The sequence below is a fragment of the Euphorbia lathyris genome, chromosome 4 (genome assembly GCF_963576675.1).
Source record: "Euphorbia lathyris chromosome 4, ddEupLath1.1, whole genome shotgun sequence".
NCBI classification, from domain to species: domain Eukaryota; kingdom Viridiplantae; phylum Streptophyta; class Magnoliopsida; order Malpighiales; family Euphorbiaceae; genus Euphorbia; species Euphorbia lathyris.
This window is the reverse complement of record NC_088913.1, coordinates 9,190,652-9,262,740: the sequence shown is the minus strand read 5'-3', so window position 1 is coordinate 9,262,740 and position 72,089 is coordinate 9,190,652. Positions and strand designations below refer to the sequence as shown.

The window sequence follows — 72,089 nt, the reverse complement described above, 5'->3', positions numbered from 1 at the left end:
CAATAAAAGAAACAATTTTAATGTCTAATGTATCATTCCGAATAAAAGAAACCACTTTGCAAATAGTGTAACATTTCCTCATCATTCTCTATTGCAAATACTAAGTTCCTACTTCCTCTATTTTCACTGTTTTCTCCTTTTTGGCATTCAGTTCGTGAAACAACATAATTTTCATCTTAAGTCAGAATATCAAGCACCATGTTCAAATATCCATAAGAAAAAGTTTATTTAATCATATGAGTCATTGTGCTATGTATGATATCCATCAAACCCAGTAGCATGTAACAGAGCTGATTGAGTATTGACAAGCTTAATTGATGTAAGAGAAAAAAAATTGTGAGATTCCGGATTATGAGAATACGAGGTTATTACTATGGTCAAGTTTACCAACTAATGCCTTTACATGTAGGTTAGAAGACTCAAATGACCACAACATGCAAGACTTGTAAAAGTTACCGATGTCAACATCACAACGAGTTATATAAATGTAAAAAGAACATTACAAATTCCACATTAAAAGCCAACAAATTAGTATTAAAGTAATTATGGACATACCTATTTCAACTAAAAAAGGGATCATGGTTTGAATTTGATGATTTATGTACTGACACTTGATAAAATGAAGTCATATTATCTCTAATGCTAGCATCACAAACCTATGAAAAGAAAGATAAAATAAATAAATAATAATAATAATAATAATAATAGAACATATATCATTATCATATGGGATACACATATATCACTACCTAATAATATGTTTCTTGAGTATTAGGCATCCCTTTTCTAGGAAATTTTTGAGATAGAAAAGCATCCACATCAGTCAATTTGTGGAAGACTATCTCATATCTAGCAACCAAATCTTCATATTTTTCACATACTACAATATGTCTATCAGCCAAATCGTCATATTTATTACATACTTCCTCATGCTTAGTGGATAAATCACTAAGCTTAGACGTGATGTCATTTGACTTCACTTTAAGTGATTCGACATTATGTAATTGACTTGATGAATTCTATCTTGATCTGAAATCATAAGACGTAGATCCAAAATAACTTTTTGGAGTTGGCCTCAATCCTAAACCCCTAAATAGCAATTATGTTCCTTGCTAAAAACATATTCAGATACCTGCTCATTTATTTCACTTATAGATGCACTCAGATACCTCTTACAATAGTTACTGAGTATACAGAGTACCTTTCTCTATTCTTCTACTCAACACTATTTCTACCACTGAGTGATATAACCGAGCAACTCAGTATCTCCTTCTATTCTCCAGAATTGATAAAGTTTTTGTTTTAAATACAAAGAACACTTTAGATGCTTAACAATCTAGACTTTTACACAAGATATGAATAAGTGTAAGATTTCTCTTTGTTTTTCTTTTGAGACAGAAACTTCAAGTAGCTCAGCGTTTCGACTTGGTTGAAGATCTGAATCGAATGAAGTATTTGAGAGGCGTATTTATAGTGACATTTATAGTTGCCAGGTACTTCTGGTCGGTAGGCGTCAGATTGTCCCTCTACTTATGGCAAATTCTTCCACACAGCTTCCTGTGTCTTCTGAAACTTTTCCAAAGTGGAACAACTTTGTCTCGAAGTTACTCAGGTCAACTGCTGACCTGTCTTCTATCCGTTGGACTCAGCAGCTTCCGCATGAAACAACTGAGAATGTCTTCTCGATTCTTCTTGTTGATGGGCCACGTTTCTTCCTGTTGGGCCGCATGGCTTGAATCTGTTGACTTGGGCTTTGACCTTCTCTTGTGGGCTTTTGAACCTTGATCTTTTAATTTCTTTAAGCTCTTATAGATTTTAATTACTCAACATTTGAACAAACAAATTAGTATTAAATAAATCAAAACATTTAAATTTAATGTGTTGGAATATTTTATCATGAGAATTTAGATCTAAATTAAATAATTTTGTCAAATCAAAATTATTGTTGCAAGGTGTTTCAACAGGTTGAATGGGGAAAAGAGGTGCCAGAATTTTGTCACCCTCTTAATTACTGTTTATGTCCTTACTTCTTTGCCATCTTGCCATGTAACCCTATTTCTTAAATGCCACTTAGCCGCTTGTCCCCTCCTTACCCTTATCCTTTATTTGTGTTTGTTAAACCTCGTTATTTGTAAAGATGAACAACTTTTTATGAAATCAAAATATTTAATCCTCCAATGGAGCAAGATTTTACCTTTCTTCGGATTAACTCCTTGAAATATAGCTTTAGAAGAAATTCTTTCGTTGATTTACGATTAAAATCAACAAGTTCATGATTAATTTGTATCAATCATAGCATTATAATCTTAAGTAAAATATATTAAAAGATAAAAGTTGGTGAAACACCAATGCACAGGGCGGATCCTATGCCTAGGCCAGGAGTTCCCTGGCCTACGGTCCAAAGCTGGAGGGAGTCCCAAATTTTTTAATATGTGTGTATTTATATATGAGTAAAAAATAATTAAAGTTATGACTTGCTCAACTATAAACCTTGTATTATCTAATATTACAACCGCATACCTCTGATTGACATGTGGAATATATTTTATGTATTTAAGTTATTTTTTTGCAATCGAGTGATCAATTGATTACCTTTTACACAAGTTCAAGAGACTAACTGAACATTTTATGCAAGTTCAGTGGGATATCGAGACACTTTGAAAATTGAGGGGACCAATCAAACTTTTTGTACAAGTTCAAGGGACAAATGATGTATTAAGCCTAGATTTAATAACATATCGTATTTTCTCTTGCCATTCTTTTTCTTCCAGCATTGCAAATATTTTGCTCAGTATGTTTTTCTATTACTCCTTTTTATGTGTTGGTTTTCAAGATAAATTTTATATTCAATTAATTCAGATGGTATTATTAAAAGTTACAAATCGAAAGTCATTTTTAAGAATCTTTTATTTTTCATCTCAATTTTTCAATCTCTAGACATATATATAATCTAATCTACTTTGAGCTCATATATGCTTTCCTTTCTGTATACTCAACTTCAAATCTACTTTCTTTTAGACTCATAGATGAAATTGCAATGACATACTCAAAACAACCCCTCACAGTTAGTGGAGAACTAGAGCCAGATATTTGAGTGTCAACGAGCAAAAATTTAGTAAGAAGCCCAAATGGTATTTGGGATAAAAAAATCAGGAATAACGACATTAGGGACGGAATTTTATTTGTAGCAGCAAATCCATATATAGTAATGGGAACAGAACAACAGAAAGTAGCATTTTACATTGAAAAAAATAATAACAGATATTTTACCTACTATTAGCAGACTGATATACAAGGATTTCTTAAGAGTTTAATATTTTTAAAATAATATTTAAAGTTTATTTGATTTAACCATTCAGTACCAAAATTAAAAATGAAAATGTTCACCTACAAAGCATTTAAACATTCTACCTAAGCAGCATAAAGTACTAATTCAAAAAATGACATGAATAAAAAGTATAATATTAATAACTCAATTCAAATAAAGCCCAAGAGTTTAACAATGCTAATTAAAATGATTAAACCATAAAACATAATCATCATCCAAATAGTCATTAAAACATAATCATCATCCAAATAGTCATTAAAACATTAACATCATTACCAAATGTCAACAAAATCAACTTCAATTTAGTTTATAAAAGCAAGTAACTAATGAACCACAAAACCTCTAAGATCTTCAATATCTACTTAGGGGGTAGCAACTCAATAATCACATTTTTAGAACATCTTGGCAACCTCATGAATCCTCGTTCAAATGCTGCCATCTTAGAAGTTGTTACATGATCTTTGAATTCCACCACCATCTTTTCCAACACTCTTGCATTCTTGAGTAGAAATTTTACAAAGGTTAAAACAACCTCCTCCGGACAGCCAATGATCATAATAGTCTTATGCAATGATAAACAATCAAAGTCCATCTTATTGGAATTCCAATAGTTTTCTCCAAAATCAGTCTGCTTGAGGAAATTATAATATTTCTAGAGATAAAACAAAAAAAAATATTGTTAGGATAAGGTACTTATTTTATGGAAAACTAGTGAAATTAAAATGTTAAAACATTTTCTATTGTGTTCCTTTTGATTTATAAACATAAAACTGAGAAAACTCATGAAATATCAACCATTTAATTCACAATAATTCTTGAATTAAATTTGACAACTAGAATTAAAAGGTTTAAAAAATTACCTGATCATAGTGCGGCACATTAATAACTAATTTCTCAAGCACATGTGAATTACGAAGTACACATGCAATTCCAAATTTAGGGTTGGTGGTATTAGAATAATACAAAATCAAGCATTTGATGTCTAACACCGGTAAAAACAGATCTCCCATGGAAACAAATTTTGAGAGAACCTGCAAACATAACATAGAAAAGAAAATTCACTAAAAAATATTAGACATATTTCTATTAAAGTCAGGATGAAATGTTTTTTTATTCTTTATAAGTTACCTTGATAAAGCATCTCCCAAGTGTTAGCTCTTTGATATGTTGAAGCTGTTGAAGAATGTCTTTAATCCAACTTTTTTGACTTTCTTGATCTGAAATATCATCCTCCTCCCACTCCCCCAGACCATAAAACTCGGGACCGTAAAAATCAATAGTAGCACAAAGTAAAGATGACAGATTCAGTAATTTAACAGTTCCAACTCGTCCCAAATCATTAAGAATAATCAGTTTTTCAAGATTTGGACATGAAATTTCCATATCAGTTAAGTGTCCTAAAGCCAATCTTTTCAAAGATTCGGAAGCAATAACCAGCCCTGAAATCCCATCACAGTTAAGATCAAATGATTCGAGTAACAAACTACAAGATACAACATTTTTAATCGCTTGAGTAACCAGCTTTGAATAACATATCGGCACAACATTAAGATTCAAAGATAATTCCTCGAGGTTTGGACATGAAATTTCAAAAGCTGAAATAAAACGGTCACTATAAGCAAATCCCATAGCAGCATTATGATGGCAGAGAAATCTTTTCAAAGATTTGGAAACAATAATCAGCTTATCAAATTGAGAAAGACTGGCAATCAATTCTAACGATTTGAGCAACGGACTACCAGAAAGAATATGTTCCATCGCTTGATCAGGCAACTTACAATCATACATACCCAATTCCGTGAGGCATTCCCAATTTACCCTTCCATTAGGCATTAAAGTACAATTTTGGATTGTCAATTTAACAAGTGAAGCATTGTCGAAAAGGAATTCCGGCAACGTGTACACGTGTTGGCTTAAAGTCAAGCTTAAGTCCTCCACATGTTTTCTTGTTGCAAAACGGATTTTTGCAGTAATCCGAGGATCCTTGTCATCGCTACAAGGATGATCAAGGTGGAATTTTTTGATCTTGGAGCAGTCGTGGAGATTTAAGATATTGTCAATGATATTATGGGAGTTTTCACATGATATACCTGTGTAATTGAATATCAGAACCGGAACACGAGTCCATTGGTTCTGCCACCGTTTTGATAGAATTCCAGTCTGAATAGCTTCTCTTGTTGACGGCAAAAAGGAGAGCATATGGTGAATGAGACAATCCGGCAAATCACTGATTCGGTCTTGTTGCTCCTCCTCCACCTTTACACTTTTGCTTCCCATTTCCTCACTCGGAAGATGTAAGTAAACCTAGGCTGCTGAGGACGAAGATGGAATATATATAAGGCCTAATACACAAATAACACCCTGAACTTGTTCAAATGTTGCAACTGTCCCCTCCAACTTTCAATTGTAACAACTTACCCCTCAAACTTGTCCAATTGTAAAACATAACCCCTCAAACTTGTTCAATTGTAAAACAGAACCTCAAATTACTGATACGGACTGCAATTGAAGAAACACGTGGAATGTGATAATCAGATCTTTAGACCCAAAAAAATCAAACCAAATCCTCAATTCTTCAACTTCTTCTTCTTCTTTTTGTTATTGCTATTCGTTTTTTAGTGATTTCTTGATTCAAAGTTTTGGGATATTATGTGGGTGAAAATGTGTTTATGTGGAGAAATAGCTCCATTGAAGATTTCATAGCGTGATACGAATTCGGGGAAACATTTTTACGGTTGCTTCAAGTACGGGGTAAAAAAAATCCCAATTTGGGGTTATGTTTTACAATTGGACAAGTTTGAGGGGTTATATTTTACAATCGGACAAGTTTGAGCGGTAAGTTGTTATAATTGAAAGTTGAGGGGGCAGTTGCAACATTTGAACAAGTTCAGGGGGTTATTTGTGTATTAGGCTTATATATAATATAATATAGTGTAGGCGTCTCCTTGAATCCCCTGAAATATGGGTGCATGTGGTCGGTTAATCAGTCCATTAAGGTTAATTCGATCGGTTAATCATTTAATCAGTTTTTAGTCCATTAAATTCGGTTAACCACTAATCGGTTAACCAATTATTTTGGTCGGTTAAGCTTTTATTTTGGATCCTAAAGATTAGTAAATAAAAATAAAAATAATAAAAAAAAATCTAATTTTTATTGTGAGTGAGACGGCGGGTCAATGACGGGTTGATTTAACTGTGGAGAGGGACATGTGCATATATTATGTCCGTGTAATTTTACACAATACACTAATTATTTAACCCTTATGGTTTTACATAATACACTAATTAGTCCCAAACTTGTTAAACATAATTATATGATCTCTCAGTTTTGATTCTATTAAATTGTTTAGTCCCTATATAAAATCTCTGTCTACAAATATGTTAAAGAGCAATTAAACGGATAAAAATAGATTTCTAAAAGATAAAAATAGATTTCTAAATTGTTTAGTCCCTATATAAAACTTATAGCTACAAAGTTGTGGAAAACAAGTAAAAAAATCTTGTTTTTGTTTCTATATCAAAAAAGAAAAAAGAAAAAGAAAGCCGCATAAACTGAAATTAAAGAGACAGTAGCAAATAAACTGAGAGTTATTTACATATTTTCATTTCATTTAGTGTTAATATTTGATTGAAAGACTAAACCACTAAAAGTTAAAAAATTTAGAGACCTAATAATTAAATAGTGGACGGTTAATGAGTTATGTAAAAATATAGGGACTAAATAATTGTTTAACCATATAAATAAATGTATATTTTTATATTTTTAAATATTTAATTGATATTAAGTTTTTCGGTTAACCATAGTTTTTGGAATAAAGAAACTGTAACTGTAACCATTAACCACTATTTTTAAAATTAAAAATCATATACTAGTCTATCAGTTTCAGTTAACCTTATTTTCGGTTTGGTTTTTCGGTTTTCTGGATTTTTATGCGCACCCTTAGTTTGAGAGGTTTTGACTAGTCAACCTCTAATAATCGTGTTTGATGAAAAAATGTTTGAAAGAGTTTATTAGGTTCAAAAAAACTAATTTTAAAAAAGGCCTAATGCTCCTCCAGTCCCCTTAACTTGTCCAAATTGGTCATTTTATCCTTTCAACTCATCAAATGTTTTATTACCCCCTAACTCCATCAAAATGGTATTTCTCACCCCCTTAACTTGTCCAAATTTTCCATTTTACCCCTCCCCAACTCATTGAATGTCACCCCCTTAACTCCATAAAAGTGGTATTTCTCACCCTTTATAATCTTATTTACCCCTTTAACTCCATAAAAGTGGTATTTCTCACCCATTATGATCCTGTTTACCCCCTTAACTCTATAAAAGTGGTATTTCTTACCTCTTTATAGTGCAAAATTAATGGTACTTATTCAAATGAGTTTGAAAATATATTTTTTTAATATCAACTTTTTATTTTGTTTTAGTTTGATAACTATATTGATCATTCATGTGTGTATTGCAATAATTAGATAATCAAAATTTAACTAACAAAAAAAAGTTCAAAAGAGAAAGAATTAATAAAATATATAAATAACAAGAACATTAATATAAATAAGTTAAAGACATTATATGTAGGGATAAGGTATCAAAATAGGCCTATGGTTTGGGGAAGTATCAATTTAGGTTCCATGTACAAAATAGCATCAATATAGGTTTAACGTTTTAAAAAAGATTTCAATTCAGGCATCGATAACAGATTGTAAGGGGTGAAAAATACCACTTTTATGGAGTTAAGGGGGTCAATAGAACATTCTATGAGTTGGAGGGGTAAATGGAGAAGTTGATGGAGTGAAAAATACCACTTTTACGGAGTTAAAGAGGTAAATAGAACATTCGATGAGTTGAGGGGTAAAATGACCAATTTGGACAAGTTAAGGGGGGTTGGATGAGCATTAGGCCTTAAAAAACTTGTTTTATTAGCTTTTGAATTAGTTTGTTGCTCCATCTTTTTCAAAAGTATTTTTACCCATAATTAGTATCTTTTAAGCCCAAATAAAATATAACCATAAAATATAAATGTCCTTATTTATCTTACACAAACAATTATTAGTAATCGGCTAAATTTTACTAAACAAAATTACATAATCCACTAATCAAATTAGTTAATCATGTCAGTTAAAAAAAAACAATCATCAAAGTCCATTATACATTAAGTCCAACATCCATCGTATTTTTTGAAGTCATTAAGTTTCATCATATGGTGACCCCATTCAACACCATATATTTTTAATCATGGTAAGATAGAGGCTATACTTACTTTACTTTGTTTTTTTAATAAAGTAAGTCTTATTTTGTGTGTTTTTATCATTGGTTCAACTTCATTTGAAATGTTTTTAATCCTAAAAAATGGTTTTACATCAAACATCATGCACCTATACACCTCAAACTTTTGGTTTGTCCATTTCCTCAGCTTGTATATATAAGTTGTTGTTGTTGTTTGCTTTTTAGGCATAAGTGAATATATAAGAGATCATATTTCTCAACATTGCAACTATTTTGCCCTTCAATATGTTTTCTATTACTACTTTTTATGTGTTGGTTTGGAAGTTAAATTTTGGGGTGTTTTGTTATATTTTTCATGCTCATTTTTGCATTTTCACTTCAAAATAAAGAGTTTTATGCATTTGGTTAGTTACCATGTTTGCCTTTTACACCTGAAAAGTAACTTTTTATAATTTGTATAATACATTTTTTATTTTATAATTTATTTATTGATTAATTTAAAACATGTCCATATTAGGCATTTTAAATACTAACAGCAACAGTTTAGTATAATTTTACCAAACACTAATAATTAAATAGCTAATAATAAATAGCCAACAACAACAACAAATAGCTTACTACAACTGAAAACAACTAACATCAATATCAACATCTATTAGCTAACAGTTGAATCAAACATGCCCTTAATGCACCCATATATGAATTGATTTACGGAAGAGCCTAATACACTCATATATGAAAGATCAAGGGCGCAATGTGTCTAAAAAAAGATCGAAGGCTTAATGCACCAAACAATGAAAGATCATGGGCTCAATGTGTTTAAATGAAAGATCGATGGCTTAATGCACCAAATAATCAAAAATCAGGGACCTCGTGATACTTTTTGCCAACAAAAAAACAATCATCAAAGTCCATCCTACATTAGGTCCAACATCCATGGTATGTTTTAAGTCATTAAGTTTCATCATATGGTGATCCCATTCAACACCATATATTTTTAATGATGGTGAACTTCATTTGAAATGTTTTTAATCCTAAAATGGTATTTTACATCAAACATCATGCACCTCTACACCTCAAATTTTTGGTTTGTCCTTTTCCTCATCTTGTATATATAAGTTGTTGTTGTTTGCTTTTTAGGCATAAGTGAATATATAATAGCTCATATTTCTCAACGTTGCAAGTATTTTGTCCTTCAATATGTTTTCTATTAGGAAACTGCTAAATGACTAGAGAAATTGGGGATATAATGGATAAAATCAATTAAAATATCATAATTGTTCTTTGTAGAATCAGATTTTCTTTTATTTATTTTTAGTTATTGGAATTTGAAATTTAAAATATATTTAATGTTTTATTGAAGATAATGTTGAATTAATCATGTTTCCCATCATCTTCCTATCGTACATTGAATATAGGAATTTTGTTGGACTCTATTTATTGTACGGATTCATCTAAGTGAATTTGAAAAGAAAAATGTATTAGTATTTTTAAATTCTTGGGATTAGTAATAATTACTCTCTCCCTTCCATAATATCTGTCTTTCTAGAGAATTTTTTTTCTTCCATAATGTTTGACGTTTTGATTCAATCAATGTACATTAATGAATGCATTTAATACAAAGGTAATAAAGTCTTTTAGTTAACATTAATTACAATTTTTAATTCTTATGTCTTAACCTTAAAAGACAAATATTATGGAACAAAATGAGTAGTTAACAACATATAATTGATGAGATGATAAGATTAGGAGATCAAATTTACATAAAATTATAAATGTAAGCTAATAAAAGGACTAAAGAGTAATAATATTATTTTAAATTTATTTGGTTCAATTTGACAGTTCACACTGATAGAAGGACTCAAGATTCAAATTATTATAAAAATATATAAAATAAATTGATGAGAACATAAGATTAGGAGTAGGCCAAAGGATGGGGTGGTGAAGTTGAATACGGATGGCTCCTGCCTCAACAATGGAAGAGTCGTGGCTGGAGGTGTTCTTAGAGACGCGGAGGCGCCTGGATGTCTGGGTTCACCCAAAACCTAGGGTTGGGCTCGTCCTTTTCGATGGAGCTTTAGGGTATTCTCTCTGGTGTGTCAAGCTTGCCAGAAGTCTGGGTATTAAGAGGCTTTCTGTGGAGTCTGATAATAAAGAGGCCATTAATATGATTTCTGATAATCATGCTATTTGTCTTAATAGCCAAAACCTTATCAAAGCTATTAAAAGGCTTGGCTCTTCCTTTGAGTTCTTAGAGTTTAGCCATATCTTCAGAGAAAAGAACCGGATTACGGATCGCTGGGCATGAGGGGATGTTAGGTGTTACCACCCTTTCTGATCCTCCTATCTTTCTTTCTTCTCTTCTTTTAGAAGATAAGATTGAGGTTAGCTTTCCTAGGCTGATCCCAGGCTAGTTTGTTCTTTGTTTTGTTCTTTCTTTTCCTGTTTCTACCAAAAAAAAGAACATAAGATTAGGAGATAAAATTTACATAAAATTATAAATGTAAATTAATGAAAGGACTAAAGAGTAATAATGTCATTTTAAATTTTATTTGGTCTATTTTGACAATTCACACTAATAGAATGACTCAAAAGCAATTTATTCAATTGTACATGACTTACATTTATATTATCGAGTAACATTCAAGTTAGGGGTGCAAACAAGCCTGCCTAGTTCGCAAAATGTTCGAGTTCGGCTCGGCCAAAGCTCGATCAAAGTTCAAATCGATTAGGCTCAGTTCGAGATCGGCTCGAGCTTTAAGAAGCACGAGTTGAGCTTCCTTGGGTTCGGCTCGAAAGCTCCTGAATAGGCTCAAGAGTTTTTTTTATTAATATTATTAATTTTTATTTTTTAATTTAAATACATTTTAATTTTGTAATTTTTAATTAGTTTTTCTAATTAGTAATTTTGAACCACGCATAAATATTTTGTCCAAAACTCAATTTGAAGCTATATGGTTGTAGACTACATATTAAATTAAAGGGTTAAGGTGCAAAAATACCCCTAATGTTTTGGGTCAGGAGCAATTTTACCCATAACGCCTAAAATGGTGCAATTTTACCCCTAACGCTGGAAGCAAAGAGCAATTTTACCCCTAACGTTGATAAATTGGGTCAATTCCAGACACTATTATAAAACACAGATATTTTTGTTCATTATTCTGCACCAATTTCTTAACAATTCGTTCTGAAAAAACCGATTTCATGTTTTTTATAATTTAATAACAGAATTTGAGATTAATATTTATAAATTCGATGAATTTTTTAATTTTTTTTTTCTAATTCGTACAAAAAGAAAATTTATTATTTTTTTTTTTCACATACCAACGAATGTTTGTGATTTGTTACTAATAAAATGACACACGTATGAAGTGTAGATGACAAGATTCATGACCGAGAAGACAGTTTAATGAATTAGTTCTCAAATTTGACCCAATTTATTAACGTTAGGGGTAAAATTGCTCATGGCTTCCAATGTTAGGGGTAAAATTGCACCATTTTAGACATTAGGGGTAAAATTGCTCCTGGCCCAAAACGTTAGGGGTATTTTTGCACCTTAACCCTAAATTAAAATTTGTTAGATTCTATATTTTTTTAATCTTATTACTTTGTTTAAATTTATTGTACATTGTATATTTTATTTGTTTGTTGGAGTTTAAATTTGGTATTCCTTGAAAGCTGATTTTAGATAATAAAATGTTAATAAAGTATAATTAAGTATATTTAAAACTTAAAAAAAAATAAAAAAAACGAACCCCCTGACGACCTTCGAGCTCAAACCGAACCTATATCGAGCTCGAGCCGAACCTATACCGAGCTCGAGTCGAGCTCCAAAATCCAGGCTCGACGAGCTTCGAGCTCGAGCCGAGCCTGATCTCTGAATTTCTTGAGCCGAGCCGAGCCTAACCCTATTTTGTCTCGATTCGGCTCGTTCGCATCCCTAGTTCAAGTATTTGAAATTAAGGTTTAAAGCACTATGGTGTAATTAGGAGTGTCAACGAGGCAGATATTCCATGTTATCGTTTTCTCTAGAAGATTCATCTTAATGGAGATGGATAATATATATTGCTTTGTTAAAAGTTTGACTAGTTTCAACTTAATTTTAAACAAGACGAGCTTGTGCATGACGAATCTCGGCTCAAAAGCTCATGAGTAAGCTCGATTACAAAGTCATGAATAAAATTATGAGAAAACTAACGAGCTAGTGGTAACAAAGCTCGTGAACAATCTCGTTAAAAGTTTGTGATCAGCTCACAAACAGAAGATTAAGCTCGAACTTGTCAATATTCTAATGAGCCTAACATGGGTATGCCAAAGCTCGGCTCCATTACAACTAGGGTTGTAATCGAGCCAATCCAAGCTGAGTTTTGTTTTGCTCAAGCTCGCCTCATCATAATGTTTATGAGCTCGAGTGGAGCTTCGAGCTCAAATTTGTGTTTCAACTTGGCTCGTTTAGAAGATCCTTGGTTCACGAGCCAGCTCATTTATCTTGTCCACGAGTTTAGCTCGCGAGCTGCTCATTTATTTTAATCACGAGCTTTATTATGAGCAGTTTGTTTCTTTTATTCACAACGAAATAATAAATAAAATAATAGAATGTTTAGCAAATGAAATAATGCAATTTTACATGAATAAACATTAAAAACCTCATTTTAGTCATTAAATAAAAAAATACTGTAAGCGAGGGAGGCGAAAATGATAATAGGTATGGGAGGAGGAGAAGTGAATGTGATGAAGATATGAAGTGGCTGATGATGATGATTCAGAAAAAAAACTCTAAAATCAATGTTGTTTGTGAACATTATAATCGAGTTTACTTATGAACTTGTGAACGAGCATGTAACTTAGCCTGCTCGTGAGCTATCAAGTCGAGTTTTGTCATGCTCAAGTTTCGTTCGTTTACGAATTGAGCCTCTAAACCGTGTTCACGAGCAACTTGTTTATAAATCGAACCAAGTATAGCCGATATGACCACCAAGCTTATTATGAGAGGCTCGACTCATTTAAAGCCTTAATTACAACACTATATAAAATGTAGGGAAAAGTACAAAACTGATTTGGCAGATTTACAAAGACAATCCACGTGTTTTAAAAGTTTGCAAGTAGGAGCATGTGCTTTTTGTGGTTTATAAATTCAGTCCTTGTAAAAATTATTATCGTGACTACTTACCCAAAAAGAGAGAAAATATGAGCAATTAAAAAACATTGGCTTTGCAAATTATCCAAAATTTTAGGTCTAACTTCATAATTTAACAAGACCACAGATGTTGTTTGGCCCAAATTAACTCATATATTATTTAACTGCAAAATTCATATAAATACAGATTATTATTTGCAAACTTTTAAACGGGGAATATTATCTTACCAATCGACTAAACCACAAAGTTTATTTTTATAGTTTTGATAACATCGGGATATTATTCATAGGATCCAAAAGGATATTTACCAAAACAGCCACGTATTGGGGAGGTCCGAGAAGCAATGGCGTATCAAATAACTCATCCTAATGGCGGATCTCCTAGACTCCGCCACACACGTTCCATAGTCAAACCTATGTGAGATTCGCCATAGACACCTTGATCCGCCCAACAGACGGCTGAGTTGATTCCCGTTAAAGGCAATTAATGAATCATTAATGAGCTAACGGCCACATTTAAGGAGAGATCCATAACCGCCATTTAATGAGGCATTAATGGAAACCTTCTAGCTTCTGGAAGTTATAAATCCTATAACTATAAATAGCTTGCTCACCAAGCTATAAAGCTACACATTCATACTATCCCAGGCATTCTATTTTGTCAATTCAGTTTATTCTTCTATACTTTATACTGACTTTGGCATCGGAGCTTCCCCCGTCGAACCCAACGACGCCCCCCACAGGGACGGAAGTTTATCCAAAATTCTCCACAAGTCATCAATTTTGTCAAAAAATATAATTAAATGAATAAAATTTTGGTAAAGAATAAAATATTATTGTTAGCGATATTTTGCGAATATGCTAATTTTCAACGTTGTCACGTGTGGTTAGGGTGCGGGCATGCCAGAGAAGATTATTTATCAATTAAAATGGTTAAGTTTATGAAATTTGTGCATCAAAACTTGAAATCTAAACGAGGCGATTGGCGAGGAATGCAAGGATTGAAAAAGTCCATCTCGCCGTTATAGAAACTTTGCTAGATAAATCGATTTTATTTAAGCTACCGTGAGTAAATTAAAGATGGATAAAGTAAATAAATTAAAAGTGCGAGATTGACACAAGATTTGGTGAAAATTTGGTATTTTATTGATATAAATAAAGGTTTGAATACATATGTTCAAAGTAAGCATAAAAATGAAATTAATTACAATTGAAAATTTTCTATACTAAACATATAGATAATCAATTGAATGGGGGAAAACAAATCAAATACAAGGAATTGAAATGCAAATAATAATAAATTGGAATTCAACGACAAAGTCAGAGCCACAATAGCCATCTAGGCTGGACGCTGAATTTTGGTGTCGGTTCGAGGTTCTCGGAGCATCGTACTCGATTGGCACGAGCGGATTGATCTAGAAAATCTCTGACTTGTGGTAGGCAAAATGAGGCAGATTTGTCCTCCAACTTTGGAGGGATCGTATGAATGCTTAAGAACACATAATTGAATGAATAAAAAGGCTAAACTTAAATTCAGGAAGTCAGGAACAAAATTTTATGAGGGGTCGAAGGCTAAAACAAAATTTAAATGGACAAAATTGGGCTTTAAAAATCACTGAACGAATCTGGAAAAACTGGAAACAGAATGTCTAAAGAATTTGAGTTGCAAAGATTAGCTTCTAAATGGAGTTTCCGAACACGGAATTGGGCAAATTAAAAGGCTAGATTGAACTTCAGGAAGTTAGGAACATATTTGGCAAAAAATGACTTTAAATAGATGAAATCGGGCTTTGAAGATAATTGGATGAATCTGGAAAAATTAATTTGCAAAATGATTCTAGCTAAGGAATTGAGCAAACTAAAGGCTTAGGAATGCTAAATTGAAATGATAAAACTTGAAAAGAGGCTATTAGAACTTGAATGAAAGCTAAAGCAAGCTATAAAAAGGAATTAAAACTAAAACTTGAAGAACAAAAGCAAAGAATTTAAGAACTAAGAACTTACAAAGATAGCATTGGAAAGGACATTTAGAGATGAGTTTTGTTGTGTTGACTGAGTGTATTATTATGAAGAATGGAGGGTCTATTTATAGAATTTTAAAAGGGAAATTTGTGTAATTAATCAACCCACTTCTCCTTAATTTTCTCTCAGCTTTTCACCAAAATTTGACGCATAATTAACTTCCACTAACCACCCTCAACTACCTCCTAACTTCCACTAACCACCACCAACTACCTCCTAACTTATTCCCTCAACTTCCATGCCACATCATCCCACTACTTTGTGGTTGGAGAGAGTCTTAAGGCTAGTCATAGGTGTAGGTAAGGCTTCGTGGATTAGCTCGTGGTTCCGTTCGGTGTGCGTTCAGAGAAGTAGGGTGGACTGAAACGAGATTCCTGGAAAAAGTTCCAAGAGTAGGTCTCACCGAGGCCTATCAAATATATATATATATATATATATGTATATATATATTTGATTTTCTTTCATATAATTTTTCCATTAAAAGCATTTGTAAATCAGAGACCGACTTCAGTTAAGGTGTGGGCACGTCCTGTCTCAAATCGAGCTATAATGGGAAGCTGTAATTGAAGATCAGAGACCAGTTTCAGTTAAGGCGTGAGCACATCTTGTCTCAAATTAAGATATAGCGGGAAAGTTGTAATTGGAAAGTAGTAGCCAACTTCAATTAAGGCGTGGGCACGTGGCTGGACGATTTTGGAAGAGAAAAAAAGGATATTTTCAAATTTTATTTTTATGGATATTATCTTTAAAACTTACTCTAAAATTAACTATATACTTTATTTACATAAATAAATAAAATTTATTTATTTTGGACTAACAATTGCCCTCCTCTTTTGTGTATAAATTGACTAGGATTAAAATTTGTACACAAAAGAATCTATTTAGGATTTTTAAACCAAATATTCTTTTTTTTTTCTTTTATATTTTTTTCCTTTTTTTACTGATTTTTTTCTTTTTTCTTTTTATTCTTTTCCTTTTTTTTCTTTTTTTATATTTGCTGATTTTTCTTTATTTTTGGTGAAAAATTGTTCTTATTTTGCCGGCAAAAATGCCTACTTGTTTTGGCCATGAATGGTCCTACATGCTATGTTGTAAGTACACAATCATGTTATCGTCTCGTATAATAAGATGCTCAATAATATTTCTGCAAGAGGGATGCAAGTTTCCATGTCGATGATCTTCTTTTCATGACTTTCTTTCCATAATAAAAAGTAATTGTAAACCAGAGTCTAAATAAATAAACAAGGTTAAGAAGTAGAAACCTCACGACTTATTTGGATGGTAGGAAAATTGAAGTAGAATGATGGTAAGTAGAATCATGGATTGCAAAATTGATCTTCTGTTCGAGTAAGCAAACTCCATAGTGATCATAGATTCCAGAAAAACATGAGTTATTGGAAGAATCGTTGGAGGTATTTCTGAGGTGGATTCTTGATTAATCTCTTGATCTTGACTGTCGCCCCAAACCATGATCATAGAAGTTTTCTTGATCCTGACTAACTTGCGACTTGTAGTTGTAGAAAATGTCTTCATTATTTACCTGAGTTTCTGAAGCGGCTTCTTCTTCAATATCAGAATTTTCCATAAGATCTTCTGATTTTAAAGACTTCACAAGAATGTGATTCTTCTAGAGAATAAATTCTTGCTGAACCTCTTCCAGTTGGATGCCCCCCGGGCAGGATACCTCATCCTCTTGATTGGATTCTGAATCATAGCTCTAAGAAACATCTTCCTCATCTTCTTGAATTTCTACAGGTGCTTCGTGGATGCCCCCGAGTTAGAAGTGCTTGATGGGTCATCATCCTCTAGCTGAAATCCGAATTGAGGACATGAGATATATCTTCCTCTTATTGGGCTTGTGTAATTGTCTTCTTGTTCACGTCAGGACTCCTTAGAAATTCCATTGACTTCGAGGGATTTGCATATATGAGAAATACTTCTAGAGTGGGTTCTTGCTGAATTGTTTCCTCTTTGTTGCCCCCTGTTAAGCCCAAAATATGAGAATTCATACTATTTATATCTATTTAGAATGCTTTTACTCTCGAATATGTTTCTTTCTTACAAGGTACATAAATATTTGGTAAAATCCAAATAGGAACGAAAAGAGGTCAAAAACGGAACCAAAACCTTATAAAAGGAGTCAAAAACGACAAAGATCGATTACACCTAAACAAGGACAAAGACGAAGTCAGAAACAGAAGAAAATGACATATTCTCGGTTAAGGAAACAAGATTCTCAGTAGAGAATTTACAAAAACCGTGACCGAGAATCTCAAATTCTCGGTCGCGACACGCCTTTTCTAAGCAGCTCTTCCCTTCGTTCAAAGACCAAGAAATTACTCCACATTCTTGACCGAGAATTTCCATTCTCGGTAAGATCAGAAATCTTTGTAGCACAACAAACACATGTTTAAATTCCAAGAAACGCGTTCGTTCGGGTGGACGGATACGACTCTCCACAACGGATATGACTCTCCACAACGGATACGTCTCTCCACAACGGACATGACACTTCAATCACGACTCTTCAACATCTATAAATAAAGTATTGATTTGAGAGTTGTAAGAATAATAGAAAGAGTTAGATTTTAAGATTAGTGCAAGAGTTATGCAAAAACTCTGACTCAGAAATGAGTCAGAATTTAGATTTTCATTTCTGTAAAAAGCATTATGGTGTACACACATTGTTTACTCAATAATAACAAACACGGTAGCGTTTAGATTTGTTCCTATTAGTTTGCGTTTTGGTAGAGGCTGACCTTATCCCTATTACGAAGTTACAGCGAGAAGATTGAGTAGAGAATCCGCCCCTGAGTCTGACAAACTCTAACGAAACCTAAGGAAAGGATTGATCAACCCGTTCACTTGCACGCCGTCGAATGTTTTCATGCTCATTGTTCTTTGTAAACTTGTATCAAATTTATATTTCATCTAATAAAGTTCGTTCTATTCGATAGATTTTTATGCAGCACTTTGGTAAAGGATCCGAAGTGGATTGATGCTGGTGTTTTCATTAAAACGTAGTTAAATTCAAAATCTTTATAAGGAAACTTTGTTGAAAAACTTAACAAATTAATATCATCAGTAGATTATTAATTTGATTAAGGTAGCGATCTTACCCGACCGTAGGAAGATTGACTATGGTTCAAAGCCCAAAAATTAGAGGTTTCGTCATTTATTTCATCGTTATAATTTATACAAAGTTTAAAGTTGTTTTCTTTGCTTAATGCAAACGAATACATTTATGTTTCTAAACGAACTATTTGTTCCTGTTTTGTAAATTCATCCCTAAATCAGAAATATTTTCTAATATTAGTTTTATTCTATTCATTCGCTTTAATCTATTCTATTTCTTATTCTATCAATTTCAAAACCAAATCCAATTAAACGATTTTACTTATTATAAACCTTAAAAGTAAATTTAACCAAATCAAAATAAGTTTTTGTTGAAATGCGTTCCCTATGGGTTCGATATCTTTTATTACTACAAGCGTATACCGTGCACTTGCGGAAATCGCTCAACAAGTTTTTGACGCCGTTGTCGGGGAACGCCAAAATTTTTAACAAAAATTTATGTTTTTCGTGTTTTATTTCGAACTTTGGTTTATAATATATTTATTTATTTATTTTATAGTTTTATTTTATTTATTGAGGATGGTCACTAGGACTAAATCCTCGTTGTTATTTAACGTTTGCAATTAGATGTTTGCAGATAAAAAAAATTCAAGTTTTTTCAAAGATAACCTGAAGATTTGATCATCTATATAAAATGCACAGAGAAAAGAAATTCAGTATACAGATACATCAGGAGGGAAAGCAAATTTTTGAAACAGGATGTCAGACGTGACAGATGACTTTTTCCACCAAAATTTACCTCTTCCCAAACACTTTTACCTCTTTTCTATAAACTTAACCCTTCACCAAAACATCATATCTCTTTGTAAAAAATTTATTGAATTCCTACACTAAACCCAACTAATTTCCCTTTTTATCACTACCTTAAGCGCGCCTTCATCTTCTCAGACAAGATATATCAGAAGTAGGATGAAATTATCTTATCCTCCAGGAAGGAATTGTATACTTTTAATATAGTTTTGAAAGTTTCAGTTCATGTGCGTAGTTCCAGTTCGTGCACAAAACTAGAAGTTCGGGCATTCAACCGAAATCATTAGATCCTTAAATTGAGAAAACGCTAAAAAAGAAAGCGCTTACAAAAAAGAGAAAAAAAAAGAAAAAAAATATAATAATAATTTCAAAGTTTGGATACAATTCTACTTTTTGATTACAAATTGAAATTATTTCCAGGTAAGTTAAAATGAACAATACCATATTTTGTTGATAAATTAGTACGGAGACGCTCCAATTCAAGCAATTGAATTCGTGGACGTATTATATGAAAATTAATTACTTAGTTTTCAAACTTTTTGTTGTTATCTTTAATCTTGTTCGTTGTTTTATTTTCATCTTTACTTGTTTTTAAATTTAATTTATATTGTTTATTTTTATGATTTTATTTCTATTTAGTTTTTAGTTTTTAGATATGCATATCCAGTTTAAAATCAATAAGAATTTATTTCAGTCCTGTTTTTAATTAGTTTTCAGGAAATTAATATGTATATATGAAACCTAGGAATCTCAGTTGAGATTTTCGGATTCTTAGTTGAGAATCATCAATCTCAGTTTATCTCAAGAGAGGTAAAATTTCTGAACTTAATGAGAATTCTCAGTTGAGAATTCAGGATTTCAAAATTTCAAGGGAAAGGAAGAGAAAAAAAAATTTCTGAACTTACCGAGAATCGAAATTCTCGGCCGAGAATTAATGATTCTCAGTAACTTCAGCAAAATCATAAAATTTTCAGAAAGATTTTCTCTCTGAAAATGATTTGTCGCGACCGAGAATCGCCATTCACGGTCACGACACGGGCGTATATTAGACCTGTATCTCTTCTTTCTTCTTCAGTCATGCACCATTGTTGAAAGTTTTGAAACATTAAGTTTCTTCATGTTCAAATGGTGTGAATTTGCACCTTTTCAATCCCAACTGACATATTGATTTGTCCTGGTTTGATTATAAAATAATTGACAAAGATCAGATTTATGTTACTTACATTTTCTATTCATCTATCAGACAAAATCTGATCTTCAAAAAAAAAAAGATTACTGCTGCACGCAACAAGCGTCCTGATTTATCAGAATGCTACGATGCGCCATTTACCATTCACACACATAATGAAGAACGAAGATATAATAAAACTGTTTGTTGTGTATAGTTTGTACATAGGTTTGTTTTCATTTTTATATATGTATGTTCTTTGTGTTCTTATGTATATGTGTTCTTCTAATTTTAATAAACTATCACGTTTGATTCTTTGATTCTTTTTGCTTAAAAATACGTTAACCAAAAAAAAGTTATACGAATCCATCTGAATCTAAGTTTAAATCAAACAGTCTAACTTTTAACATGAATCTGTAATTATTTTTTTCATGAATCTGTATTCATTTCAGAAATGTTTCTGAACATCTGACTTTTCATATATATTACATGCTCATAAATTATAATAATTAAACTTTGAATTCAACAAATTTCATGACCATTCATTTTATATGATAATTCTAAGTTTTGTTCTGTGCATATGTTTTTCAATTTTGATAGCATATCAACTTTGATTCTTTTGTTATTTTTTATTAGTAATGATAACTGTGCATGTTATTAGAATGAATCTATATATATGTTCATATGGAACAGTATAACCTTCACCATAAATGTGTATATGATGTTAAAATGCATCTGTCTATCATTTCATTAATCTGAAGCATTCAGATTTGCCTAAACGTTCCTTGTTCATTTATGTTCTTGTTCATTTGTGAATAAGTGATTAATAATTTGATTTGTTTAATTCTCATTCATTTGTTTTTGTATATAGGATCGTTTTTAATTTTTATGGTACATATGTTTTTGTTCATTTCTGTAAATATGTGTTCCTGCAATAAGAATTCAAATTCAATGTTCTGGTTTATGTCTGTTAAAATTTATGCACCATTAGCGAATGAATCTTTCCATATATATTCTAAAGGCTAATAAGTTATAAATCATTATTAACTATTGAACATGATAGTGAATTTTTTCATTTTAAAATTAAATCATCAAGTTTACTTTTTAATTTTTGATTCATTTATGTTAACATTGCTAATTATTAACATGTACCAGTGCATATATCTTTTCATATGAATCTGTATGCAATTTAAATCATCTGCTTAAGTTTTTATGTTTAAGTTTTACCATGAATTGGCGACTCATTGAACTTCCGTTAATGTACATTTATTTATTTTTTTCACTCTTAAAAGATTCATATACATTAAATGCTTATTCATTTCACTTACAAGAATTAATGCACATTCATGTTTAAGTTCAATCAATAACAGTGTTAATTATCATTTATGATTCATTTACTTCCGTTCGATCATTAATCGATTCATTAATTCAGTATTTATCAAGGATAAACCTTTGGTTTTCCTTGCATTTAATGTTTTAATTTGTGTTTTTAAGTTTGAGGTTTACATTTACTTAATTATAGGACATATTTACCCAGAAAAATTGCACAAACGGAGTTTTTACGCACATTTTGGCGCTGCCAGGTGCAGATTCTCGGTCGAGAATTGATAATTCTCGGTAACTTCAGTGAAAACACAAGTTTTTAGAAGGGAATTCCTCCCTGGAAACACCGTGTCGTGACCGAGAATCTGGATTCTCAGTCGCGACATACGACCTGTAGGCAGGGGTTTGGCTCGAATTTGAACAAATTTCAACTTTTTCCTATTCCTCCACTAATTCCTAACACATATACTCATACCTATATATACATATCCCTCACACAAACCTAACATCAACCTCCATTTTACCCAAATTCCACAAATTCCGTAACCTAACCTTTTTCTCTATCTTTTACATCAATTGTATATTTTTATTTCTCTCTTAAAGTTCACCGTTTTACACACCATGCCTAGACATAAGATGGTTCCTCACAAGGTTTCCTCTACCTCTAATAAATTGTTTGCATGTTGAATATGGATCCATTCAACATTATTTCAGATGGGGTCGGGCAAGCGGTACAAGCACTTTTATGAACATAGGCATAATGAACCAGACATTATTGACATTAAGGATACTCTTTCCCGTGCTAAAATGGAATGAGAGGATTATATTTAGGGCTTTAGGTTAATTTAATAAAGTTGGGGATGACGAGATGCGTTTTTGGTTTGGATATCATACAGAATAGTTTATTGTTAATCCATCAATTTTCAAACTAATCCGGTTTGGATATATTTTTGCCTAGATTTGATAAATTTATAAAGATCAGGATTCGAAGTCCGACTTTGTTTGTTACTTTTGGATTACATCTTCAAGGATTTCGTGGTAGATTAAATTGGATTACCTTTTGACAATTAAGTCCATGTTTCCATTCTCCACCAATAAGCACGTTCCTATGCGTACTTTGATTACGGGTTTTGTTTTGGATGCTACGAGTATTATGGTGTAGTTTTCCATCACTTACTCCTAATTATTTTCCGATGTTGGATTATGCCACAAGTTTTACACATTCACTTAGTGACATATTTTGGTGAGGATGACGATATGCATAATGATCATGATGCGGAAGAATTTGCCAAGGAGAGGCATGTTAAAGCCCAACCATAAGCACAAGTGCATGTTGATGCTGAGCACAATGTTAATGATAAAGTTACTTTGCAACAAATTTTGAACCAAATGCATGCACAGAACTGGCAATTGAATTTGCGGTTCAATGATATTATGGAGAATAATCAAGAGATGAGTTTACAATAAAACGCGGTGGTTGCCAATTTCCATACTTTGTGGAAACACACGTCACCATGACGCCAGTTATTATCACTTTTCCATCGTCACGACGTTATGACCACATCTTCTCCACCGGGTTCATCTTCACAAGCATAGGTTTTATCTTATCTTTTCTCAACTCATTTATCTCTTATGCTATTTTTGATTGAGTTTGGTACAATTTCAATTTTTATTTATGTTGGATAAAATCCGTTTCATATTTATCTAATTTCTTTTCATATGATTTATTTCGTACAATTTTTCGTGTTTTATCAATTTTTGCACCAATGAGGACATGGTCCAATTTAAGTGTGGGAGGAGATATTGCATATATCATTTTATTTTTAGTACGAATAAATGCAAGCGAATACGAATTAATTTTTAAGCAACATTTACATATGCAACACTTGTTTTATGAAAATGCAGCATATATTGCAACATAATTTATTTAACATTATTTTTCATAACTTTACATTTTTCATATGTTTAAAAATATTTTTAACTTATGATTATTTTTAGGTTATCATTATCGATAGAAATAATATTTCTATACGGGCAATATTTTTCAAAGTTATCACAAATTTTCGATACGATTTTAAGTAAAAATTGTCTCGAGTGAATGTATTTAAGTAAATAAATTCTTTATATTCAATCTCTATTTTATATCATGTAATTCATGATAAAATAAATCTTATTTTTAAATTTTCAATTAGGTTTATAGGCATTAAATTGAACTAACAATTTTTAGCTCGGTTTGATTTCGTCTTACATTAACACCAATTGAAGTTTTTAAGGAAACTTTAGCCATAATACATGTTGAATTTTAAGTCAATATAGGATGAATGTGCTATTTTTCTTTTTCCCAAAATTACAATCTTTCCAAATTCATATTAATTAATTAATTAGTTGAATTCTTAACTTTTGGCCACGATTGAGACCAACCTTATCACAATCGAGGTATGAAAGGGAATAAAATTAAGTAACGTTTACTTTTGGCCACGGTTGAGACCACCCTTATCACAATCGAGGTATGGAAGGAACGTTTGAGCAAAAAAAAATATAAGTGTTTAAGTTTAAAGTAACGATTGCGTCCACCCATGGCATGGTCGGTACCTCTTAAGCAAACACAAAGCAATAAAATACGTATAAGGTTACGATCAAGACCACCCTTATCTCGGGTGTAACCAAGTAAATAAAATTAACCCAAAGTACTTATTTAAAAATAATATATCTTATATATTTAGGTTTGGGAAAGGAAATTTTGTGCTTTGAAATGCCTTGAGATGAAAGACTCAATAACATGCGTGCTTATATTGTCCCGAATACTTCAGTTTTAAAATAAAGATACAAGACGAATGAAATATCGCCTTTATACTAAGTTAGTTTGATATTTTGCGTATAAATTTGCCATGCGAAGTTAGTCTTTTCGGCTTAACTAATTTTAAAGGTAATACAAAGATATATGTTTTATTTTCATAAAGAGATTAGTTAAAGAATAAATTCAGTGAAATTTTGCTCGGGACTAGCAAAAGATTAAGTGTGGAGATTTGTTAAGCCCAAAATATACCTAATATATCATCTATAATTACATCAGTTTTGCTTAGAATTCATACTATTTATATCTATTTAGAATGCTTTTACTCTCGAATATGTTTCTTTCTTACAAGGTACGTAAATATTTGGTAAAATCCAAATAGGAACGAAAAGAGGTCAAAAACGGAACCAAAACCTTATAAAAGGAGTCAAAAACGACAAAGATCGATTACACCTAAACAAGGACAAAGACGAAGTCAGAAACAGAAGAAAATGACACATTCTCGGTTAAGGAAACAAGATTCTCGGTAGAGAATTTACAAAAACCGCGACCGAGAATCTCAAATTCTCGGTCGCGACACGCCTTTTCTAAGCATCTATTCCCTTCGTTCAAAGACCAAGAAATTACTCCTCATTCTCGGCCGAGAATTTCCATTCTCGGTAAGATCAGAAATCTTTGCAGCACAACAAACAGATGTTTAAATTCCAAGAAATGCGTTTGTTCGGGTGGACGGATACGACTCTCCACAACGGATACGACTCTCCACAACGGATACGTCTCTCCACAACGGACACGACACTTCAATCACGACTCTTCAACATCTATAAATAAAGTATTGATTTGAGAGTTGTAAGAATAATAGAAAGAGTTAGATTTTAAGATTAGTGCAAGAGTTATGCAAAAACTCTGACTCAGAAATGAGTCAGAATTTAGATTTTCATTTCTGTAAAAAGCATTATGGTGTACACACATTGTTTACTCAATAATAACAAACACGGTAGCGTTTAGATTTGTTCCTATTAGTTTGCGTTTTGGTAGAGGCTGACCTTATCCCTATTACGAAGTTACAACGAGAAGATTGAGTAGAGAATCCGCCCCTGAGTCTGACAAACTCTAACGAAACCCAAGGAAATGATTGATCAACCCGTTCACTTGCACGCCGTCGAATGTTTTCATGCTCCTTGTTCTCTATAAACTTGTATCAAATTTATATTTTATCTAATAAAGTCCGTCCTATTCGATAGATTTTTATGTAGCACTTTGGTAAAGGATCTGAAGTGGATTGATGCTGGTGTTTTCATTAAAACGTAGTTAAATTCAAAATCTTTACAAGGAAACTTTGTTGAACAACTTAACAAATTAATATCATCAGTAGAGTATTAATTTGATTAAGGTAGCGATCTTACCCGACCGTAAGAAGATTGAGTATGGTTCAAAGCCCAAAAATTAGAGGTTCCGTCATTTATTTCATCGTTATAATTTATACAAAGTTTAAAGTTGTTTTCTTTGCTTAATGCAAACGAATACATTTATGTTTCTAAACGAACTATTTGTTCTGTTTTGTAAATTCATCCCTAAATCAGAAATATTTTTTAATATTAGTTTTATTCTATTCTATTCATTCGCTTTAATCTATTCTATTTCTTATTCTATCAATTTCAAAACCAAATCCAATTAAACGATTTTACTTATTATAAACCTTAGAAGTAAATTTAACCAAATCAAAATAAGTTTTTATTGAAAAGCGTTCCCTGTGGGTTCGATATCTTTTATTACTACAAGCGTATACTGTGCACTTGCGGAAATCGCTCAACACCCCCTGAATCAAGGTCATTGGAATCATTGTCATCCTCTTGCCTGGACTCAGAATTATAGTCATAGGAGTCGTCTTCATCCTCTTGACTTTCTATTACCGTCTCATCATTAGGAATCTTTGTTTTTGGAGGAGTTGGGCATGTGGGAATTGCCTCTAAATTCATACTGCGATGAAATTCTCCCTTTTGGATGCCCCCTAATAGCTTTCAATGCAGGCTCTTAAATAAGCTACTACATTAGCCGCTTGTTTCTCGAGTCGATCCATTCTTTGTTGATATTCATTGTCCGCTGATTGCTTCTCCTCCATAAATAATGATTCGATTTCTCCATCATCCTCAACAACTTGGACTGCTTCCACCTCTGCCACATGACTGGAATCCTCAAAAGAATTTTGGTCGTCGCTCATATTAGAGCACACAACATGTTCATATGTCTTATGCTCGACTTGAGTCATGACCGTACTTCTTTCAAAGCAATATTGCCGATAAGGACGATGAAAATGGAGGTTTTCATCCCTACAATTAAAAATATAACTATTTCGGTAATGAGGATTACTCATCCGTAGATGCTCCCATATTTCAACACAATCAGGACCATATGGATTTTCGAGGGACTCCTAGACTCGCTCCACATAGCAACCATATTCATCATCATAGAATGACGTAGGTTGAATATAAGCACAACACTCACAGTCAATATCATGTTCATCACTATGAATATATTGAATATAGCCATCAGTATAGCACCTAAACATGGTGTACCAATGGACCCATGATACTGTTGTATTTATTGTAAAATGGCGATGTCGATTGAAGCCACCAAAATACACTGGTATCATAGCATCCCTTGCATCTTTGTATGCTATCATCGTCATGGCTTGATTGCTTTGCACCTATTGATATTAAGAGGCATTCTCCGTGAATAACGGTAAAAAAATGAAATTGAATTAGTAATTGGAATTAAGCAAGAACATAAAAAAAAAATACATAACTACTTATTAATGCAATAATAAAGTAAAGCATTAATAACAAGCTAAATTAAAAGGTTTTAAATTTTTTGGCAAAACTTAAATAAAAGGCCCCACTGGGCGTGCCAAAAATTGTTAGCGTTAGCTAATAAATTTTGGTAAAGTAAAGTGGGGCGAAAAAATACGATAGGAGGTCTCAAAAATAAATAAAGAAAAGGTTTTAAGTGCTCAATTCAATTTTTGGTAGCATAAAAAAACAAAAAGTCCCACTGGGCGTGCCAAAAATTGTTAGCGATATTTTACGAATATGCTAATTTTCAATCTTGTCACGTGTGGTTAGGGTGCGGGCGTGCCAGTGAAGATTATTTCTGAATTAAAATGGTTAAGTTTATGGAATTTGCACGCCAACACTTGAAATCTAAACGAGACGATTGGAGAGGAACGCTTAAGAACACGAGATTGAATGAATAAAAAGGCTAAACTTAAATTCAGGAAGTCAGGAACAAACGTTTAGAAGGGATCGAAGGCTAAAGCAAACTTTAAAAGGACAAATCTAGAAACATAATGTCTAAACAATTTGAGTTGCAAAGATTGGCTTGTAAATGGAGTTTCCGACGCGGAATTGGGCAAATTAAAAGGCTGGATTGAACTTCAGGACGCGAGGAACATATTTGTAGAAGGGATTGAAAGCAAAAAATGACTTTAAATAGACGAAATTGGGCTTTGAAGATAATGGGATGAATCTGGAAAAATTAATTTGCAAAATGATTCTAGCTAAGGAATTGAGCAAACTAAAGGCTTAGGAATGCTAAATTGAAATAAAAAAACTTGAAAAGAGGCTATTAGAACTTGAATGAAAACTAAAGCAAGCTAAAAAAGGAATTAAACTAAAAACTGATTCTCAAACTGCAAGGAGAAGGTAAGGGGTTGTGAGAATAAAGGTATTTTGGGGTAAATGGATCGAGTAAATATATAGTTTGATAACATGTGTTAAAATGAGTCTTAAAATATAAATGCCTATTTAGGTTAGTTTTATAAATTTCCCTAATTTATATTGGGTAAGAAAAAGATAAGAATGAATTAAGTCATAACATATTTTTTTGTGAAGTGCGTGTCTTTTGTTGGAAAAAAAGGAAGATGAAGAAGAAGCTAAAGATGAAGGATTTATTTGATTCGATTATTTGTTGATTGTTATTGTTGATAGACATAGTACCGACTCTTTGAGTGGCCAAAAGCAAATGATTCATTAGGTCTTTTGAATATACATTAACAAAAGTTTTAAGTTTTTTTTATAAAATTTATTTTTTCTAACTTTCTTTGATACAAATTTTTTAATTAAACTTTTATAATTAATTTCTTCTAATAAGTCATTTTTTCTTGTAAATTATAATGGGTAGGAAAAGAGGAAGATTAAAAGACTAATAAACCATGCTTATAAATGCTAAAATTGATTATAATAATTGTAGAAAGCTAAATGTAAATAATTTACGGTGATTATAAATGCTAAAATTGAAATGATTATAAATGCTAAAATTGATTACATAAATTAAGAGATTTTCTGTTTAAATGTCAATATTATTATAGTAATAATATTTTTTTTGAAATGATTATAGTAATAACTATTTGAGTTATTTATATATTAATTTTTTTTATGAATTAAAAACTTATTTTTAATTAAAAATTATGGAGTCTTAAAAAATATGAGAACTGAATAGATTTATGGTTAAGCTGGCTCTAAATAGACATTCGCTCATTTAAAAGAAATAGCTATTAGCAATAAAAAAAAAGAAGAATCAAATTGATGCTGAACACTGAAACTTACATGATTTTTTTTTACAATGGGTTGGGATCAGTACTGGTCTCGTCCCAAACAACTATGAAGAATCAGTTTTTCAAGCTTTGGGCAAGAAATTACAACATCAGAAAAGTGTTGTATAACCAATATTTTCAAAGATTCAGAAGTAATAACCAGCCGTAAAATCGGATCAAAGTAGATTAATTCAAATGATTCGAGTAACAAACTACCAGATACAACATTTTCAATCACTTGAGTAACCAACTTCGAATCAAATGCATTGGTATACATAAGATTCAGAGATAATTCCTCAAGGTTCGGACATGAAATTTCAAAAGCAGAAATAAAATGGTCAATGTCAGTGTTTTGATAACAGCTAAATCTTTTCAAAGATTTGGAAACAATAATAAGCTTATCAAACTGAGAAAGACTGTCAATCAATTCTAACGATTTGAGCAACGGACTACCAGAAAGAATCTGTTCCATCGCCTGATCAGTCAACTTACAAGAAGCCATAGCCAATTCTGTGAGGCATTCCCAATTTACCTTTCCATGAGGCATAAAAGTACAATTTTGGGTTGTTAATTTAACAAGTGAAGAATTGTTGAAAAGGAAGTCCGGCAACTTGTATACTTGTTGGCTTAAAGTCAAGCGTAAGTCCTCCACATATTTCTTGTTGCAGAACGGATTTTAGCAGTAATCAGAGGATCCTTGTCATCACTACAAGGATGATCGAGGTGGAATTTTTTGATCTTGGAGCAGCAATGGAGATTTAAGATATTATCAATGATATTATGGGAGTTTTCACAGGATATACCAGTGTAATGCAAAATGAGAACCTGAACACGAGTCCATTGATTCTGCCATTGTTTTGATAGAATTCCAGTCTGAATAGCTTCTTTTGTTGAAGGCAAAAAAGAGAGGATATGATGAATGAGACAATCTGGCAAATTAATAATTCGATCTTGATTTTCCCCCTCCATCTTCACCCTTTTGCTTCCCATTTCCTCACTCCAAAGATGTAACTAAACGTAGGCTGCTGAGGACGAAGAATATATATAATATAATAAAGAATAAAAAATCCTTACCATTTCAATAAAGGAAGTTTTTTTAACAAGGTAACAAAATAGGTCTATAGTTTTTGAAACTATAAATTTAGACCTAGGTACAAAATAGTATCGATATAAGTTTAACGTTTAGAAAAGAGTATCAATTTAGGATTCAGTAAACGATTGGACACGTAATTTCTATTACTCCGTTAAGTTCTGATTCCCTTACCAAGACCTAAACTGGTATATTTTTTAAATGTTAAGCTTATATTATGTTATTTTGTACGTGCAGCCTAAATTGATATTTTCCAAAAACAATAGACCTATTTTGGTTCTTTTTTTTTGGTAAAATTAGAGTTTGAGATAGGGGTGCACGTAGTTGGTTAACCAGTCCATTAAGGTTAATTCGGCCAGTTAACCATTTGATCGGTTTTTTAAAAACATTAATCATACACTAATCCACTAAATTCGGTTAACAACTAATCGGTTAACCAATTATTTCGATCGGTTAACATTTTATTTCGGTTTCTAACCATTGGTAAATAAATATAAAAATGATAAATAAAAAAATTCTAATTTTTATTGTGAGTGAGACGGCGGGTCAATGACGGGTTGATTTAACTGCGGAGAGAGAGATGTGCATGTATTATGTCCGTGTCATTTTACACAATGCACTAATTATTTAACCCTTATGGTTTTACATAATACACTAATTAGTCCCAAAATTTTTAAAAATAATTATATGATCCCTCAGTTTTGATTCCATTACATTGTTTAGTCCCTATATAAAATCTTCGTCTACAAATATGTTAAAGAGCAATTAAATGGATAAAAATAGATTTCTAAAAGGCAAAATTGCCCCTTATTGGCTACAAAGTTGTGGAAAACAAGTAAAAAAACAATCTTGTCTTTGTTTCTATATCAAAAAAACAAAAAAAAAACAAAAAGAAAGCCGCATAAACATAAATTAAAAAGACAGTAGCAAATAAACTGAGAGTTGTTAGATGAACAATTACGTCTGTCTTTAAAATTACTACAAAAAAAGGAGTTTCAGGGACGAAAAAAATCGTCCCCAATAACATAAAAATTTGTCCCCTATAGTTTTGAGGACGATTTTTTCATCCCCAATTTTTGTCCTTGTTTCCTCCGTCCTTGATTCTATTGGGGACGAAATAAATGATGTCGTCCCAGTTTAGAGAGACGAGTGTCGTCCCCGCTCTTAAAGACGACTATTGTCCCCGTTGAGAGGGACGATAGTCATCCCTGATCCTAGGGATGACATTTTGTCCTTGTTCCTAGGGACGACAATTTGTCTCTGTTCCTAGGGACGACATGTCGTCCCCGTTGATGGGGACGACATTTTGTCCCTGCTCCTAGGGACGACATGTCGTCCCCGTTGATAGGGACGACATGTCGTACCCGTTGACAAGGACGACATTTTGTCCCCGTTGATAGGGGCGACATGTCATCCCCATTGATAGGGACGACATGTCCTCCCCGTTGATAAGGACGACTGTCGTCCCTATTCCTAGGGACAACATTTCATCTCTGTTGATAATGACGATTGTTGTCCCCGTTATTAAGGACATCATTTTGTCCCCGTTCTTTGAGACGACTGTCGTGTTGTCTCCAGTCATAGGGACAACTGTCGTCCCCATTCTTAGGGACAATATTTTCGTCTCCGTTCATAAGGACCATTGTCATTCCCGTTACTGGGACATTATTTTGTCCCCATTATTTTAGGATGACTAACGTCCTTGTTTAGAATGACAAATGTCCCTTAAGAATGCTACATATCATTATGAGAGAAAAATATGAAATTCAAAGTGCAGAGCTTAGGATGCTACTTGAGCTTAAACAAGTAAGCAGTGAAGTGCAGAGTTCTAATCTAAAACAGTACAACCTCAATAAAATTCCTATTAACTGAAGAAAGTATGACAAACGTCTAATTACAAATGTTTTACCGTTTTAACTTGCTGATATATTTGCTGATGTAATCAGCAAGGATTTGTCCTCTGATTGATTAATAAAAGTTAAACTTTACCTTGAAAAAAAGAATGAATACAGTTGGGTTAATGATTACAATTTAATTGAAACATTAGCCTTTTGAATGAAAGAAATGTAGGATGCTGTCATAAATAAAACAACATAGAAATAATAATACAATTAATACATAGTGTAATTATTAGGAACTACGCAAAGCTGGAAGAGAGGCATAATTAATGGAAGAATTCAGAATTTTCAAATTTCAGGTGACTCAAATAGACACAGCATCATAGGTTTAGTTACATCTTCCGAGTCACAAAATGGGTTTTTGGGAAAGTATCAATTTAGACTCCACATATAAAATAGTATTAATATAGGCTTAACGTTTAAAAAGGTATCAATTTAGGCATCAAGAACGGATTGGAAACGTCATTCCTATTACTCCGTTAAGTTCTAATTGAGGTGTCTCGTTCCGTTATCCAGACCTAAATTTGTACCATTTTTTAAACGTTAAACATATATTGGTGCTATTTTGTACATAGAGCCTAAATTCATACTTCCCTAAAAACCATAAGCCTATTTATTCCTATAATATAACATGAATATTACAGCTATATTCTAATTCAAGCATCAGATAACACATAAATTAACCATGTAAAAACCCTTCAGCATCAAAAGGTTAAAAGCATAAAATTGCATTTCCAGCTCTAGTTTAATATCCCATGATGCGTTCTATGGTTAGACAATGACATCAATTTATATACACAGAAACTAACCTACAACACCAGCTCATCATAGATAAATCCTCTCAGTAGTAGTTCCTTGCTTTCTTCTTGGACCGTTAATCTTTTCCTGCTCAAAATAATTTCATGCAAGTTAGCTAGTCCACTAAATTATGAAGATGAAATTCTAATTTCTAGGTAAATTCAAAAGATTCTTGCATTCAAATTATAGTAAAAAAAGTTTAGGCGTACAAATTCTAATCCCATGCATATGAAATCTAAAAACAAAAGACTATTCTACAACAAGAATCTGAATCAAATTTCTAATACTCAAAACACTTGTCTAAAATTCAAATTCTCTATTTATGCAACATCTAATTGAGGACTAAAAGAGGTAACCTACTATTTTTTTAACATAGGTAACCTATTCTAAACATTCTTTTCTTTTAATTTAGTTTACCAATATATGCAACACTGTGTTCTAAAATAGAAAATGATAATTGAACTTCATCAGTAATTAATCAAAATTTCAAGATTGTGCAGCAAATAAGAATCAAAATTAGTACCTTCGGGCCAACCATTCATGTTCTATTCCCCTTTAAAGTAGTGTCATGTTTTGTCCCCTTTAATCATCATCATCGTCATCATTGATCACGTTAATCTCTTCATCACCACTAACTTCTTCGTCGGTTTCAAGTTGATTGTAACCATCATCATCATCATCATCATCACAATCATTAATATTAATTGGAATTGTTTCTTCTGCTTGATTAGCAATTGGAAGAGGTATTTCTTCAAAACCAAAACCAACCTCATTCTCCATTGCTTCATCTTCGTCTATGGGTCTTGTTGTATGAAAATCAGCGGTGATCTCCTCTTCTTGAAAAACATCACCATCTTCATTTTTCTCAGAAATATCCTCTAGTGATTGAAAAGGCAATTTATATATGTCCCTAGGATGATTTTTCAGCACAATAAGCCAATTTATTTTTTTGGGATCTTGAACATAAAAGACTTGTTCAGCTTGAGAAGCTAAAATAAATGGCTCATCTGTTTTTAATCGACCATTGGCCTTGACACTTGTGATTGAGAAATCATCTACTATATATCCACTTCCTTTATGGCTCACATCAAACCATTCACATTTGAATAAGTAAACACAATTCATTCCTGAGTACTGGATCTCCCAAACATCTATCAAATTCCCATAATACTCTTTATCACAAGAACTATCATCACCCTTAGACAAGACTCCTGAATTTTGACTCTTGCGATTCATTTGACGATTTACAGTATGAAACCGATAGCCATTCACAATATGACCCGAGTAACTCTTGTAGCGTGGGTATGGACCAAAAGCAAGATTCATAAGATCCTTAGAAACAACATCATGTTCATTTAATTCATAAACCTGCAAGTTCATCAATAATATAAATGTAATTTATTAAAAAAAATGGACTAATAATGAGACATAACCTTAAGCAAATTATAATAATCCATACATATATTCACATACATGATCCTGGAACCATTTTGGAAATTCTGCATTGTAACGTTTCCTGAACGCTCTAGTACTCATATTTGGCAATGAATTCTTGTACTTCCTGTACCAATTGCAAATTATGAAGAATAAATAGATAAAAAAAAACAAAATATAATAATTTATAAGAATAAAAAATATGGTACTTACTCGGCATATGGCCACACTTCTTCATAGTTGTTGAGGATGTAAAGATGTGCCTTGTGTTTCCAATCATCAGTTAGCAATTTGAAATCATCTTTACCTAATGGTCATCCAGCTTTTCTAAATATTGCCAACTCAATACCATTTGCATTTGATCGATCCCATCAAAATTCCTAGGATTCTGATTGAAGATCGTGTCAATTCCTACCAAATATCTTGAATAGAAAGTTAAGCATTCATAGGCAATATATGCTTCTGCTATTGATCCCTCGGGTTTTGCCTTATTCCGGACGTTTAGTTTTTTCGTATGCAAGTCTCTCTCAACAAAATACATCCACCGATATTGGACAGGACCCGCAATTTTTACCTCCGATGCTAAGTGGATAACTAAATGCACCATGACATCGAAAAATGAAGCTGGAAATATTTTCTCCAATTTACATAAAATTAACGGAATCTGCTTCTCAAGACGATCCAATTCAGACATTTCCAAGCTCTTACTACATAAATCACGAAAGAATGCACTCAACTCAATAAGTGGCTCAACAACATCTTTTGGTAGGAACCCTCTAATGGCTATTGGAAGAAGCTTCTGTAGGAACACATGACAGTCGTGACTTTTCATGCCAGAAATTTTACGTTCCTTAATGTTAATACACCTAGATATATTTGATAAATATCCATCTGGTGTCTTCAACTCAGCCAGCATCTTACATAAAGCCACTTTGTCATTTTCAGAAAGCACATAACGCGCAATTGGGACACGTACTTTATCTCCAACCACGGTCGGGTGAAGACCATGCCTGATACCCATGTTAACCAAGTCCTTTCGACTGTTTAGTGTATCTTTAGTTTTTCCTTTGATCTTCATCAGAGTCCCCAACACATTATCACACACATTCTTCTCGATATGCATGACATCTAAATTATGGCGAATAAGAAGTGTCTTCCAATAAGGCAACTCAAAAAATACTCTTTTTTCTCCAATTCTCAAAACTATTTGAAGCATCGTATTTCCTTTTGATGCCTTTATTGAATGGCAATTGAGTGAAATTGTCGAATTCCTTTAACACATCCAGACCTGATAAAGGTGTTGGCCTCTTTCTCATCTCTGTTAAACCATTAAACGACCTTTTGTCTTTGCGCCATTTATGATTGGGAGGCAAAAATCTCCTATGATCCATATAGCATAACTTCTTTGAAGCACGAAGGTATTCAGCACTAGTATGCTTATGGCAAATAGGGCAAGCCTTATAACCTTTCGTTGACCACCCCGATAAGTCAGCATGTAAAATTTTGTTTACTATGAGAATCATATGTCTCCACGCCATCAACCCATAACTCTTTCAATTCAGAAATTAGAGGTTGCAATTTTAGTAAATAGGAATTTAGGCTCGAACCGAGTTCAACTTTTAGTTCGAGCTTGTGTATTTTCTGATAATCCGAATATGAGCATGTCAAAGTTGAACAGCTTATGTGTTCAGTTCGATAAAAACTCGACTACTTATCCACAACTCAACTATCGTCCCCTCTCTGTCCATGCCACCAAAATCAACTTAATTCAACTTCAAACAGTATATTAAAGCCCTCTAAGAGCCATAGATGAAACCAAGGGAATAGGATCTATGCAAGATTGTGTAGAGGAGCTAAGTGGCTATAGATGAGACTTATAAATCAATTAATGAAATGGGGAAGGCCAAAGCCTCCAATTTTCAGCTAATGATTTGCGATATTCAGCCTTGACAGGTGAAGCTACTTAGTATATTTCACTACTTGTACAAACAGCTTGCTTTTCAAAGCACACAATGGATGGTAAGTTGAAGACTAATATTAGAGGACAGCAATGGTTTTTCCTTGTTCAACAATTATGCCACTCTTCATGGTGACAAGTAAAGATAATTACTGGAACGGGGCTAATCATCGGATAGTTATGGCTAATATATAGAAAGTATATAATCAGTAAATTTGGAAGCATACATATATGTACTTATACTGTGGTCTATAATGCCAGGAAACTGAAATTCGTTTTTGTAAGCTTACACTTGCAAATCAAGAAATAGCCGTATAATTTACACTACACAATTTCAATAGCTCGGCTGACCTCCATTTTAGCTCAGGATTACACCCACTTTTTTTTTGTATTGTAAGCAGTAGCTTTGCTGCCAAGCCAGCTTCCTTAGCAAACACAACACATTCTTATTCCCACAATATCGATATGCAACCTCTAAACAACTTTCTGATACTTTCATCAGTCCACTATGCAATTTATTAAATTCAGAATCTAAAACCTTATGTAAATTGAAATCAAAACATTTAAAAATCCATCCTAAACCAAAAACATCATCCCTATCAATGTTGAAAAGTAATAAACTAGTGATATTAATCAATAAAGCAAACAAGTTCAAAATTAATGAATCCATCCATTGATAACCTTCACAAGTCCATTTGCATCTCTTCCTCCTACAAAATTGTAAGAACAAAATCACCCAATTAACAATATGGTTTATTATATAGTTCAAAAGCAATATTGTGTTTTAATTAAGGACTTACCAAAGTATTTTGTGTACTCCTTGAACAGTTTTCTTTTAACATTACTTCCATCCTTCTGCAATACGATTCAAAAACCAGATGTCTCTCCAGCTCTTGTTCTTCTTGCGCCTTTCTATGTCCTTCTTGTGCCTTTAATTCAGCTGTCAGTCTTGCAAACTCATTTTTAAGTGCATTAACTTCATCACTTTTACCATTAGACATCATTCCTCTAGTACTTGCTTTATATCCCAATCCCTTACCACGAACGTATCCCGATCTAACTCCAAATACCTATTGTAGCACATGATCTGGTGTGGGAATAGACTCATTATCATTTATTGGTTGATCCTCAACCCTTTTCATATCTTCCTGCATTACGTAAAATAAGTGAAATTTAATAAACCGAGTATAAAGATATGAAACAAACTTAGTCATAAAAAGAATACCTAAAAGAAGCCCAAACATATATAATGTTATAGACCAATCAATCACCAATTGTCTCATAACTCAATCATAAACATTAGATCATATATAATAGAGATTTCACTTGAAATTAGATTCAGGGATAAGGTACCAAAATAGGCCTATGGTTTTTGGAGAAGCATCAATTTAGGCTCCATGTACAAAATAGTACTAATTTAGGCATCGATATAACAGAACGAGACACGTTATTGATATTACACATATAAATTTTCCCAAAAATCATAGGCTTATTTTAGTACCTTATCCCTTAGATTTAAGAAAATAAATTTCAGCATTATGTAAAGTTCACAACCTGCACATTCCATATAAACTAGTACATTAGTTCTCCAGTATGCTTTAGATGCAGAGTTCTACATTAGACTTTGGTTTCTCTGATACTAAAATAATAATTACCTAAACCATAATGGTAATTATAATGGTTAGGATACTCATGCTTAAGACATTGATAAATGACCAAGTAACAAGATTATATTCTGAATCTAAAAATGTCATAAGAACATTTCAAGCATGCCAACCAAGTACAAGAAAAGCAACCAGTTTTGATGATTATATTTGTAAATCAGAATTGCAGCATCAATAGAAACACATAAAATAAGCTTATGAAACAAAGGATAATCTAGTTTGACAAGTTTACTAATGTAATTGCTTAAAAAGTTCTATTACTTACATAAATCCTTCTTGATTCTGAATCACGGAATGTATTTTGTCCTTGGTCATCTATAATTCCATGAGTGGCCTTCCACACATCAGAAGCCTTTGGCAATTCGCCTAATTCCTCATCCATCTTCAACATTAATAGTATAATCATCTTAAAAGGAACTAGCCAAAACTTTTAAAAATAATTGATAAGAGTTGCCCTATATATTTACCATTTTATACTCTACTTGTGCAAAAGGGGTTGGACCAGTTGAAGAAACTACTATTTGAGAAGCACGATTAGTTGAATTAATATAACTCCGTTCCTACAAGTAATGTGTAAGAAAACATTCATTTAAACTGAAAATAATACATACTAACCATCACATAATAAATGAAACAAAACATTAGATATTTACATGAAAATCTTTGCTTCCAAAAACTTTAATAGTTCTTTAGGAACATGTTTCAAACGTTGATCATCATTAGTATACTTGCGATATTGGCTATGTAATTTATGTTTCCATCTGCGATATGCTGTCTTCATCTGAAAGAAACAAAAGTACTCAAACTTAGCCCTTTTCATTTCTGGCGTGTCATGCTCGACCTTTCCTAACTCTTCATGCTTCTTCCACTTTTCAGGGCTATCAGTACTAACATCAAAATAGTCTTGTACAATATGTAATTTCATGAAATATTTAATAAAATTTAACAATTATACACAATTTTTTAAAATTGGTCGTACATAAAATGATAGCCCTGTGCTTCTTTTCAATTTCATCCCAAGGCTCAGTCGAGGTCCATAGATTCTTGCGCAGTATCCTAACCATGATGAAACAAACCTCGAAAAGTTTCAGAATTTTCAGGGCTTATCTCTGTGTCTGATGGGCAAGGATAGTTGGATTCATAATTATCAATGGGATTATCAGATTGTGGATTGTCAGAACCTTGCAAGTGACGAGCACCCATCTCGGTAACCAGTTCACTATCAGCATTGTTATTTAAATTATGCCTCTTTTTGTCTAATATTATGTAACAAACAAAGAGTTATTATACATTCTTAAAAACATTTATAAAGAAACTCAATAAATGAAAATTATAATAACCGCAACTATACCGAGAGTAGATCGATGTAGCGAAGAATGCACGCCTTCATCATCAATAGTAGCACGTGTATGAGGACTAGCCGATGTAATTCTTTTATTTCTTAAATCTTAATTGATAAAATAAAATAATTATTAGATATCATAAATAGTTTATTCATATTAAATACAAGCATAGAAAATAAATCAAAACTTGAATATAATGTACCGTTTATTGGCGCAATAGATGATGGTGTCTGTGCAGCTGCATTTCTAGTTTCATTAATGTTAGCAGCACCATGTACCTGCTTTCCTCTTAAAATTTGTCTCCATCCCTCTATGAAACAAAATTTAACATATATAATATCATACACCATGAAAACTAATTTGGAAGGCAAACAAATTTATTATTATGCTTAGTAAGAAATTGTTATAGAAAGTTATAGAAGTTGACTTGTGAATTGTAAATCGTAGAAGTTGACTAGCAAATCATAAACTCAATCCACAATTCAATTTGGTTTCATTTTCAATACTATAATGGGCTCATGCTAGCCCGGTTGCATAAAAAGCTCTCAACAATAAGAATATTCAGGAAATCAAGATTTTATCCCACTTTCATTCTACTTTGAAACTAAAAAACTCTACCACAAAACTAATAGAATACATTATATACCTAGACATATAGTCGAAGCATTAATTCAATATTGAAGAATAACCAATGTAGAAACAAAGACATGGATTATTGCACCCTTCATCCTTACCCATCATTTAGACATTCAGTCCAGGTCAGGTACTTCTCATGAACCTAATTTTACTCGTTAAAAGAATGATAAGGCAAATGAAGATTTTCAGTTTCTTAAGGGATAAAGTTAATCAGATACTGTTTGATGGAATATTAATGGAACAATATACGGCCATACAGGAAAAAAAAATAGGAATCAGTCAATCCTGCAACTAACTTTAAATTGATCAACTCACTTGGCATCATAAGAAAAGGAGGCACACAATTCCCTTTGTCTTGTAGTAATAGACTACATTGAGTGTGTGCCCACCATAGGTAAAAGCTAACATTTAGAGTACAAGGTATAATGTTTCAAGAGACATTAACTTTGTTCAGTGATGCCAGGTTCAATTTTTGCCTGCGCTAACAATGTTTCCACAACTTCTCTCTGGTTCATGTACAAACTGAAGACACCGTTCTATCAAATTTTGCACATGGATCCAGAGACCAAACCAAAAAATAATATTAAAAAGTCAATAACCCAGGTTATAATGGGAGGAAAAGAATGCATAGCAGAAACTTTCTTTCTACATGGCATCATGACTAAGGCCTAAATCACAACGTCATAACACAACTAAACCTCAGACTTTTTTCGCCCAATCCTTTTCACCTATTGATTGCCATATTTTGCTGGGAAATAAATGTCAACGGACTAGCCAATATAAAAAAATTCCCTCTTTCTATCAAACCTTTTCTCTTGTTTCCGGTAGTAATATTTTGTTTTTCACTTTCAGGTAACTAAAGAAGATCAGAAACAAAACATTTCCTTTTTTCTTCTTTTTTTTTCCTTTGCACATCTACATTAACCATCTGATAAGAAGCCAAGAGGGGCATCCCATTAAATAATAAATACTAAGTAAAAGGATTTTGGCTTAATGTATATTTAAACCTTTAAACTTGGCACGTTTTGCCTATTGGCACCGTGAACTTCTAAAATAATCTATCACACACTCATAGTTGGCTTTAAAAACATATCACACGCCTATAGTTGGTGTGTGATAGGTTTTTAAAGCCAAATATAGGTGTGTGGTAGATTATTTTAAAAGTTCAGAGTGCCAATAGGCAAGACTTGTCAAGTTTAAGGGTGTAAATATGCATTACACCAAATATCTTCTATTCATATATTCCTCCAATATACATGACATAAACAATTTTTGGTGCTGTGTTCATTTGCTTTCTTAAATAGCTGCATCTAATGTTGACAAGTGTAGTGCATCATAACTTGGAAAGAGAAAATCATAATGGCATACAGATTTTAACCAATTAGAACAACAATATTTTGGTTACAAAAACAATATTTCACTCAACCATATTAGCCATTTGATATGATATGTGCCAAGTCCAATCAATATTAGAGTGAAAAAGATTTTTCATGTTTACAGAGACAAATTTACTGAAAAGCTGAAGAAAGTTCCTAGAAACTAAATTTTATTCTGGAGAAGTTATCCTTAGGAATTATAGGCTTACTACCAAAATAGTACCCCAACAAAATCCATTAACTATCAATTTTGGCCTGCCCCTTAACCTTTTCAGATTTGAGGCTCAGCCTTCCACATCAGCTATGAAGTTTACAATTAGCTCAATTGCAAGCCAAAAACATGAACTTTTATTGGCTCAAAGCACTATTTGGCCCCTGGTCTATAAATATTGTTGTTTGTCTGACCTATTATTTGGTAACATTTATTCCATGACCTATCAACATAGTTGTGACCCAAACTCGATGACCAGGGAAGGGAACAGAGAAGGAGAAAGAGAAAGAGAAAGAGGGGAAGGTACAAGCGTTAGAGAGTAAGAAGAGGCTTTTATTGTTTTGATCGAGCACCGTAGTCGCGAAGTTGAACACCTCAAGAAACGTATCTCCTATTAACCTTAGGGGAATGAAAAGAAAGCTTGGCAATGCTTTTATTTGAAAAATCATTAGTTTTTATCACATGGCTTTTGTGCCTATGGATGGGAGTATATGTTCTTTTTTAATTGTTTTGGACAGCACTTGATACTGTCTTTTAAATTAGTCAGCAGTCATAATAATTTCTCTATATTTTCAGAACAGAAGAAACAAAAAGAGTTGATACAATTGATACGCAATAGCTCTTCTCCATGTACTATCAACTGTTATGCTAGCAATTCCATCTCTAATCAGCACAAGAGAAGTTGAAAGTTTTTTTAAGTAAAATTAGACTACAGAGCAGCCTGAAGCAAGCAATCCCAACTAGGTTGGCACCCCTTGACAGACAAGCGAACCCTGAGCCCGTATATTGAATAAATTGAATAAAAAATTACAAATGAAGGAATAAACGAAAAGAAAAATGGGGGGATCAAGTGAAACGGAAGACACTCCGACCCCCCAAGTTACAAAAATAAGAATCTAAGCAAAAGGATGGGATCTCGTCCCACCAGACTAAATCGGAACCTGTTCTGCCATAGTTAGCCAAATTATCGGCAACTTGATTGCCTTCCCTATAAATATGTGAGATTACGAATGTCATTTGCTCCAAATAAGATAAGCAAACCAACCAGTCTTGACGGACCTGCCAAGGAACAGAAAGCGAGCGAGAGCAGAAAATCCCAACCACGTAGGAAGCATCACTCTCTAGCCAGATGTTGTACCAGCCCCGTTCAAACGCTGCTTTGACAGCGAAGATGGCTGCTTTCAGTTCGACGAAAAGCGCGTGACAAGACTCCGAGGGAAAAGCGAAAGCCTTCACAAACAGCCCCCGATTATCTCTAAAAATGCCACCGCAACCCGCTGATCCACCAAGGACAGAGGCGTCTGTGTTTACCTTTATCAGACCTGCTGGAGGAGGTTGCCATTTGATAGGAATAACTCGAGGCGCAAGAGGTGCTCTTCGCGCGACACCGAGCTCGGATAGGATACGGCATTCTACTGCAGAATTCCAGGTATTCCCAAGGCCCAGACTCGCGGCATCCTTGACTGCTAACCAGATTCGTCTTAAACTCCCTGAGACACACATTTTTATTCCATTAAAGATCTGATCATTACGAGACAGCCAAACAGACCAAAAAACATTAACAATTGCCGCTCCCCAAAGAATTTTGATTTGTGAGCTGAAGCGTTGCTGCGACGCGTCACTGATCAACTCAAGAACAGTTGAATTCAGATTCAGAGAGCGACCAAATAAAGAAGCTACCCCATGCCAGATGGCTTGCGAGAAAGGGCAATGAAGGAAAATGTGTTCCGTTGTTTCCGCCGCTGCAAAACAGAAACAGCAGTGCGAAGTGAGATATATCCCCCGAGCCCTTAATTTGTCATGCGTAGGAAGGTAATCAAGCGCTGCTCTCCAGTACGTAAATGAATGCGAGGGTAAAATTGTGGGGGTCCAAACCAAGCGGCACCAACCCGGTTCAACTGGAACATCAAGATGCCATTTGTAAAAATCCTTCACCGAGAACTGACCATCTACTGCCGGCTCCCAGACACACCTATCCGTCAAATCTCTCCCTCTGTGCACAGCCCTTATACGCCTTTCAGTTTCCTCTGACACAGGGAGGTTCTGCCAATGATCTCCGTCCAAGAAGCTTTCTACATTGAGAGATCTAGAGTTCCTCTCAACCAATTGCGTCTCAAAAACAGAGGGCCTGATCCAACCCCCGAACAAGAAGTTGAGATTGGATCGTATACCAATCCACCAGAAACTAGTCGCAACCAAATCTCTGTAAACACGCTTGACCGAGCTCCAAACCGACGAGTTTATAACCCAATTCCGCGGCCTCCCAACTGAGTCAAGAAAACGGGCCCTTAGCAATCTGTAGCAAAGAGAATCTCCTTGCATAATACCCCAAGCTGTTTTCCCCAACAGAGCCTTATTAAGAATGTGTAAATCCTTGATGCCCAAACCTCCCTCTTTGAAAGGCCTACAGCACAAACACCAAGGGACAGTGACTAACTTACGGGTGTCTGTCGAGCCAGTCCAGATGAAATTCCGCATACTTCTTTGCATATGACTCAGCAGGCTACGAGGCCACTTATACAGAATAAAACTATGAATAAAAGAGCCAGTGATGATAGAATTCACTAGTGCCAATTGGCCTGCTAAGGACATGCTACTTCCTTTCCATTTAGCGAAGTTAGAAAGCACCTTGTCCATCAGGCCTCGTAACTGACTCGTTTTGGGGCTGCCTGGGAACAGCGGGATACCTAAGTAACAGAACGGAGGAGCACCAATTCTAACTCCAATCAAATCGGCTAACCTTTTGGCTCTTCTTGCAGTTACGAAAGGTCCGAAGAAGATATCCGACTTCTGCCAGTTGATGAGTTGTCCAGAAATAGAACCGTAAAATTCGAATGCATCTTTGAGTACACGAATATTTGCAACCGAGGCTGCTCCAAACAACAGAACATCATCCGCATAAAGAAGATGAGAAGGTAAGGCCAGACTACCTGAATATTGCATTGCGCGTAATTTACCCTCTTGCACAAGCTTTAGCAGATAACGACTCAGAAAATCTTCTGCAATACCAAAAAGGATTGGAGATAGTGGATCCCCTGCCGCACCCCACGCGAGCAACTGAAGTAGTTACTACAATCAGGTCCTGTCAGAACAGAGATTCGGGCTGTATTTAACAAATTCAGAATCCATTATCTAAATTGAGCGGAGAACCCAAAAGCCTCAAGCACGGACAGAAGAAAGTTCCAGTCAAGTGTATCGAAAGCTTTCCTTATGTCAATTTTGAGAGACATATTGCCTCCGAAGCACCTCTTTTTTAACAGATTTGTACCTTCTGACGCGATTGCAACGCACTGATGAATGCTTCTGCCCGGAATGAAGCCAAATTGATTATCTGAGACAATGCTAGTCGCAATACTGGACAGACGAGCAGCCAAAATTTTAGAGATGAGCTTGTATCCAAAATTGCTCATAGCAATTGGTCTGTAATGATCAACCGGCAAGGCTTCTTGGACTTTAGGTATAAGCACCATGTTACTCGAGTTCAAACCTGGTAGCATGATTCCCGTATGAAAGTAATCCTCCACCATTGAGCAAACATCCTGACCCACAATCTCCCAATAGGCCTGAAAGAAGCACCCAGTGAAGCCATCTGGACCCGGCGCGCTGCTCTTGTCCATTGCAAAAACAGCATCTCTAATCTCTTTCCTGTCAGGAAAGCGCACCAATTCGGCATTATCAGAATCAGTCACGAGTTTAGGAATGACCTCAGAGACCATGTCCAAATTCTGCTCAGATAAATTGTCAGTTCTGAAGAGGCCAGCATAGTAATCAGAGATATGAGCGGCGATTCTGTTCTTATCCGTGATAAGCTCATCATCGATTTGCATCACCGAGATGCCCGTCGAAGCACGTCTGATAGTCGCCATTCTATGAAAGAAAGTGATGTTGTGGTCGCCTTCTTTAAGCCATCTAACTCTACTCTTTTCTTTGAGATAGATCTCCTTTCTATGAAGCACCGTATCCAGTGCCGTGTGAGTAGTAAGTTCTTGCTGATGCAACGAAGTGGAAAAACCCTGTTCTAAAATATTTGTATGCACATGTGCTAAAGACTCCTCTGCCTTGGCGATCTCAACATCCAGCAAACCAAAAACATCTCTATTCCATTTTTTCAAAATGGGTCTCAGAAGTCGAAGCTTTTGACTTGGTTGCTGCATTGACGGCAAACGAGGATGAGGATGGTGCCAAAACTCAGCAATAACGTCACGCAGGCCAGGGTGAGTCACCCACATAGCTTGAAAGCGGAATCTGGTAATCCTTCGCCCTCGAGAGCCTTGAAAAAGGATAGGAGAGTGGTCTGAGTGATGCCTGGTTAGCACCAATATACTGTGGGATTCCCACTGATCCACAAACTCCGATGTGCTGAGAACCCTATCCAGCCGACATTCAACCCTAGCTGAACCAGCCCTACCATTACTCCATGTGTCAATAAAGTTGCCAGAATCAATGAAGTTCCGAAAGTCCCTGTAAGAACGCCCGCCTGGGGCTCTCCCTGACTTTTCATGAGACCCTAGAATCGCGTTGAAGTCTCCCATAACTGAACAATTACCCTGAAAGTTCTCTTTCTGTATTAGAATCTCTTTGTACATCTCTGCTCTACGGTTTTCCCAGACACTTCCGTAAACAAAAGCAATAAAACTGGCGCTACCTTGATCCTGCACCTCAGTAATAGAGAATTGCTCATGACTGTAACGGAGCATAACTGAAAATGTAATCGGTACTCTGACAAGTATCCACAAAGAAGGTATCTCCTTGTTATTTTTCCCAACAAGAACCAGCCCCAAACAGGTCCATAGGGAAGAAGGAATTGAGTCATATTCCACCATCGGCTCCGCTAGACACAGTATATCTGGTTTATGCAGTGAAAATAAATTAAAAAGGTACCTCTGAGTATTCCTGTTAGAGATGCCCCTACAATTCCAGAAGAGCAGATTCATCGAAAGCGCATAGGGATCTTACTGGCCCTCTTAGGGCGAGTTTTAGATGTCGCTGAACCCGTGTCCCCTGTACTACCTTTGCTTTTCCTGGAGGTAACTGTTTTCCAAGAGTCATCCTCCTCTTCCTCCATCTGATCGGCCCAAGACTTAGCAGCAGAGTTCTGGCAGCTCTGTAAATTGGCGTTTCCTGGCGAATCTGGTCTCTCTGAAGATGAGTAGCAGGCCCAATCCGACTCCCCCAATCTCGGGCTACTGGAAAAAGCATCATCAACTGTGTCCGTCTCATTAATACGGTCCGGCGTAGTATTTCCGTCCGGAGCCGGGTTTCCATTAACAATCGGAGGTACCAAGTTTCCCAGCTCCGAGATTATCCTGTTTGTGATTTTCTGCACAGGTATATCTGCTGCTGCAGTTCGATTGACAACCTGCCCGAGTTGCTTCTCCAAATGCTTCTCTAGTCCCGCTTTCTCAGTTTCTACCACATTCCCTTTTTTAGGCATTGAGGGTTTCCTATTACGTCTGCAGTCATAGGCCATATGCCCGATGCACGAGCAGACCTTACAAAAGTTAGGCAGCCTACATCAATCCATAGTTGCTTACCATCCCGTTCAACAGCTAGTTTGACAGGTAGCTCGCTAGCCAAATCAACATCTAAGAGAAGTCTCGCAAAATGCCCAAAATCCCCCTCCATAGTGGTTTTGTCAAATCTCAGAAGTCCCCCAATCCCTTTAGCTATATCAGACAAAATCTGTGTGTCCCAATATTCCCATGGAAGAGAGTAAAATCGAACCCATACCTGAGCATGTGTGGATTTTTTCGTTAGTGGATCAAAGTCGGGAACCTATGGCTGCAACCTGAAAGTACATGGTTTCGTGTTTATGATTCCGCGCCCAAGAACAAGCTCCTTGGCGTCTGCAGAGCTCAGAATAACATGAAAATACCCTTTGCCAATGGCGATTAGCCTCGAGGACTCCTGAATACCCCAAATCGAAGTAAGATTTTGCTTCAGATCAGCAACGTTCCATGTTGAAAGTTGAGAAGTCACGTTGTAGGAATTAAAACAGTAGATGAAACGTGGACTTAAATCCCATAACCACATAGGAATTGAGTCCAAAATCCCATCCCCAATTAAGGTAATATACTACATACCAATTCTAGAATAAAATTATAATATCCATGTTTTCCTCTCAATTTTCAAATACAATCTAACTTACGTATCAAGGGAGTTTTCAAAATAAAAGTACCAAAATAAAGATATGTACCTTTTACTTCTCACCATAATAACTAGCCTGGTTAATTGATGCTAAGCCAACGTTTTGCTACCTCCGCCAACAATTGGTGCATAGTCCTGAATGGAACAAAAATATCGTATGTTAATCCCAAAACACAGTGTACATATCAGAATAGTCTAACTATGTTCCAAAAACAACTCCTCTAAAATAGATGGTATTCATATGATAAGAAATTGATAACTAGGTCTGATTAGCAAATTTAGAACCAAACGTGTTTACATACAGTAATGGTGTAGAAGGAATTGGCATATGGATCTTAGAAAACTTTGGGCATTATAAACCTATTCTAGATTAAATAAAGAAAGCGTGGTTATAAAAGACTTAAGGTTTTGGCGCCACCCTCCAAAAGTTTAGTGTGCTCCAAAATTTTAATCGCAAAAGCCACGGTATATCAGATTAAATAGAATTAGAAATAAAAAAAAAAATTACAATTTATTTAGATGGCTAATTAGAAGAGGGAAACCTAAAAAGACATTTTCCACTCAAGTTTGTTTTTATACAATGAAGAAAATTGGGCTTTTAACTTACCATTTTTTAGGTTTTTAATCTTTATTTTTATGCTGAGAAAACAATGGAGTAAAACAATTGAAAGAAATTAAAAAGATCCCCAAATTTCCCAAACACAAATGGAAAAGCTTCGCTTACTTGCTTGAAGGGCCTCTAAGGTCAGAAGCGTAGAGAGAGATGTCATCCATAATGAATCAAGGAGCCATCGATTCCATTCCTATTTCAGCATAAAGGATTCTTTCATCGATTTCCATTCTTGTTTCATTTTGTACCCTCCATCCCAGATCTCTAGGAACAGAGCTAACAACAACACCACGAATCAAACGAATTGGGATGAGAATCAAACGAGTCAGGATGAGAATCCAACAAGTCAGAAGGAAATTTTTGCAGATTTTTTTGTATCCGTGATAATCTTTAACTGTTGGATCCAGATCTGCTTCTGTTTCTGTTTTTCTTCCATTTCCAGCTTGCCAAGCAACTTGGTTTTCCACCATGTGGTTTTCGATTCAAAGGAGAAACTAAGTTGGATATGAAATTTCACTAATTTCATGTTGCTGTAGAAAGAAAAATAAAAAGAAAGTGAAGAAAAGAAGAAGAAAGACCAGCATAGAAAGTTCACATTGGAAAAATAAATAAGAAACTCAGTCGGTTGTTTTGTGCCTTTTGATAAAAAACAATTAAATATATCCAATTTATATTTTTAATTAATTAAAGTTGTCCTCTTTTCTCACTTATAAAACAAACGGATACAAAATATAAAATAGTCCCCTATATTAATTTAAAATGTATAATTAAGTACAAGAGCCGTAATTTGTCCCTAGCTATTTGTACTTGAAACTCCTTTTTTTTTTTTTAGTGAATGTTAGATGTGATTAACCAAAAAACAAAACGAACACATAAAAATATACAAACTGTAAAACTAGAAATTAAAGGAAAGAGTTAGACAAATATGAGGCATGTATTAGCAGTTTCCTTAAGACAGATGTCGTCGCTATTGACGATCGTCTCCCAGAATACAACATATTACGCAAGAGAACTCAAACCGTGTGCAGGCTCGTTATTACCGGAGTAGGAAAACAAGAACATTGTGAACAGACAAAGATATTACCATGAAATGCGTGGTACTTTGATCCACATAAGTTCCATCTTTTTTCTTATGAGTACCATCATAAAAGCTGAGTCTATCGGGTGTGTGTGACCCAACTCATTTGCCTACAAATAACATTTTCATCGTTGATGCCAACATCTCCAACACAAGATCAACGCAAGAGGGAAGGTGCCTCACACGCCGTGTGCCAATAGTCACACAGCATATGAGACTCGAGCTATAGAAGATTTGTGAGGTTTATTCTCACATGGCGTGTCACCAGGGACACGCTATGTGGCAAGTTGGCTGAGTCCCTGTATTGAAAATCTATATTAACATGGCGTGTGCCTATTAGCACGCAGCGTGTGAGCTTGGTAGGAAGGGCGCGTTGCTGCCGCATGTGGGCACTACAAGAAAATTGCTTTTTGGCAACAACAGAAGAAGGCGTTGCTAAAAATGGACTTTAGCAACGACAATTTTCGTGTCGTTACCAAAGGTTGTTGCTGTAAATTTCTTACATTTGGGGGAAAAAGGTGACAGCTTTAGCAACAATAGCTTCGTTGCTGTAAATGAAAGTCTTTATAGCAACGACTGTATGTTGTTGTTGTAAATAAAAATATTTACAGCAACAACGACATGTCGTTATTGTAAATGGAAGTATTTACAACCACGACTGCATGTCGTTGCTGTAAATGAAAGCATTTACAGCAACGACTGCATGTGGTTGCTATAAATGAAAGCTTTTACCACAACAATTATATATGGTTGCTGGAAATAAAAGATTTACAGCAACGACTGTATGCTGTTGCGTGAAAGTTAAATATTTTGGCAACACAAAAGGTCGTTGCAAATGAAATTTATTAAACTAATTAATTAAAAATAAATAAATACATATTTTTTATAATATAAAATAAATTATTATTTAAAATCATATAATTTGAAATTGAATCATAAAATATATAATATACTATTTTATTTTATTAATATTTTATAGATATTTAAAATATATTTTATTTTAATTTTTTTTTACTATTTAAGTTTAAATATACACATCTTCTAAAAAAACAAATTTTTTTTATAGACCTAAAAAAACAAATTTAAATAAACACATAATAAATTTAGTTACATAATTCAAATTAAATATAAATTATATAATTCACTACAAGAAAAATGAGTATTAATATGCAAAATTTAATAAGGGTATAAAATACACTTATTAAAAATATATATAATAAGGATAAAATCTTTGCTTACTTTTTTTATTAAATTTTACTAACATTTCTCCGTATTAATTAACTCTAAATTAAAATATTTTTATTCTTATTTATTTACTAAAATTAAAACCCTTAATAATTGTATTAGAAAAAGTTAAATACTTATTAATTATAATTATAACAAATAGGGTTAAGGTGCAAAAATACCCCTAACGTTTTGGGTCATGAGCAATTTTACCCCTAACGTTTAAAATGGTGTAACTTTACCCCTAACGTTAGAAGCCAAGAGCAATTTTACCCCTAACGTTAATAAATTGGGTTAATTTGAGAAGTAATTCATGAAACTGTCTTCTCGGGCATGAATCTTGTCATCTACACTTCATACGTTTTATAATAGTGTTTGAAATTGACCCAATTTATCAACATTAGGGGAAAAATTGCTCTTCGCTTCCAACATTAGGTGTAAAATTACACCATTTTAGACGTTAGGGGTAAAATTGATGCTGACCCAAAACGTTAGGGGTATTTTTGCACCTTAACCCTAACAAATAAGACACTTTATTAAAACTTTTGTTTTTACCGCGGCACACAATAATATTTCCCTCCTCCAAATTTCGTTTCCCCCTAAAACTCAACTCTCGTGCTCTGCAAAAGTTATGCTCCAAAGTTTCAAACTAAAACCTAATTGAAATTGTAATTTCAAACCACATCTGGTGCTTTACAAAATCAAATTTCGTTTCCCCTAAAACTCAAATCTCGTGCTCTGCAACAGTTATGCTCCAAAGTTTCGAACTAAAATCTAATTGAAATTGTAATTTCAAACCCACATCTGGTGCTTTACGAAATTGTTCCTCTGAAATTCACAACCTCTGCTCAATTATTCTCCATCCCTAATTCACCTGTGCGAGCTGGTTGTCACATCGAGTACCACTCAAGGCAGGCCACCATATCATCTCCGATAGCCATCATTTGAAGCTGGAGAAACAGGTAGTTCTTGAAACACTTTCAACGACTTTGGTAGTTCTCTGTTTTGATTCCAAATTTGTTGTTTATCTTAAAAATTAGAAAGAATATCTCCTTTATTTATGTTTCCTCTCACTTTGATTCCTCTAGGGTTTCCATTGCTCTTGGTTTGCTTGATGAATTTGGAGTTTTTTTGAGTATTTTTCTGGGTCATTGATGCAATTCCTGCAAAATGGTTTCCAACCTTTTGAATTTCAACTTGATTTCTAGGCATTATTTTTTCTTTTCTTTGTGTTCTCTGTAGATGAATATGTTGTTTGCGTAAGAACAATGTTAAGCCACCTTGCACCCTGAAGTTATGTAAAGGCTGCATGTTTAATTTCATTCTCTTTTAACTGAACTGTTTTGGGAGTATAGTAAACTGAGGATGGGTTTTCACTTGTCTGTTTATTTGATATGGGAGTATAGTAAACTGAGGCTGCATAGCTCCTGATGAGGCTTAGTGATGAGGCTTAGTGTAGTAGTTGCTTCTTTTCCCTTTTGGAAATTTTGGCCCTTTCTTTTATGGGTTACTTCATTTTTTGAGGTTCTTGAAGCTGAATTGAAATAAATGCAGATTTATCCACAAGTTGCTGTTGGGAATAAACGCGAAAATTTATTCCGTAAAAATATTGACGAGCAAAATAATCAATTAAAAATGACACCGATAATTTAACGTGGTTCATCGTTGCAGGCTAGTCTACGATCAAGCTTGAGAGTGAATTCTTCCACTATAAAATAGTAGGCGTACAAAGAAGGTGTTCTCTAGAAACTTTCTAGAGTTACAATGAGATAAAACCAAAATAGTAGCACTCAGGTGTTTCCCGAAAAACCCCAAAACAATTATCTTTACTATTTTGTCTCTCCCCGAAAATAATTAAACTACCCTCAAATTACTAACTCTCAAATAAAGCTCTCAACTCTCAATTTCGAGCTTCACTCCCTCACCTGGATTTCTAATCCCTCAAATCCAAATATAAAACATCTCCTTGGCTTTTATAAGCCAAAGAGGAGACAAGGCCAGCAACAATTGTTGCTGGCAATTAATGCAAGCAACAATTGTTGCTTGGCAGCCATAGTTGACCACCGAAATTTCGGTGGTCAACTTCAATAATTGGATCACCAATGTCGGTGATCCAATTTTCATTAATTACAATTTTTTTAATATATATAAATTACATAAATCAGTCTCTAATTAATACAAATTATAAAATAATCCCTCATTAATCGAGACTTCACAACAATTCTCCCCCTCCTGATTATATGATGGCTTTTGTTACCCATGCAGCCATTCGACAGTATTCGAACTTCTCCCTTGGTAAGATCTTCGTTAACATGTCTGATCCATTTTCATCTGTATGGATCTTCTCAAGCTGTAATAACTTCATCTCTAGCACATCCCTGATCCAATGATATCTCAGATCAATATGCTTTGATCTGGAATGGAAAGAGGAATTCTTTCCAAGGTGAATAGCACTCTAACTGTCACAAAATAACTGATATTTTTTCTGACAGAAGCCAAGTTCATTAAAGAACTTCTTCATCCATAATAGCTCTTTACACGCTTCCGTTGCTGCAATGAATTCTGCTTCAGTCGTAGAAAGTGCGACACATTTTTGTAATCTTGACTGCCATGACACAGCTCCCCCTACAAATGTAATCAAGTACCCTGATGTAGACTTCCTTGTGTCAGCATCACCAGCCATATCTGCATCTGTGTAGCCAACTAACACTGGTTCGGTATCTCCAAAACATGAACACATTTTTGAAGTACCACGAAGATACCTGAATATCCATTTAACAGCTTCCCAATGTTCCTTTCCTGGATTTGAAAGGAATCTACTTACGACACCAACTGCATGTGCAATATATGGTCGTGTGCATACCATGGCGTACATTAGACTTCCAACTGCTGAAGCATACGGGACTCTACTCATGTCTTCCTTCTCTTTATTAGTAGAAGGGCTATGCTTGGCACTGAGTTTAAAATGATTAGCAAGAGGACAACTAACCATTTTAGCTTTATCCATCTTAAACCTTTGAAGTACTTTCTCAATGTACTTCTCTTGCGACAACCATATCTTCTTGGCGCTTCTATCTCGAATGATTCTCATGCCAAGAATTTGTTTTGCTGGCCCCAAGTCTTTCATGGCAAAAGACTTGCTCAACTGTTTCTTCAGATTGTTAATTCTGGAGATGTTCCTGCCAACAATCAACATATCATCCACATAGAGCAATAAAATAATGAAATCATCATCAGAGAATTTTTGAACGAAGACGTAGTGATCTGAAGTAGTCTTCTTGTAACCTTGCTCCCCCATAACTGACTCGAACTTCTTGTACCACTGCCTTGGTGCCTGCTTTAAGCCATAGAGACTCTTCTTTAGCTTGCAAATATAATCCTCTTTTCCTTTCTTCTTAAAACCCTCTGGTTGCTCCATGTATATTTCTTCTTCCAAATCGCCATGTAGGAAGGCAGTCTTCACATCCATTTGCTCAACCTCCAGGTTCTAACTTGCTGCTAACCCCAGCACAGTACGAATGGATGTCATCTTCACCACCGGTGAGAAAATCTCATCAAAGTCGATGCCTTTTCTTTGACTGTATCCCTTCACAACCAATCTGGCTTTGAATCTTGGCTGTGAGCTAGCTTCTTCGTTCTTGATTCTGAACACCCATCTGTTCTTCAAAGCCTTCTTGCCTTCAGGCAACTTCACCAGCTCAAAAGTTTTATTCTCATGCAAGGATTTCATCTCATCTTGCATGGCCTCGAACCATTTTTCTTATGTTCATCATCCATGGCTTTTTCAAAGCTTTCTGGTTCTCCCCCGTCAGTCACTAGGACATAATCGTTTGGAGAATATTTGGTAGAACGTTGAATAACTCTACCGGATCTTGTTCGAACTGGGAACATTTTGCAACTGGTGGTTGATGGTGAACTTCTTCATCAACATCAACTAGTTCATTCTGAATGGGAGCGTCTTGAGCAACTATCTCTGGTTGGTCAATTTGAATTTCTTCTCCAACCTGTCTTGGCACCGTAGTTGGAGGTACTAACTGAAGGCTTGGTGAGCTAGTTTCAGGTCCAGAAGCATCTTTTCCAGACTTCTCAATGTCTTCAATTGTCTGGTCTTCCATAAAGATCGCATCACGGCTTCTGATTAACTTCTTATGGACTGGATCAAAGAACATATAGCCAAATTCATCTTGGCCATAACCAATAATTACGCACTCTTTGGTTTTGACATCAAGCTTGGATCTTTCATCCTTGGGAATGTGGACAAAAGCTTTACAACTGAACACTCGCAGATGTTTATAGGAACAGTCTTTTCCAGACCACACCTTTTTTGGAACATCGTAATCCAGCGGGACAGATGGTGAAAGATTCAGAATATAAGCTGCTGTGACTAGAGCTTCACCCCAGAACTCCTTTGGCAACTTTGAATGTGAAAGCAAGCATCTGACTCTCTCCATTAAAGTTCTGTTCATCCTTTCAGCCAAGCCGTTCAACTGCGGTGTTTTTGGAGGAGTTTGTTGATGTCGAATACCATGCTCCTTGCAGTACACATTAAATGGACCAGTGTACTCTCCACCATTGTCTGTCCGAATGCATTTCAGCTTCTTGCCAGTTTTTCTCTCAACCTGGGCTACAAAATGCTTGAAAACATATAAGACTTGATCTTTTGATTTTAGAGTGTATACCCATGTTTTTCTAGAGTGGTCATCTATGAAAGTCACAAAATAATGAGCATCATCAAGTGACTTTGGAAATGGACCACATAGATATGAGTGTACCAGATCTAATATATTTTCCACTCTAGAAGGAGAGGAACTCTTGAAAGCAACTCTGTTTTGTTTTTCGGCCAGACAGTTAGCACATTTATTTAAATTAACATGATCCAATCCAGTCAGAATATTTTTCTTGGCCAATTTTTTCATGCCTTTCTCGGGCATGTGTGCGAGGCGTCTATGCAACAATTTAATTGCATTTTCATTCTCCACGGCGTTGATCGCTTCTTGGGAGAGCTTTGTATGTATAAGATACAGCCTTGAATATTTTCTGCCTCTTGCAACCACCATCGAACCTTTGGTGAGCTTCCATTGGCCATTGCGGAAGGTATTACAGAAGCCTTCTTCATCAAGCTTGTCTACGAAGATCAGATTCAGGCGCATATCTGGAACATGCCTGACATCTTTCAATACTAACTTCATGTCATTCTCAGCTTCTAGGTGAACGTCACCTTTTCCCACAACTTTGGAGAAGTTGTCATTTCCCATCCTTACAACACCAAAATCTCCTGGTGTGTAAGATGAGAAAAATTCCCTTCGAGGTGTGGCATGAATAGTAGCACCACTATCAATCACCCAACTAGTCTCCTGGGTTACAAGATTGATAATATCAGCATCGTAGATAATATTGAACTCGGCAGCAACATTTGTTCGTTCGTCATCGGTACTGTCATCTCTCTTCTCTTCCTTGCCTTTGCTTTTCTCTTGCTTGAGCTTCCTGCAGAATCTTCTGATGTGGCCTTTTTTCTTGTAGTGATGACATTCAACATTGGCATACTTGTTGGATTTTCCCCTGCTCTTGCCTCTGCCTTTGGACCCTCTAGCTTCGCTCCTTCCTCTAGAATTTACAACCAAAACATCTGATTGTGATGTAGAGGCTCCTTGCATCCTGCGCCGCATCTCTTCATTTAAAATTCCACTTTTGACAAACTCCATGGAAATTTTGCCATCTGGTGCTGAGTTTGAAAGTGAAATTCTTAGAGTCTCCCATGACTCCGGTAAGGAAGCCAGTGTAAGTAAAGCAGTGAGCTCATTTTCAATTTTAAGCCCCATACTGGAGAGTTGATCCACGATCCCCTGGAACTCGTTCAAGTGGTCTGCGAGAGAAGTACCGTCTCGATATTTCAGTTGAATCAACTTGGTCAAATAAAATAATTTGTTGTTGCCAGTCTTTGAGGTGTACAAATCTTCGAGCTTATTCCACAATGTTCGTGCATGAGTTTCGCTAGCAATGTGATTATACACATTATCGTCAACAAACTGTCGGATAAATCCGCAGACTTGCTCATGCTCGAAACCCCAGTCTCCATCCGACTTGCCATCGGGCTTGTCTGTCCCGAACATCGGAAGATGCATCTTCGTCACATATAGAAGATCCTTCATTTTGCTTCTCCATATGTGGTAGTTTGAGCCATTTAGACTGACGATTTTGCTTGTCAATTTTGCCTCCATGTTGACTAGGCTCTGATACCAGTTGTTGGGAATAAACGCGAAAATTTATTCCGTAAAAATATTGACGAGCAAAATAATCAATTAAAAATGACACCGATAATTTAACGTGGTTCACCGTTGCAGGCTAGTCCACGATCAAGCTCGAGAGTGAATTCTTCCACTATAAAATAGTAGGCGTACAAAGAGGGTGTTCTCTAGAAACTTTCTAGAGTTACAATGAGATAAAACCAAAATAGTAGCACTCAGGTGTTTCCCGAAAAAACCCCAAAACAATTATCTTTACTATTATGTCTCTCCCCGAAAATAATTAAACTACCCTCAAATTACTAACTCTCAAATCTCAATTGCCTCACTCTCAATTTCGAGCTTCACTCCCTCACCTGGATTTCTAATCCCTCAAATCCAAATATAAAACATCTCGTTGGCTTTTATAAGCCAAGGAGGAGACAAGGCCAGCAACAATTGTTGCTGGCAATTAATGCAAGCAACAATTGTTGCTTGGCAGCCATAGTTGACCACCGAAATTTCGGTGGTCAATTTCAATAGTTGGATCACCAATGCCGGTGATCCAATTTTCATTAATTACAATTTTTTTTAATATATATAAATTACATAAATCAGTCCCTAATTAATACAAATTATGAAATAATCCCTCATTAATCGGGACTTCACAATAGTTGCTTACTAAAAAAAAGGGTCTATTTGTATCTTTTAAAGGTAATGTTGTGTTCCTAATGGGCAAGTTTTCAATGTTTTTGAAGGTTGTTTATTGGTGTATCTTGAGCTTCTTGGATTGTGTTTTAAATCATCTTGGATTTATTGTAATGGGTTTGCTATCTGTCCTTTCTTCTTTGGACTATGTGAAATAAGGTTATAGACTAGAGATATTGCTTGTTGATGGATTAGATAAACGGTTTACTTATTGAATGAATCTTAGTTTTAAAACAGAATGGTGGTTTATTAGAACTTTAGGTGACTGCTTGGTCAATTACTTTCTTATTTTTGAACTTTAGTTGAGGAAGTGTAGATAATTCAGTTGCTCTTGTGTTTCATTAATCAGCTAATCAGAAATACTCTAGTAAATGAGTTTCACTATAATTTCATGGCAACTAATCATTGTGTGTAGTTGTCTTTAAATTAAAAGTGTCTTAGCTTTTCGTGATTTGTGTACTTGTCTTTCTATTTTGTCATTTCCCATTTTTGAGCAGTTTTAAGTCTTTCTGTTGTGTGTTTTAGGGTGCTGCAAATAGAAATGTTGCATCTACTAACATGAACCGAGCAAGTAGTCGCTCTGGTTATGTATCTACGTGCATCATTGAAAGTAAGGTTAGTATTTAATAAATCTATCTCTCATTGGCTAATTTTCAAAATGGACTATTTTTCTCATTCAACTCGCTTAAACTGTTTTAGTTAACCCTCTTTAATTTCATGTGGCTGAACCACATACTCCACGCGTAATTAACATTGAAAGCAAGTTGAGGTAACCGAAACATTATTTGAAAAAAAATTGATGATTTTTATGACATGGAAAGTTTCTCTACATTATTTGAATCACCTCACTTCTGCAATTGAAAGGTACAATCTTTTCATTTCTTAAAAACAAATTATCTAATTGAGTTGTTAATTATTAATGTTTGATTTGGCAGATGGGATGGTAAAGGGTTTAGTGGGCATAACAAGATAATCTTCAATATAGTTGATGATCTTTTAAGAGAAGTGTCAGCAAAACATCTCCAACAACAAGGGAGCCATATAACCAATCATCTGCAATCCATTGTAGGCTTTCTCAATTCTTCTATCAAATTATCCAGAATTTTAATGTTTAATTTGTGACTTTTCTGCTATATTTTGAAGTGGTATGAAATGTTTAATGCGTGGTTAATAGAAGCAAAGTGGATATGTACCATTAACTAAAAAATATCTAGAAATAGGGATGTTAGCTATAGTTGCACCTCAGATACATCGTGCTTTGGCTGATTTTGAGGGGATTGTTTCTGAATTGTTTTCGTAGTAGCAAATTCCCTTGTGATTTTTGGGATAAAAAATTTTAAAAACATTGAGCTAATTTTGGTTTTGTAGACTTGTGATCATGAACTTTGTGAGCTTATCCAATGGAAAGTCTCAACATGTTACAGAGACTCCAAGTTTACATTTCTGCTTCAAGTATTTTAAATTAGGGATAAAGTACTAAAACAGGCCTAAGGTTTTTGGGGAAGTGCCAATTTAGGCTCAACATTCAAAATAACACCAATATAGGCTTAACGTTTACAATATAATATCAATTTAGGCTTAATGTTTACACAGTGTATCACGCAGCGACACATCTGGGATGACTTACTCGGCAAGGTTGGCCGGGGAGAAGAGGTGCCAGAATTTTTTCACCCACTTAATTACTGTTTATGCCCTTACTTATTTACCATCTTGCCATGTAATCCTATTTCCTAAATCCCACTTAGCCATTTGTCCCCTACTTATCCTTATCCCTTCTTTGTGTTTGTGAAACCTCATTATTTGTAAAGATGAACAACTTTTTATCGAATCAAAATATTTAAGCTTCAATTGGAGTAAGATTTGACCTTTCTTGGGATTAACTCCTTGAAGTATAGTTTGAGAAGAAATTCTTTCATTGATTTACGATTGAAATCAACAAGTTCATGATTAATCTATTAATCATAACATTATAATCATAAGTAAAATAAATTAAAAGATACAAGTTGGTGAAATACCAATGTACAACGCCAGTCCTGGGCCTAGGCCAGGAGTGCCCTGGCCTGCGGTCCAAGGCTGGAGGGAGTCCCAAATTTTTTATTAGGTGTGTATTTATATATGAGTAAAAAATAATGTGTACAAATATTAATGTTATTTAGGTTTTAAAGGGATAATGTGTAAATATACCCCTAAGGTTGACTGCTAAAAGCAATTTTACCCTGAATGTCTAAAATAGTGCAATTATACCCCTAACACTGGCAAATTTGGTCAATTTGAGAAATAATTCATCAAATTGTCTTCTCAGTCACAAATTTTATCATCTAAGCTTTACATGTGCGTCAATTTATCACTCATCTGTACACATGATCGCAAACACAAGAATAGACGTGAAAAAAATAAAAATAAAAAATAAAAAATTATATTGCATTTTGTACGAGTTAGACAGAAAAATTTAAATATTTTATCGAGTTTAAAAATATTAATCTCCAATTATATTACTAAATCACAAAAAAAAATGTAAAAACGTTTTTTAGAAGTAACCCATATGTACATGGTACAGAATAAGTAGCAAAACATCTGTATAAATTGCACCATTTTAGACGTAAGGGATAAAATTGCACCATTTTAGACGTAATGGGTAAAATTGCTCTTAGCGACCAACCTTTAGGGGTATTTTTGTATCTTATTCCGGTTTTAAATGGTCCAAATAATTAATATAAGCCCTTTATTTTTTAAAACTTAAAAGAGGCCCAATAGATTTTTTAAAGGATTAATTACATGTAGATGCTTTATAGTTTCACGAATTTGCAGATGAGTTCGTGTGATATTTTTATTTACAAATGCAACCTGCAGTTGCAAAATTTTGCATATTTTTCCACTTTGCCAAATTTGCCCGATAACAACCTCAAAATAAAAATTGTCAAGAATTAAAGCTGTTTAGTATCATATTTACTATCATTTTTTGAGTTTACTCTCTCTAAACACTAACTTTCTGTCTCATAAAAAAACAACACCGAAATGACCTCAAACCTAAAAGTTGAAAGTTGAAGAACCAAAGTTGCTTAAAATATCATTCAACGCATGAAAATTTTCATTTGGAGGTCGTTATCGGCCAAATTCTAACAAAGTGAACCCAAATACCAAATTTTACAAACCACAATGTTGTGTTTGCAAACTTTTGCAAACCACAGAGTTTCGTTTGAAAAAAAAATACAACAAGTATCCATCTACAAATTTCGGTAAAACTACATGACATCTATATGTAATTAACCTTTTTTTAAAATAGTTTGATGGTTAATTTAAGATTTAAGCTCATATTTAGCTCATGTGGTATCCAGAATTTGGTCATTTTGCGTATATGTATCGTTTGGTAACATTTTTCCCTTCAAATATTTACATAAGTGACATTTAACCCGTTTTGGATGAAAATTTAATCGATTTCTTAATTTTTTTTACCAAATGACACATTTTTTGATAAATAATATATACATGTGGCAATTAATTTAATTTTTTCAGGATATGGATTTAATAACATATCCTATTTTCCCTTGCCATTCTTTTTCTTCCTTAAGCTTGATATTTCTCAGCATTACAAATATTTTGCTCTTCAGTATGTTTTCTAGTACTTCTTTTTATACGTTGGTTTCCAAGATAAATTTTATATTCAATTAATTCAGATGGTATTATTAAAAGTTACAAACCGAAAGTCATTTTTAAGAATCTTTTATTTTCATTTTTCATTTCAATTTTTTAATCTCTAGACATACATGTAATCTAAATTTAGAAAATAAATAAACATTAATTATCTTTAATCTTTTAAAAATAATAATAAGACTGATCGACTCATAATTTTTAACTTTTGCACGTTTCTTTCAATAACAGTTTGAATGGTTAACTAACCCAAGAGTGATAGTTCTTTGTTTGTGAAAATTAAAGATCAATGACTTAATCTTTAAAACCATAAAAATTCAAAAGCACTTAGTCGAAAAATTATAAAAGATTGACTCAATACTTAAAACCCTCAAAGGTAAGGGTTTAATAATGTTTTAGTCATCTTCTTTCTCAACATAGCACTCATTCTCCTATAAATAGATGTAATCAGAAAAAAGTTCAATGTAGCAACCAAGCCAAGGAGTTAAATATGAATTCATCCTTGAGGACGATGGCAATAGTGGGGCCTTTGCCAAACATAACTCGCCGGAGTGCATTGGCGACGGAGGAATTGGTGTCCTGGAACTCAAACTTTCAATAATCATATATGCTTTCCTTTCTGTATACTCAAGTTCTAATCTACTTTCTTTGAGACTCCTAGATGAAATTGTAATGACATACTCAAAACAACCCCTCACAACCAGTGGAGAACTAGAGCAAGATATTTTAGTGCCAACTACCAAAAATTTAGTAGAAGGACAAAAAAATTTTGAGATTAAAAATCAGAAACGGAAATGTTTGTCGCCAAACATCAGATTTGTCACATATTACGGAAATAACAACACTAACGACGGAATTTTACTTGTAGCAACATATCCAAATATATAGTAATGGGAACAGAATTAGCAGACTGATCTACTACTACAAGAAATCAGACTCTTCTATAGTTAGTTGTATACAAGGATTTCTTAAGAGTTTAATATTTTTAAAATAATATTTAAAGTTTATTTGATTTAACCATTCAATGCCAAATTAAAAATGAATGCTCACCTATAAACCATTTAAACATTCTACCTAAGCAGCATACACTACTAATTCAAAAAATGACATGAATAAAAAAGTATAATATTAATAACTCAGTTCAAATAAAGCCTAAAGAATTTAACAATACTAATTAAAATCAGTAAACCTTAAACTCAGTTGAAGAACTAAAGTTGCTTAAAATATGAATAATTCTTAAAATATATCATTTTTGAAGTCGTCAAAGGTGATTTTAATAGTTTCAAACAAAAAAGTCATTATTTTGCTAAAGTTGAAAACCTCAGTCCTTACTTTGAAAAAAAATAAATAAATCACGATTTTTTATCTGAAAATTAGTGAAATCACAGAGATTTTATTTGAAATTTACGCTTTTATTTATGGCAGCATGCTAGGTTTCTTTTTCAACTGGCTAAATTTTCAATTAAATTGGAATCATTAATTCAACTGTATTCATTCTTTTTTTCAATGTAAGGTTTAACTTGGGTAAATTACACCCATGGCACTGAACTTTACCCATTTAACATTATGGTTACTGAACTTCAATTCTTAACATTGTAACCATTGAACATTACACTTTTTAACACTGGTAGCCACTCAATATATCAAAACAACCGTTGACGGTCTCAAAATAAAAAATTTGAAGAGTCAATGATATTCTAAGGAACTTTAATTGTGAAAAATTTCCGTTTTGAGATCATTTATGTGTTTTTTTATTAGGAGAGAGAGTGTGTGAATTTATAGAGAGCCAAAGCTAAAAAAATGATTTTGGAAAATAAAAAAGATGGTTTTATGATAAATGGCGTTCCGAACAACTTTAATTCTTGAATATTAAGTTTGAGGTCATTACCGATCGTTTTGAGGAATTAGTTAAAGTTCAATGGTCACCAGTGTTAAAACGAATAAAGTTCAGTGGTCATACTGTTAAGAATTGAAGTTCAGTGACCACAATGTTAAAATGAGTAAAGTTCAGTGGCCATGGGTGTAATTTACCCGTTTAACTTTTATTAATCAAATCCTTTGCAATTAGATCAACAAGTTAAAACGGTAAAACATTTGACATAAAATCGTTAGTATTGGAACAAGCTTACCGCACAACTAAATGAGTGGCCCCGTTTGCTAAATGAGAGATATAAGAGACTTAGTAAGGGTAATCAAGAAGAATATTTTTTGTAGTTTTGGAGTAAAACACTAAAGTTCGGTATGTGTAATTTACTTGAATTCGCGCTATTAGCAATGGAGTTAGCATTTGTTTCAAATTCAACCTTTTACGTATTCGAACTCATCCATAGAAGACTAGTGCGAAGAGCAAGAACTTCAACTAACTTGGGTTCAAGAGTCCGTTGTAGAACACTGCTAATGCAATATTGAAAATTTCCAAATTCGTCATGAACCACTTCCGTAATGCCATGGACATTCGCTTTAAGAAGATAGCGCCGTCAATATAATTCAATTGAGATCAAATCCTTTCCTTATTTACCCTTTCTATAACTTTCAATATTTATAGTATTTTACTGATTTTGGTGTAATTAAGTATATGATCAGGTTATTTAAAAAAAATATATGATCAAATGGTAGAAAATAAATTGTTTAAAGTTTTGATGGATAAATACTGTGAAAATCCGAATTTTTTCAAATCAGAAAACTAATTGTCTTTACTACTATACGTAAATAAATACTGTTTACTAGCATTTTATGATACGATTTATATTTTGTAGTGTTTATTTTAATTTTCTAAATATTGGTTTAAAAAATCTAAATATATTTAATAACTATTTAAAAAACAATTATACTCAGTCAAGTCCTTTCGAAGTTCTCGTATTGGTTCCGCCACTGTTATCCCATATCAGGGCCGTCCCTATGCCTAGACCGGGAGTGTGCCAGCCTAGGGTCCAGGGCTGTACGGGCCAAAAAAAAATTAGGTCTATAAATATGTGGAGAAATTTTTATAGGGTTGGTTACATAACTGTCACATATGACAATAATATTTATTTCTTAATCAATACTGGTAATTTTATTTTTAATATATCAAGATCATTAATTTTATCTTGCAAATGTCAAGTGGTTACCTAATTCCTAGGGTGATAGAAAAAACGTGGTAAGATATAAGTGGGATTGATGAAAAAACCAACCTTCATAAAGTGATTTTTTTTTTGTGATTTTCATAAAGTGATTTTCTCCTTTTATAAACTAGAATTGTTAATTGATTTTGTTATATATATATATATATATATATATATATATATATATATTACTTAGATATTTATATAAAATTTTGGATTCAAAAATATAAATTTAGATTCTAAAAGATACACCTTATATCTAAATTTATAAATCTTAATTTATGAATCTTAAATTCTAAAATAAATCTTATATTGTATAAATAAGTCATAGACTCTAAATTATGAATTATGGATCATAAAATATACACCATATATTTTAAAAAATAAATCTTGAATGTTATATTCTAATTTATAAATTATAGACTCTAAAATATATGATGTAGATTAATTAAGGTTGATTTTAATATTTAAAGTTTTTAAATCACTTAAATTAGATCTTAAGTTTTAATATACACATAAAATTTGAAAGATGACCCGTTTAAAAGGTGTCCGACGATCCTCAAACCGAAAAATAGAAAAAACTATAAAAGGAATGGAAACTATAGAAAGAATATATATGATCATAGAATAAATTGAAAGAATATAGTATATATAGGAATATAATTGGTAGAGAAAGATGGATGAAAAAAAGGAAGAAAAAAGAAAGGATATATGAGGTTTAAGTAAAAAAAAAAGAAAAGAAAATGGATAAGTCAAACTTTTGTATGAAAAATATGAGTATTAAAAATTATGTTTAATTATTAATATAAAATAGAACGGTTGACAATTTGACAAAATGAAAAGACTTTGTAGTGATATGACAATAATAAAAAAGTAAGGTTGTTTTATTGTAAATAGTTTTTAAAACTGGCAGTTGTGTGTAATTTTCTCATTTTTATATTCATATAATAATATATATTATCTAGGCTTTAAAGGGTCCAAATAATAGATATTAGGGGTGTACAAAAATTAACCAACCCATCAAATATAACCAATCCAACCCAATCCATATATTTTCAAGTTAATGGTTTAATCTATGGGTTGGATTGAAATCCAACCCATGTAAGGAATTGATTGATTGGGTTGGGTTGGGTTGGGTTGGGTTGAAGTTTTATTCAAATATCTGCATGTATTTTTTTATTCTCTTATTTTCCATTTAAAAACAAGTTTATTACAAAATATTATTATAATTTATATATTAAATTAAGAGTGTTAAATAACAAATTGTAATTTAAAGTATGTACAAACGGAAACTTTATTTATTTTAAAAACATAAAAAATGAGAAAAACTAAAAAGTTAGAAAAATGTGAAACAAAATGTGAAAGTCGCGAAAAACGAAAAAAATGGAAAAACAAGAAAAATAGAAAAAACACTAAAACGAAAAAAACAAAAAAAAACATGAAAGCATACAAAATTGAAAATTAGAATCAATTAATATGCAATTGCAATTGAAAATTAAAAACAAAATATCTTTGTTTCTTAATAATATATTAAATTGAACAAACTAATCAACGTTATAAATAAAATTGGTCATAACTGTCAACTTTATAGATAAAATTGCTCATACCTATCAACGTTATTGATATTTTTGTATCGAATCCGCGGATAGGTCGAACCTTATCCCAATAAATGATAAACTTTTGTAAAACAGATTCGGAATTTTAATTATAACGAAGAAGAAACCTAAGCCTCTTATTAACGATATTTTAGAATTTCAAAAATTCCAAAATTCCAAAATTTTCTAGAATTTTAAAAACTCTAGAATTTCAAAAATTCAAGTGAACAAATTTATAGGTTTTTTTTTTTTGAAAAATTTGGAGTTATTATTTTAATTAATATTTTAGTTAAGTTTATTAAGAATTAAAATAGTTTTTTAATATTTTTTTTAAGTTACAAGTATTGTTTTAGTTGATATAATAATTAATATTCTGAAAGTTATAGTTTTTTCATATATAGTTGTCATTTTGAATTATTTGAATTAATATTCAATCCAACCCAACCCAATCCAACTCTTTTAATTTGAATATTTGATGGGTTGGGTTGGTTTTAACAATCAATCCATGAAATATTTGTTTTAGTGGGTTGGGTTCCAAATACCACAAAATTATTCATTGTACAGCCCTGATATATATTATCTAAAAAAATTGTGAAACATCTTTTTGAGTTTTAATAAATAAATGAATATTTGGCGAATGTAATAATGCATATTGTACAATTGTTAATGAAATACTTGTTTGTTTATTATTTATTAAAACATATTTTAACTTTTACATATATTTTTTTTATTATCTTTTCGTCAAGATGCCATAAATTGTCAGGACCGGCCCTACCCATTTATTAATAACATTGCACACTATGACAAGAAACAGAAAGCAACAAAGGAAGTAACAAAAAATTTGAATATTTACCAATTAAGATTCAATTAAGTGTTTAAAGGTCTCAAATTGCTTAAATTATAGATCATAATTTCAAATTTTGATTTACGTAGTAAACCTTAATTAAAAGAAAATTCACCTAAAAAGTGTATGATGCCTTCCGAATAATCAGATTATATATAAATATTATTGATTTTTTTAAGAAAATAAAATTGAATCTTGTATAATTAATTTAATAGTTTAACTAAAAGAATGTTAGAGCAAGTTTAATACAAATTTACAAACTTTGTGTTTGCACCATAAATAATTTTTGGCTTTGAATTATTTTTAATATATTAATTGGCTACGCTTAAGTATATTTTTCCAAAGTGGACATCAGGGGAAACTTGAAGTAAACTTAGGGGAACCAATAGCCAATTAATATTTTAACGTGTATTTTTGAGCCAATTGAAAAGCAGGAAAAATAGAAAGCGTGAAAATCAATTTCATCGTGGAACTCAAAATGGAGCGGTTACTCAATGTGGTGGAGAACGTGGATTAGTGGAAAGAAGCAGGAAGTTACCTCAAACGTCTATTAAAGGTCACGATAGAAAAAGCCCGATCAACAACTCAACACAACTACCCAAAACTCTAGCAAATTATCTCTAGACTTCAGCATTTTTACAATTCTCGATTGTTTCCTTAGATTTAATTTTCAAGTGCAAAGTTCATTCAAGCTTCCAGTACATTTTTATTTTATTTGTTGTTCAACCATTTTCTGTAAGGTCGGTATCGTTTTGATAATCGAATCTTAGGAATTTTACGGTCTCTTTATTCCTTACAATCGTTTTGATAATCGAATCTTAGGAATCTTAGGAATTTTACGGTCTCTTTATTCCTTACAATTCTCGATTGTTTCCTTAGATTTAATTTTCAAGTGCAAAATTCATTCAAGCTTCCAGTACATTTTTATTTTATTTGTTGTTCAACCATTTTCTGTAAGGTCGGTATCGTTTTGATAATCGAATCTTAGGAATTTTACGGTCTCTTTATTCCTTACAATCGTTTTGATAATTAGAAGTTAGCAAGAGCACTCAATTTCACTCCATAGTTTGATAATACTATAATTATCTGGCACGCCCGCAATTTCCCACGAAAGAGCCAAACAAATATTGGCACGCCCAGTGGGACACAATCACAATGCCGCCGAAGAAAGGTGATAAGAGAAACAAAGATCCTGTAGTTGCCAGTTCCGAAGAAGAAGAGGTCATGACAATAGGCAATGTTCCACAGATGGTGGGATGAATCGAAGGGGAAAAGGTTGCTAACCCCAGAGGAGAATCATGGATCTCTACAGAGATCCAAAATTCACCATTCTTGGAGGAGCGTTTCAGTTCCATCGAGAAGAATATGGAAGCTCTACAAAGTGATATGGATTCGAAGATGGATAAAATACTCCAGAAGCTATCAGAACCAGGGGTAATCAAGAATGGAGAAAACCATGTTCCTCAAGGTTCCCCAGAGTCCAACGAGAGACGTGGGGTGTCCGGCGCTGAGAAGTATCAAATTCCACCCTTGAGGGATGAAGTTGTCTTGTAGAAGGCAGCTAGTTCAGCAGGCCAATAAAATACTGGTAAGTCACCTGTTTCTCAATATTTTGGAAACACTAATCCTACCTCCCACACAACTTCGTATCATGAGGAGGCAGGAGGCCACCATATCACTTGGGACATGGGGGGCAACTATAGAGGCAATGGAAGGAACATTGGATTTCTTCATATGCCTTACGGTCACCATCAGAATGGCATGCCTCAACAAGTTCCAGCATTCAATATGGAGGCTGTGAGAGAAGTTGTCCAAGAGCTGTATGGGCCTGGCCTTCGTCAAGTTGGTCGTCCTGAGTTCCACAAGCCTTACCCTTATGCGATTGACATGGAGAATCCTTACCCAAGGGGATACAGAGTACCTGACTTCTCCCTATTCTCTAGGGAAGATGGCTTGTCGACTTTGGAGCACGTAGCAAGGTTCACGATCCAATGTGGGGAACTTGCCAACTACCCTAACTTCAACCATCTCAAGTTGAGGCTCTTCCCAAATTCTCTGATGGGACCAGCCTTCACTTGGTATGCTACTCTCCCTAGGGACTCCATCCACGGTTGGCAAGATATGGAGATGCAGTTTCACACTCAATTCTTCCGAGCAAAGCCAGAAGTATGTGTTGCAGAACTTTCTAGGCTTACTCAAAAGGGAGGTGAAAGAGCAGACCATTTCATTTCTCGTTTCAAAAAGATGAGGAACAGATGCAATGTCTATCTCCCGGAGGTGGAATACGTGAAGATGGCCTAGAGGGGACTTGACATCGAGCTGAGGAAGAAGTTCCAAGGAATGGAGTTCAGAGACTTTTATGAGTTAGCTGCCAAGGTGACATAGTACGAAGATCTATTGAGGGAAGAGAGTCATAGAAAGAAGAGTGCCATGGGAACTTATTGCCAAGAAATATACCATGAGGTTGCAGTGGCAGATCTTAAAAGTACAGGGACTCATGTTTGCCCCTTACTACACTCCACCGGATGACATGATGCAGCAAAAAAAACTTTCAATGATAAACCTCCGCAATTCATCTTTGATGTGTCCAAGAGTGATGCTCTTTTTGACTTTCTCTTAAAGGAGAAGTTTATTACTTTGCCTGCAGGTCATAAATTGCCAACAAAAGAGGAAACCAAAGGGAAGGCATATTGCAAGTATCATGATTCCTGGAATCATGCAACCAACAATTGTTGGGGATTCAAGAATGCAGTTCAGGAAAGAATCAACAAGGGAATTCTTAAGTTCCCAGAGAAGAAAGAAGCAATGTTGGTTGATGAAGATCCTTTTCCACCGGTGGTGACTATGAACATGGTGGAAGTAGATATGCGAGATGTCCGCAATCAGAAGAAAGAAGACCTTCGTTTGAGACTTACAGAGTCCAAGAAGGAGAAAGGCAGAAGTTACCATACTTGGATCCCTAAGGAGTATCTCAGAGGTCCTGATGAACTCAAAGCTAACATCAGGGAGCAAGGGGGTCAGAAGTCAAAAATTCGAGTAGAAGTGAAGAGCATCGGGGGGAATCATTATAAAAGAAGATTTCAGACTGAGAGGAATCAAAAACCTCTAGGAAGTGAATTTCACCGAGAGAAGTATTCCCCAACTGCCAATCAGAGGAGACCTCGTTTTGTGGTGCCTCAAGTAGAAACTTCTGGTAAGTGGCGTGTGGTACGCCATAAAAAGTTCCCCCAGCCTCTTACAAGAACACAGAAGAGAAGGATGCAACGTAAGAGGGCAGCTATTGAAAGACACCATGATGAGAAAGATGAAGTAGGGGAACCGTTGGAAAAAGAAGAAGTGAAAGCTGATGAGACAGAACCAATAGTTTCAGAGGAGGAGCCAGAGGAAATCATTCAAAATGTGTGAATAGGTGACATGGTGATACCTATCAAATGTGCAACAACATCAGTGATATTGCCAGCAGATTTCCTAGGAAATTCAAGGGATCATCATGCTGAAGAGGGGAATAGTTCACCTATTCCTGAGAAGAGAGATTCATTCACCAATGGGGTCTCAATTCAATCGAGTGGCCCAGGAGAACCAAAAAGAGTGGTTTTTGAGAAACCTGCAGATAGCAGGACCAAACATATCAGGCCTCTTTACATCAAGGCACATCTAAATGGCAAGCCAGTATCAAAAGTGCTGATCGATAATGGCTCTGCAGTGAATATCATGCCATTTAGGATGATGAAGACCTTGGGGAAGTCAATAGAAGATCTAATCGCCACAGAGGTTATGGTGTCAGCTTTCACAAGGGAAACCACCAAAACCTTAGGAGTTCTACCAGTAGATATTACTGTGGGAAGCAACACATCTATGGCAGCATTCTTCCGAGTTGATTCAACAGCAAACTATCAAATCTTGCTAGGGAGAGACTAGATTCATGCCAATTGGTGTGTGCCGTCCTCACTCCATCAATTCTTGCTTTTTTGGAAAGGAAATGAAGTAGAAGTTGTCTGGGCAGATGGGAAACCATTTACAACTCAAGCTGATTCCGTGGAGGCAAGGTACTATGATGGAGCTGTGGGTCCAATAGAGTTCAGAGGTGAAAGCAAGAGAGGAGGACCCAAAAGTATCACCTGGAAGAAGCAATGTCAGAACAAAGAAAAAGCTATCCTCCAACCATCAGCCATCGTTCCATCCAAAGGTTGGGGAGCGTTGGGAGAACCGATCATCGAAGAAATCGATGATTAGTAAGCATAATGAGAAAGAAATGGTAGTAGCTGCCGCTGCCATAGAAAAAGCCCAAGTGCAGCAAGTGTTGGAGGAATTGCAGAAGGAAGAAGGTCTGGAGGCCCTGGGTCCTGAAGTAATCTATGAAAAAGAGCCTCTAGAAGAAGAAAGTGAAAACGTCATCCAGATAGATGAGTTGAAACCAGCTCCTTCACCACTAGACGATGATAGATCATTAGCCAGAGATCCATTGGAGGAAGTGAACTTGGGAACTTCTGAGAACCCAAGATGTACATACATCAGTAGTCTTTTGGATCCACACATCAAAAAGAGACTCATTGCATTGTTGCAAGAGTACAAGGATTGCTTTGCGTGGGAGTATCATGAGATGCCTGGACTTAGTAGAAAGTTGGTGGAGCATCGTCTGCCAATGAAGCCAGAATTCAAACCTTATAAACAACCTCCCAGAAGAATGTCCAAAGAGGTAGAATTGAAGGTGAAGGAAGATATTGAAAAGTTACTGAAAGCTGGATTCATAAGACCCATCAGGTATGCTCAATGGTTATCTAATGTTGTACCGATGGTAAAGAAGAATGGCAAGCTACGAGTTTGTGTGGACTTCAGAGACCTTAATACAGCAACTCCGAAGGATGTGTATGTGATGCCCATGGCAGACATGTTGGTGGATGCAGTAGCTAACAATGAGCTTTTATCTTTTTTAGATTGTGTGGCAGGATATAATCAAATTGCCATTGCTGAAGAAGATACTTCAAAGACCGCCTTTCGATGTCCAGGTGCTATTGGGACATTTGAGTGGCTGGTC

The 72,089-nt window shown here is 34.1% G+C and overlaps 2 long non-coding RNA genes across 2 annotated transcripts; one reads left to right on the top strand and one right to left on the bottom strand.

Annotated features, from left to right (window-relative positions):
• Positions 1-34,169: 34,169 nt before the first annotated feature.
• LOC136225705 (uncharacterized) lies at positions 34,170-35,033 on the bottom strand. Its single transcript, XR_010687236.1, has 3 exons — positions 34,905-35,033; positions 34,731-34,818; positions 34,170-34,625 (listed from the first exon to the last, which is right to left on the bottom strand). It is a non-coding gene; the product is annotated as an uncharacterized lncRNA (long non-coding RNA).
• A 16,532-nt stretch (positions 35,034-51,565) lies between these two features.
• LOC136225488 (uncharacterized) lies at positions 51,566-59,612 on the top strand. The gene is made up of 4 exons (XR_010687107.1): positions 51,566-51,899; positions 58,392-58,481; positions 58,802-58,931; positions 59,460-59,612. It is a non-coding gene; the product is annotated as an uncharacterized lncRNA (long non-coding RNA).
• Positions 59,613-72,089: the final 12,477 nt, after the last annotated feature.